A 63,681-nucleotide genomic window follows, 5' to 3' on the forward strand; every position below is an offset into this window, starting at 1 on the left:
AATCCTCTGGACTGCAAGGTTCCCTTAACCAGGCGGTACCCAGCATGAGGCCTGTCTTTTTTAATGTCAGTTACCAAATTGTCTAACTCTGTATCTGAACAGGTGCTATAGAGTGCTCTGACAGAGAAAGCAGACTCTGACATTCGTCTGTAAATAGTACGAGTGGACACTCCCATTAGGTTAGCAATACAGGGCACTGGAAGACCCAGGTTAAGAAGATGTAACAGGGAATCTGGAGATAAATCAAATCTTGGACGCGCAGTGACTCCATGGGTAACCTGAACTAATACTTTGGGGACCCTATTTTGTCTTTCCTCAACAACCAACTTGTGTAGCTCTGTGAGTGCATCTACAATAGCCTTTGGGATGAGAACCTGATTAGAGAGAGCACTAAAAAGAACAACCTCCTGAGAACAGACAAACTCAAGGTAATCGATGTCAAGTGGCTGCTGACGGACAACATGTAGAACTTGTGTTCTAACAACATGTAGAACTTGTGCCTCTCCAGCATGCTTTGTACGAGCAATTCCTAGAGATAGAAGAAAAGGATGAGCAAGTGAAGTGAAACATTTTGGTAACTTAGATTTTTAACCATGGCTGGTAAGCAGGGGTTGAATTGGGTACACATTACGTTTATTTTCAGTTTTCATTGTAAATATACCCACATAAGAGAACCCAATTTAACCCCTGCTGATAAGTTTCTATATTATATGTGATATTGGCAGATAACCAATGTGAAATGTGTACCTGGTGGTCCACTATCTGCATAAAGTGTCTTAGTTGAGTTAACATTGGCTTTTTCACCAGAAAAATTAACAAATTCACCTGTTGGCCGCTCATTGTGAAATTAGTTCGGGAAACAGATCGCTGGATCGCTAGAAACACCTGTCATCAGACTGGCAAGGTCTGCTCAACCTCCCGATGGACTCAGTAGCGCCCCCTGCTGCAGTGGAGCATGTGCCCATATATATATATCAATGTGCCAGCCACGGCGGAATATTATTGCCAAAAGTCACGTGACTTTTGGCAGTAATATTCCGCAGTGAGAAGAAAAAGTGTTGTACTTGTAAAAAAAAGTGTTGTAGTTGTAAAAACAAGTTTTGTACTTGTAAAACCTGCTGAATTTGTCTCTGAAAAATTATTTATTAGAAAAATGGTATGTGTTTATTTGATAGATACTTTCTTTCTTTGCAAAACTAAATGCATTAGTTTGTAGATGGTGTTTTGTATTTGCAAACCACATTGTGTTTGTTAGTGAATTGAGAGGCATTTGTAAAAACCTGTTTAGTTTGTTTGTGGAGTTATGGCAGGAAATTAGCTCCATACTGCATGCACGTTATCCTGATGAGACCTCAGATCATCTTCGTAAATATCTATCAAACTATAGATCCTACACCTCCACTGGACGTGAATTCTACACTTCTCGCTAGAAATCTAATCAAAAAGCATGTTAATGGCCAAACTATTCTACAATTTAGGATTTTCCAGAGGGTTATTTGTGAATAAACGAATAAACGGGAGCATGTTGTTTGTTATACGACCACTAGAGGTGCTACACTTTAAAACGTGGCTATGGGTCGTAATCTAAGCTGTTTAAACAATCGACCTATTTGGTCGTTTTTTGTAGGAGAACAGGCATAAATCACCAGTTCCATGCCAGTTTGTCTCCGTGTGTTTCCAGGTAGGGCACGGAGAGTAATCTGTATTCACTGTGTTGACAGGGGATGAAGAAAATGTCTTTCTCAAACAATCAATGTCACACAAAAAAAATTGGATTATGCTGGTCATTCAATAAATCTTTATTTTTGTTCAGTCAACAACAGCTTGTACATAAAAAAAGATCATAATATATCTCTTGAGGCATTGTTTGTATAAAATCGTTTATGCTTGTTAGGAAATGAGTACCGTACGAAAAAAGTGAATCCCTTGTAAAACAATCTAAAATTAAAATAACTTAATGATTAAGTTTGATCATTCTTTCAAAACAGCTTACATGCATATATTTATCAGTCTGAAGGCACATCAATTGTATTGCTTCTTTTAAAAGTGTTAAACTGAAAACGGTAAAGTGATAGCCTTTGTTGAAATAAAACTCAATTTATGATGCAAGAAAATCTACCATTTACACGCTGGATGTGAAAATACAAAAGATCAGCATATTCAAATTCAATGAATAACTTAAATGTCAATAATGAATTTATTTAAAATAGCAAATCTGCCCAGACCTGAAATAAAAAACTAAAGTGAACTTCAAAGACATTTATGCGTGTACCGTACAGCGTTCAGGGTATTATAAGGACCAGATTGAAACGTTTGTGAAGCACGCTCATTTACTTTCTTGGCAACAGTCAATAAGATAGTCAATACCAGTCTCACGTTTGTAGTGGGTATGAGTTGGGGTATGTACAGTAGCATGGGCAGCTCGTCTGTTAGCTTAGCAAAAAGACTGGAAACAAGGTAGCTTGGCTCAGTGTGAAACTTCCTGTAAAACCCTAGTAGGCTATCATTTTTACACTACAGGGTTTTGTAAGCATTAAACAAACAAGTAAGCATGCTAATTAGTGAGCTTCAGTGGTTGAAGGCAGCTTTTGTTACCTTTACACAGAGCCTGGCAAGCTGTATTTTCATTTCTCCAGTCTTTATGCTAATCTAAGCTAAGCTAATTGAAGGCAGGACCCAGCTACATTTATACCTTATGCCATGCAGACGTGAGGGTTGCATCAATGTTTTCATCGTAAAAAAAGCGCATTTCTCATGTCAAACTATGCCTTTAAGGCAAAACTCGCTTCCAAAATTAACGTGACGCAGTTGAAAGCATCATTACAATAAACATCAAAACAAATGCATATTCTGCCTCACATTCATTAATGCCATCCAGTGTCTCTAAAACATTGTGGTTTGGGGAAATGGGTTTGATCATTAAAATATTACTGAACACCATCATCAGAAACAAAAATTACTACATTTCAAACTAACAATTACATTCTGTACATTATTATTCCCTGCTCTCATCTAATGCAGCTTTTCCTGCTCAGATATGGAATGCTGGTAAACATCTACTGTCGGGGAAAACAATTCATCCAGTGTCACTCCAGCAAATAAAGGCTAAATATTTCATTTCAGCATTGGTCATTCCTTTCCCTGAAGTCTCTACAACATACTGACTTTTCTTCAACAAAAAAAAGCATCTAATGACGGTTTCATTAAAGCACAATAAATCAAAGTCTGTAGTGACCATATGTACCCAAAATCATATATTCATTTATGCGCAGTAGTACCCTCTTATGACATAGAAATACATATATTGTTCTTTGCAGCTTAAAAACAAGACCTTAGCTAAATCGTGAGATAAAAACTGCTTGGAATTATTAGTGACTTGCATCAGAAACATTTCTTTCTGCTAAAAATCTTGCATATACCACATGTAGATGGTCCTGCGTCTGTAACCTACTGTGGCATTCCTCCTCCCACAAGTGAAACTGCGCTTTCATCCTAGCCAAATCAGAGAATTAGTGAAACTTTAAAGGCGGTGTGTAGGTGTAGGCTTAGTGGGGGGTATGCTCGTATGAGGGACACATGGACTTCCGCGTTTTCGGAGGCGGCGGAGGAGGCTTGCTCTCAATTTTCATTGGAAGCGGAGGAGTGAACTGTAGGGAAAGAGATAATAGAGTTCATCTTAGGGCTTCAAAAATAAAAAAACTGAATATTTTAATGTTTATACTTCATTATGTATGCATTAGTAAGGGGGTGTTTTTTTTCTTCAACAGGCGTACCTCTGAAGGAAACCCAAAGTTGTCAATCTCATGCGGGTGTTTCTTCGGAGGCATGGGTGGGGGTGTCCCTGGGGTGTCAATATTATTGACATCATTGTCACTGAGAAGCGATGAATAACCTACCACAGGAAAGAAAAGCATTTCAGACAGAATGCATCTGTGAATATGAATGTGTGTATGTGTATGTGTATGTGTATGTGTATGTGTGTGTGTGTATGTGTGTGTGTGACCTGATTAGGGCTATAGATCAGAATGTGCTTTCACAAAGTAAGCAGACATGGTATTCTTCCTTTTCTGTATGTAAGGCATATTTCTAAGAGAAAAATTAAATGATGACATGCAGTGCTGTGTTTGAGAGAGCAGTAGTTTGTGGCTACATACTGGAGCTTCGTGGTGTGTGAGGCGTGTTTGGAGAGGATGGTAGCGGGTTGAGAGGGTTAGACAGGCTGAGCTGGGATGAAGCACCGTGGAACAGGGAGAGGGTAAGCCGCCGGTCTCCTAATTGTAAACTTTTGGGTCTCTGCTGCTTCTCTGGAGGAGTCTGGAAAACACCATAAAACCAAAGATATAGCCAATACAGTCAAGCATGATGATGCTACTCCCAATTCCCAACTGAGAAACTTTAACTGATATGATTTGGTCTACTAAACAGCAGTGGTAACTAAGTACATCTGAACCCTTTCTCCACCACCAAGTGGGAGTGTGCGGTCACCCAAAGGAACATTGCAGAACATATAAATAGCATCTGAACATAAGGCCTTACCTCATCTGCATCCGATTGCCTTTCCAGAAGGACCTGGGATTTGCTCACGCTCCATTCCTTCCTGTTCTTTCGAGCAATCCGGTTGTCCTCCTCTGAGCGGGACAGAACCGAGGTCCTGCGGTCGCTGGGACGGGACAACAAGGAACTGCTGGTGAATAATCGGGGGCAGAGAAAGAGATGCACAAAGGTGTACAATTGTAAAGACAAACAGTGATTTGGTTTGAGCAAAGACAAATATCAGTGTTTAAAGAAAGCAGGGATGTCATCACAATAGGCCTAACGCAGAAACAGTTTCCACAATTTCTCTTATATTTTATGTGTGAAAAATCAAAATGCACCTAGCAATCTTATCCATCAAAACCCAGGTGTGCACAAAAACGAATCCCCTCGATCATAAAATATGATGACTGTTCATTTATAGCATAGGTAACATCCCTTATATATATATATATATATATAATGTTGTGCTGTGTGGAAGTACTCTGGCATATGCCCAATGGGAAAGATGCCACAAGAGAAGAAGAACTGAAGCAGAAGTTAAATGTAATTAACTGTCCTTGTTTTTCAGAGCCTCAGTAAGCTATGCAATATCATCCAAAGGTTGTTATAGTATTAATTAAAATTTCATTCACTTCATTCCTCAAATGTAATAATCAAATCATAAAAAATTGACATGTTATTGCATCAAATATATGCATTTTGTTATGTGTGTTATAATGTCTCTGCATTAGACAAACCATTTGTGGACTGGGTATTTTTGTCTTATGTTTGTGCGAGTGCTCTGGACTACTCCTAACTAAGAGAAAATCAAAAATAAGAAAACATTTGAGAATCACGGGGTATCAACAAAATAAGACCAATTAGTAGTTTCAAAGAAAAATAAAGGGGTGATTAGTTCACTTCCCTGCAATCGGCCCATAGTCAGACAACAGGGGACAGTTAGACAGAGGAAGCAGGGAGAGGATATGGGGACTGACTCTTGGGAGGAAATGCAGGAGGGTCCGTCTGAGGATGCGGAGCCGCTGGAGAGGCCGGAGGAGGCGTTGGAGAGGGTTGAGACAGTAGACATGCGGCGCAGGGTGGAGGACAGGATGTAGGGCATCACTACGGAGCCCACGCGACTCTTCTTCCTCTCAGTGAGAGAGCAGGGCTGGGATACACAAATGGGATTAAGCATCATCGGGGGATCTTGGCAGGGGAGGAGCACAATGACAAGCAGAACTCAGGTCGCACAGGACTTGCTAAAGGAAGATTTATGGTCCTGCGCTAATATACCGTACACTCTGCTTTGAATGAGAAGCGTTTGATAGGAAGGCAAGAGGGCCAATAGCTTAAGTTGGCACCCTCTTACATTAAATTGAGTTTTCGGCTGGCAACGCACCAAGGTTATGACGCCATAATGCTTCTCCACTTTCTCCCGAAGGTCTTGGAAGCAAGTAACCAGACGGTTGTGTAAGGGCTTCAGCGGCTCCGTTGTTTTCTCCCCGTGGATACGAATCCCATCTGCCAAGAGAGGGATCTAGAGGGGAAGACGGACACTTAAATATTCTAAAACGTGTTCTGCTTTGAGCCCAGTGTCAACGACAACAACGGTGGAAGGATATTTACCTGCAGGGCGATGAGCTGTTTAAGGACCTCAATGCGCTCGTGGTCATCTGGGTGCTCTTGGATGTAGGTGTCTGTGAAGAAGGCCTATAGAGGATGAAACAGGAGGAAAATTGGGCTGCTCTTTTATACAACATATTAGAATATAACTGCAAGCAACAGTGAGCAGGTTTCCACAGCATGACAAAGAGGCCGCAGCAGTTCCCTCATGAATAAACCCTTGGAGCTCAGAACAGACTTGAGGCCAGATGGAAAACATTTTATAATATATCAAATATAATATAATTTAACACTTCAAATAAGAAGCCAGGTACACATACTAGCCAATAACTAGTTGTCTATTTGCATGTATTCAAGTAGTATATTAGCTCTTTATTACTCAGCATAAAACGTGTAATCATCCGTCTGCCAGGTTCAAACCCCACTGCAGTCAGCATGTCGTTGTGTCCCTGGGCAAGACACTTCACCCCAAATTGCTCCTGTGGGGATTGCCCACAGTATTGAGTATGTAAGTTTGGATAAAAGCGTCTAACAAGTAACATGTAATTTAATAAGGTGGTTGAACAGGAACAGCATTTTTTATATTAATAAAACTAATTTGTATTAATAAAAAACAAGGATTATCCTGTTGTGTCTAAATAAAGTAAAGTATTTTTTCCTAAAAATATGTTATTTATTCTATAGGCAAGGTCATAATTAATTCACAAGTACTTTAATATTGATATGTGTAGGCTTTACCAGTGTGACATTATGTTGTTGTAAGGTTGTTTATGTACTCCAATTATGTGAGCCTCTTTCCATTTGTATGGCAGGATTATATACACGATTTGTTTTATTTTGGGTTTTTTTCCACCCTCATAAGTATAGCTGAAGAAGGGAGATAGAGAGTACACACGCAGCAGAGGGACGCAGGTTGGATTTTAACCTTTTTATTCTGGTCAGTAACTCTAACTGTTTACTCTCCCAGACCGGGCAACATATCCTGAGTTAGTTGACTTGATTTAGAGTTATTTTCATACTATTAACATTTTAGTTTTTGTTACATAAGAGCATACTTTATTTATTAAATGAAAATAACTACTTAACGTTTTTTAGTGAGCTGATTATATTAAAATCATAACTCATGTACAACAGCAGCCTTTCTCACTATCAATTAGCAATAAGAAGGAATATTGTGGGAACACTCTTGATTAATGGCCTTGTAGTTGAAGAATACAATCATGCAGAATAAGGCATCAATAAGCACTTTAAAAGAACCAATATGCTACTAATAAGCATGCTAACAAGCAACTGATTAATATGTTTACCTTCATATAATGTGTTACAAAATGTACAAATGTATTTTAATGATTGTAGTTGTAGGACTTATGTGTTGCAATGTTTCATAGTAGTATTTTCTCTAAATGTATTACTTTAGAGCAAACTGTGCACTAAAACCTGAACAGATGCAACGAACAGCTTGACAGATACAGTGAAGTACAGAAGTACAGAAACGTTTTGTGTTGTGATTCTCTACTCTTACAAATTGTTTTCATTTCCTGTTGCATCTGTCTATCTATGCTCTCTGCTGGAAAATGTGTCTCGTTAAACTAGAAAGTCAAACCTTCTCGTAATTGGAGAAGCCGCCCATGACCGCGGGGTCCACGATGCCACTGAGCATCATGGAGAGTGGGTTGATGGACAGCGAGCGATCGCAGTCTTGCTGCTGCACAAGGTTACTCAGCTTCTCATTGGCCATCTCCATGGTCTCTACGGCATTCGCCAAAGGACTGATCTCCTCCTGCACACCGGGAGAATTGCATGACGGGAATTTATATGTGAAATAAACTGTGAACAAAGTAGAAGGTTTGAGCGTCACGTTGGCCTCTTACCACTGTGGCAGATTTCACTTCAAACCATTTCAGAATCCCTGGGAAGCGATAGAGTGTAATGTACGTCGTCTTCTCGATCCACATGGTCTGTAAAGCAGAATAAATATCAATAACATTTTAAAGGGTGACGGGTGAGATTTTTTTAATACGTTTTATTATTTATGATTGTGATAGACATATGGGCTTGGTAAAGTAAATTAAAAAAATGCTTACTGCAAATTCATTGTCTGGGTCCTTTTCACCTTTCCTGAAGGGCCTGGAATAGCTGAACTGGTCCACTTCATTGGTTCTGTAATAGCTGCAGAAGATCAAGGAAGGACAGCGGTGAGTTAGTCTTTTGACCAGAGAACTATAAACCCCAAGGTGTTCACGAGAAGATAAATCAGCCTTTAAGTGTTCCCTCCTCACTTTAATATCTGCTCTGGAACCCCCTTGTCTTTAAACTGGCGTGGCACGGTGAGAACAGGCTTGACAGTAAAGCACTGGATGTCTGTGGAGTTCAGCTAAGGATAAAACGGGGAATAATGTTGTGAAGCAGTAAAAAGCTGAGCAGCATTGGATCAGATTACCTTTTAAAATCTGTAATTGTGAAATAAGTCTACAGACATGCTAGCAGCTCTGTCGTGTGAAGGTAGGCGCAGCGGTGCTTCGGGCTAAATCTTGATGTCAGCATGCTAACATTTATAGAATAACAATGCTAACATGATGATGTTTAGCAGGAATAATGTTTACCATTTTCACCATTTTAGTGTAGCCTATCCGCAATTAACACAGATTCAACTGAGGCTGACGGCAATGTTTATAATTGTGCAAGATTAAGTCATAAAACTAATTATCAAACATATTTTAAATATTGACCTGAAATCAGAGTTAGTTGAAAAGTTCCAGTTTGGTCCATTTTGAACAATTCCTACTAACGAGGACATGAACTTGTATACAACATTTGTTTTGGAAGAATTTAAAACAAAAGTCCGGATGTCAACCTCCTCGCCTTCCCTTCCCTTGAGCTCTGCTGCGAACAGCAACATATTCATTCAGTATTACAAAGTACAGTATTTCATTTCACATTATGTTTATCATATTGTATATTACATGTAGACAGTTAACTTATTCTTGGATTTGACTAGCACCATCATGTCACTTGCACTATTTGTTATTGAATTGATCTATTTATTTTTATGTAATAAGTAAAGTATGTGTAACATTGTTGGAGGAGCCTGGGACGTACGTTGACATTTCTGTGCATATAACAATAAAACCTTTGAATCTATATTAGGATACATTGTCCAGAGGAGTTGCAGATGTTGTCTCCAGGGGGCGCTGTGCTGGTCATGCGTGTTGCATTGGGGAACTGAGAGAGCAGCTTGACACTGAAGTCTTCCAGCCACTCGTACTCCTTCCCCCGGTAGATGAACATCTTGTTCTGTAGCAGAAAAAATTCAATGAGCAACACAAGAAAAAAACTCAATAAAAAGCTAGAATTACAATTGAGCTTATTTACATAATATATGAGAAGCGTCCTTGTTTACTGTATTCCTTCTGACCTTGGGCTATCAACAACTCAATAACCTTTATGAAGATCATTGCATCATTACATGGTGCATGGTGTTTTCTCCAAGTCTTTAGTTATTGAAGCAGGTAATCATTTCCTTACCCTGAGGAAGGAAGGGAGTCCAAGGCCATAATATCCAACAGCAAAGTACTCTGGTTGTGGCCGCATAGCATGCATTATACTTTCATAGAAGCCGGCCTGTTTTTTCTGTGACAGAGGATAAAGAAAATGATAAAGTGCAGTACATCCAAAGTATTTCATTTAGTCTCTTAATAAAAAAAGGAATGTGGGAACTCTTGTGTGTTTTATTTAATTACAAGAATAGATTATGGGAGCACAATCATGGTGAACTACTAGCGCAGAGATAATGTATGAGTTCATGTTTCATAATAAATGCAAACTCCACAGCAACAGTTGGGTAAACACATTTATCTTCTCCATCTCCTCAAATAATTGCACTCAGACGTGTACTGAAACAACAATTCTTGTCCATTATATCTCATCAGACTTATTTTAATAACCTTAAAGAGGCATACACAACTAAATCATTTAAGCTGTTTTAATATCAGAATTTAAAGCTGCATTTTTCAGAGGTTTTAAGGGAATTGTATTTGTACGCCTGAATACAAATGGAATGCGTCCTCTTACCAGCAGCTGGCTCAGCTCCATGAAGTCAAACATGTGGCTCTCATGCATCTTGGCCAGCTGCTTGCCCAGCTCAATGGCCTTCTCCCACATCTGAGAAGACATGGGCATCACTCAGTGAAAAGGGAACACAAAATAAAAACAAAACAACACAGGGGCACAAGCCAGAGTCTGCCATCTGGTACCCATGGCTGCACTCGCGGCTTCGAGGGTAAACAGTCTGGCTGCCAGTGAGAGATTTAAATACTGTACTGACACAATAAAAAGCTTCCTAACCTTCCCACCAGTTTCACAATGCTTGCTCGGACGGAGCAATTCAGACTTTGCTTTGGCTAATGTATGCATCATGCAATAACAATAAGGACATTGGAACTTTTCACACCAGCTCACATGCATATGAGCAGCAAACACACACCTTGCCCTTGTCCAAATAGCAAATGATCTCCTGGATGAGCCTCTCTTTCAGCTCCTGTTGGGTCCAAACATGCTTCCCGTCTCCAGGTATCAGATGAGGTGCGCAGGGTTTGTCCGACCACTTCGTAAATAAGATCATCAATTAAGAATATGGTTAAAGGCATGGGAATATTAAGGGTTACACTTTTAAAATAAGTAGAGAAACAAGGGCTTCTTGTTGTGTCAGATACCTCCAGTAGTTCAGCATGTAGTAGGAGAGTGTAGGAGGCCTCTGTGTAGTTCTCACAGTCCAGGTGCAAGTCTCGCAGCTTGTATAAGTACCTAGTCACAAAGAACACATTAGTTAGACACAGTGCACCCTTTGGTCCAAGATCCAGATGCTGTGTGTCTCTTTCCGACTCACCGGATGTAAATGTCCTCCCTTTTTTTTTCTTTGTAGAAATTCTTTAAGAGAAAAGAAATGTAATTGCACACTCTGAAAAACACTTCCTTCTGAGCACTTTGCAGCACAGATAATTGCTTTATGAACTTGCATGAGCGGTGTTAACCCTTTCTGCAAACGGGCACAGGGCGTACCAGCACGTTGACGGTGCAGCTCATGCGGTGCTCCGGACTCTCGTCATGTGTGATGGTGCGGTACGCCAGGAGGTTCTCCAGCAGGCTGCTGAGCAGCAGAGCCAGCTCCTCTCCGGACTGAGACAGGTATCTGTGGCGTCTGCAGTGCTCCAGCAATCTTCACATAAAAACAAACGGCTAGTTCTAGGTTCGGAGAAAGCCAAAGCGCATTCAGTCTTTTTGGGCATTTCTCAGAGATTTTTCATATTCTGTCCCAGAGGGGTTTCTATCTATTGATTAAGATTATGCCTAGAATTCTATCACACTGTGCTGTCCTACTGGCCACTTGAGGGATGTCTCAAAAACACAATCAAAAATGCCTTTGTATTTTAACAATGTGAATTCTCTATCACAAAGAATACTCTGCTCCCCGTCTTACGTTTTCTCCAGCAGGACTTTGTACTGCTCATCCCCTCGCCCTCCTTCTACTTCCTGATCCAATTTTGTAATCAGTTCGTTCTCAAACTGCCAAGATAGAAAGGGAAATAAAAAGGCAACATCGTCATACACATCACAAATGTTGTACTTCAGTACATTTGAAACAAAGAACAACAAAAGGTCTGAACTTGTTATGTAGCTTCTTACCGTTTCAAATGTGCGTCCGGGGCTGAAGTTGTGCTCACACTGCATCATATCGAAGAAGATGGGGATGGTGGCTTTCCTTATTTCGGGCTCAGGCACCAGCGTGACCTCCAGAATGGGCCCGACCATCGCTGGGATGAACTTCATTTTGTGGGGGCCTGAGGGACGATGAAGCTTTATCATGCAGAAATATCATAGTGTATGGAGAAGGCAATAAGCGGCTTCTTCATATCTCAACAAACATAGGACAAATCCAATAATGTGGCAAAAAAACAAACAACACACTGTGAAACTGGACAATATAAAAATATTGTCTTGTTATTCCTCTTGCATTACCGGAAGGCACTGAATAAACACTGCCACAAACTCTGTGATAACAGCAGCGTTATCACAAAGTGCAAAATACTCACCCAGATTGTACCACATATCTCCGATCTTGAACCCAATAGTCTTCCTCATGTCTCCATATCTGCGGCAAATTTAAATTATGGGACTGTTAAATTAAGTTTCCTCCATTGAAATCACATTTTTATTGAAATGTAAATGACCTCACCTGTTCAGTATCTTATTTCGTTTCTCTTGAGAGAAGGACTCCAGCTGCAGTGTCTTGTGAGTGAGGAACGCCACGGTCAAATGAAAGTAGTTATTCCACAGCTGCGAGGGGAACAGGGTTTATAAATATTAATACCATAATTACCTTCCCATAACATCTGATTTTCTGTTAAATAAGAAATGTAACCTCTACCCAGGAGGGGGAGGACAAAGACACACCTGGAGTTCAAAATGTGCCTGATCCAGGAAGTACATGTTGAGGACGTCCGAGTACTGATTTATGGCCCTCAGGAAGACCTGCATCTGCACCAGGTTCATGATCATCCAGTCAGCGGGGAACACGTCTCCCATCAGGTCCTTAAACATGATGAATGTCTCCATGAGGAAGTCCTGAGGAAAGCACAGGAGTAAAATCTTTGCTGCAAGCGTATGCACACCATGTCTGCTCCATTATGGTAAAATCATAATCACAATTATGTTGAGAAAGCAAGGATTACATTATAATTAACCTTGAAAGTAACATTGTAACTACTGAAAGAAGACACGTTTTGTTTAATTTTTCCATTATTTTACTTTAAATATGATTTAACTTTAAAAAACGAAATAAAATTGAAAAAATAGAAATAAATATATATATAAAATATATTATTAATATATATATATATAAATTGTGTAAATTAAAATATTAACAAAAAACCAAGATCAACTATGCATTAACGTTATTGCACTTCCACAGGCACCCAATCTGATAAATATAGTATATAATAATAAATTAGACCAAAAATAAATGTGATATAAAATACTGCAGAAGTGCACCTACAAGAACGGCCATGTTTGTTTTTATGTGCAGATTGCTGGAGCACTGCAGACGCCACAGAAAGGTCTTTACATGCTGCATGTTGAACAGCGAAACAGGCAAAAGTGCACTAATGTAAGGGAAAAGTGGGATGTGCTGGATTAGAAAAAGGAAAAGAAAAAACTAGGGCATCATTGTGAAACGACTAATAATCGTTTTATCTCAATGATCTTGTTTTCAAAATCCTTTTTTTGATACTGAAATGTTAATTTCTTTCCCAGCACCGATACACACAGTTGCTTTGAAGAAATACAAAGAGTAAAGTCCAAACTAAGCAAGTCCATAGCAGCGCTGCCACATGTCACGAACACATGATGCAGCCACAGCATAATGGAGAGCCACGACTGACATCCTCATCATGTCAGCCCAATCCATTGCATGAAATGTCTATAATCAATATTCCCTGGAGAAGCAGTAAGTGGCCTGGGTGGTTTAATGCCTGTTATTGATGAGATGTTTCAGGACGAGATGTAGCCAGCAGGGGTAGAACTAGGACACTTACAACGATATCCTGTCTTGTCTTGAAGGTGCTGATGTAGTGGGCGTAATGCATGTCATCCATTTGCTTCAGGATGGCCGTCATGCAGGCGAGATATTGTCCCTGCAGCGGAGGAGTAAACTATGAATCACTTGTATCAGAGTGAATACTTGTCCAAAAAAAGAAGAGTATTACCTGTGTGTTTTGTTATACCGCTTAAAAGATGAGTTTATTTCTGTATTTGGGTATTGTATGTGTATGTCAGTGTAGTTATTATTAAAATGCATGCTGAGGATGTATTTGTCAAGGGCATATTTCAGCTGTAACGCCGCAGTGTGCCTTACAATGAGAGGGGAGGATCTCTCCATGCTGATGACGGTGCGATTAACCCTGCGAAGAAGCCGCTCCATTATCAGCTGAACGTGCCCTCTGGTTGGACCCTGCACAGACAGAACAGCCTCAGGTACAATTACCCGCTGAAACACGGTCACACAGACAGGCGGCAAATGGTTTTCAGGATCAAAGGGTCGGTTACATCAAATCACAAAAAAAAGGGAAGAAATAACAGCATATATTCACACTTTTTCCAGGTTGTGAAATACTTTTTGTTTTGGTGCTCAGTGTTGAAAAAATACATTTCTTTCAAGTTACTGTGGATAATTTGTTCTTTCAAATGTTTTCTTGGAGAAAAATATTTAGTAGAAGGATATAAACAAACATGAGATCAATTATTTTGCAACTTTTTCGATAACTGATCAACTATTTTAGCGATATTTCAAGCAAAACATGCCACAGATGTTAATGATTACAGCCTCTGAATTGTAAGGACTTGTCGTGAATTTCAGTTCACTAAATACAAATTGTGTTTTTGCCTGCTGTTAGATTAAAAGAAGAATCTGGAGATGTCGCCTCAGGCTTTCGGAGATTGTGGTTTGTCACTATTTGTGATGTTGTAAAGAAAAGCCTCGCAGTGAGTTATCCTTTGTGGGAAATATGTTGCTGCAACTTTTCAATGCTGTGAGCATCACAAACTAAATTAAATTCCCCTCCATCATTTTGGGGCAGTAGCATTACATCTCAGAGACAAATTAGGGATGCGGAGATCCATTACTGAATGTGTATCAGTCGGATGTGGGTCCAAAATCACTATATTTGGATTTCAGGGGTAATAAGGAATAATCCAATACTCTCTTTTCTCCCAAACTCTATCAACATCTCTCATTGAGGTATATGCTTCATTGAGTGTTTGAAAATGTTGCACAAAGTTGGATTTATAATTTAATTTGGAATGTTTGAAACACTGCTGAGCAAATAAAACAAGCAGCTTACAGTTCTGTGTGGTAAACAGTTTAAATAAAAAGATGGAGCATGCTGTGGAATATGTATTTCTTCCTTGAGGGATGTAGAGTATTTTCTTTCACAGTTTGAGTGTGATGTTTTCAAGATAGCTAGATTAAGAAAAATGCATCCATACAAATGCATTATTAACAGCTTGGTTGTTTAAGAATGGGAAAAAGACGGCATTGATCATTATCAGCCAACCAACAAGGTTGCTATCTCTATGGAGTTTATCAGGGTAGCCAGTACCTCTTCTCCTTAGATCAGTTGTCTACTAGGGGGACATCTAGGTGCTACCAGGCTATATGGGATATAAAATTCCTCCAGCATGCTCAAGGTCTGCCCCGAGGCATTTTTTCTGTGTAGACGTGCCCAGAAAACCTTTTTAAGCGGAGCCCATCACCTCAAGTGACTTATTTCCGGTCACACAGCAGCAGTTTTGCTCTGACGTGGCAATGAAGGTCAGAGTTTTATCCATATTTGTCATGGTGGGCTAATTTCGGCTGCTTTAACCCACCTTCTCATGCAGAGTAGCTGTCGTGTGTGCCGGCCATTTAAACTCATGATCTCAGAGTGTCTAAATTGTCCTCACCACGTCCTTGCGGTCCAGGTTGTCCAACACTGTGCTGAGGAGTTGTGCGCAGGCCTCATGGTCCGGTTTACACGAGTGGTCGTCCAGCTGCCCACTCAGCTGGTCAGTAACAAGTGGCAGAAACACATCTCGACAATCTGTGAGCACAGAAAAGACTCATTGTATCACACAGCTATTTCGTATTAATGGAGCTGACATGACAAACTTGTATGTAGGTGTGATGCAGAGCAGTTTTCTTCCCTTAATCTTGGGTGAAATGTCATTATGCGCTTTTCAAGCCTCGAGGACTCCTACCTGGCTGCCTGAAAAGGTCACTCTCCACCATTTTACACAAGCAGCCCAGCTTTTGACGCACAAGCTGAGAGTCAGGAATGCTCTCAATGAACTTCGCTAGGAGAACGCTGAGAAGAGAATGAAAGAGAAGAAGTGTGTGACAATTTGTAGGCTTTTCACATTTCTCATCAAGTAATTATTGCCACAGAGGAGTAATGAGCAGTCCACAGGAAAGGATGCTTTTAGAGCAGCAAAAATGGAGAATAATTCCTCTTTTTGTTCGGGAGTAAATATGATAATTTGCACAGAGTAAGGCAATTATCATATCCTGCTGTGCAAATCCTCTGGGTAGTTACCTGAGTTCCACGGGATCAAACGCAGACTGGATGTCATTAATGATGCTGGGAAGGTATTTCAATATTGCTCCCTGAAAAAGCACAGAATCAGAATCATAAGGCTGCAGCACAGGGATGTTTTTTTTTTTTTTAGTTAAACAAGCTTTTCCTTCACCTAATTGAGGCTGCCAACAGGGATGCCACATTCATTTTAAAAGGCAATTTGTAAAAAAAAAAAAAAAAAAACTTGTCCATAACAAATCTTCACAGCTGGATTACTGAGACTGAAAATGGCTGCATTTATTTCCAAGCTACAAATGATACAATTTCAACTGTTTCCACATGATTTGCAGGTCTGCATTACAAAAACTAAACACATATTAGAAAAATAAAAGCACTACAGGGCACATCAACTATTCTTCTTCAACTTACTTTTATCTTCACTCCCTCGTCTAGAGGTCTGTCCATGAGAGTGTTGAAAGACAGGAAAAGGGTGCGAATGGAGTTGAAGAAAGCGTCACCATCTTCACTGTTCCCGTAGAATCTGAGAGTCAAGGCCAGGCATTGCATTAAAATAATTCACTCGTATAATAGGAACACAAATGTTTAATATGAAGAGTGGATTCTTGGGTGAAAGTGTCTCTGATACCTGAGATAGAGGACCCGGGACTGGACAATAAACCTGAACAGGTATTTGAGAGCTTTGAGTGCTCCGTAGAGCCTCTCGCTCAGGACGGACTCCTCTGCATGGCCCACGTAGTAGTTCAGCACCCTGGTTAGCTTCCTGAGAAAGTGAATGAGTCAGGCATCAAGGTTTGATGCTAATTTGCGTGTGGGTGGAGAGCAAAAGACCTACTAAAAATAAACAGCTTGAAGGGGTGTACGCGATCAAAGGTGGGAAACACAGAGAAACGACTCACATGTAGGCCAGAGTGGCACTGAAGTGCTTGTTGATGTAGGTTTCCAGGACTGGATTGAAGTGCTGGAATTTGATGTCGCCAATAAGTGTGATTATAAATACCTGGTTACAGAAAAGAGGAACACACACAATCAGAGCCAAGACCAAGGTGAAAGAAGATGCAGTTAATCTCAACCTTTTTTTACTTGTGACCTTTTAAAGTTATCATCCCTTGGTTTAAATCCCAAATAGCACCCATTACCATATTTACTGTCAGCTAATGTGCTATTTTTGCTATTTTATGTACTGAAAAGTCAGCTCTGCACTAAATGTTCAGGGTTTATTTTCATGTTGATACGTGTCGGCAGCAACTATAAAACGATTAGCATTCAAATTGTTGACGTACCTAATCTAGCTTGCCTGGGGTAGCCTATGTTTGAATCTCAGATATCTTAGCTCGTTTAAAACGTTATACACAGTTCACTATATGTGGATAGACATTTCAGGGTACATAAGCAAGAGTAACAACACATTTTTTTGTGGAGGGGATCTTTACGGTCTCATTAAATTAAACTCAATTTTGAGTTTATGTCGGTAAATAACTGTCCGGTCTTTTAAACTTCTACACCATAGTAAACATTGTATTACCATAGCCTAAGGCCTGAAAAACTACTAACCAAGGCATCAAACACAAGCGTGTCATAAGTGTCCTTCTCTGAAGTCTCCATCATGATGTTGAACAGAGCATCGAGGGTGTCCTGGAGAAACTGTGCATAAAACAGATCACTGTTAAAAAGGAGCCATTAAAAAAAAAAGGAACATTTACAACCTGTGTTAAATATAGCAACGTATTACATAATTTAATCAGGGGAACGTACTTTTACAATCTCTCCTCCCTCGACCTCCATCAGCCTCTGCAGAATCTGGTCAAGGTCCTCAGGCTTAGACCTCCAGTTCAACAGGCCAAGCAAGTCCACTGGAAAAACAGACACATCAGAAAACAATCAGTAAAAGCACCACGTCCTCTTTCAACGTCAGTTCAATTATAAACCTAATTTGATCTACATCCATTAACACCAACACATCGGCATTACATGACACGGGTCGCTAATTCATATCTATGCAATCTGGGGGACGGAGCTACTGCATCTCTGTCTGATGTGGAACCTGATTCATTTCTTAAAAATAACTTGCAACAGGACTTTTAAAGAAAATGATATCAGAGTCGGAGCCTGGAAGATTGTGAGAAATGAAAACATTGCCCTACGGTACCGTTCTGAGTGAGTTTAGTGGAGCAGGTGAGCGTGGCGATCTGGAAGCTGTCTTTAGTCACAGGAATCACTCCTGAATGGTGGAACGTCTTCCCTGTTTGTTTCTCCTTCTCCTCCATCTCAGCACAAGTCGCTGGCAAGGTGAGATAAACCTTTGCATCCTCCGCCTTTTTCACATCAACCTAAGAAATTCATAAGACGGGGAATGAATCATGAAGCATATTGATCGATGGAGATCTAATTTCATATTTATCGATTGAGGAGTGATTCATGCATAATCCATCTACCCACTGTCAGCTATTCAAGGCACTGATTTTTTTTCTGGGAGTAATTACATCAAAACCATGTCCAGCTTATTTTAAAGTTAAGTGCGGTTTCCTAAACTTCATTCAAAACCACAATCGTGCAAAGGTACCTTATAGACTATAAGTCCATGCCTGCCATCTTTCAGCGTGGTCCCATCTCCTCTCATGAGCCGGACGAAGGCCATACCGAAGGGCTTCTCTGATTTATCCCTCGCTGAAGTACACACAGGGGCATAACATGTGAACAGACTCAGCAGGAGTAAATGTATTTAACGTGGTTGCAGGATTACATGTGGGAGTTTCTTATACAAATAAGTCACTCACAGTCCTGGGAGGATCGGTGTCGAAACATCACCCTCAGGTGACAGCGGCAGACGTCTTCAATGGGAATTGTCACCTTGCAGGAAGGAGATAAAAGTCAGGGAATTAAAGTGAATACAGGATTATACATACAGTATAGCCGAAATGCAGTCTGCTGGGAGATTTGTATGAAGAGCACATCCTGTGTCAATATTCTCCAGGGGAAATTAGGTATTTGAAGGAGTAATGAAAAAACATGAGCTATCATGTTCGATCCCCCATAGGAGGCAGCAAACGGGTCGTTGACAGAAGCTTACCTTCACCGTTTCATTCCAACAAGGCTGCTTCACCTGGTAGTAAATGACAGACTTGTACTCTGAGATGCCATCGTACCCAGCCCCAGGAAATATCACTTTCTATAGAGATGGAAGGAAGGAGATACGCTTATATGGTTATATATTACATATACAGTGAAAACAAAATGATGTTAAGTCAATAGTTTTGCAGGCAATAACCCACAAGTACCAGACACATTTTGACCTGAGTATAGCACTAGAGGAACAATCAAGCAATCACAACATGTTGCACAAGTCAGGGACATGAAGGCTGTTGAGAAATTCACTTAAAGCTACAATATAAAAAAAAAAACAGCAGATCAGGAATTATGTGCTGTTTTTTATGTGTGCATGAATATTGTCTGTTTAGTTCGTGTGATAGAGAATAATGTACCGGCGACGCATGTTCATGAACGTGTGTAACTTCCCTGGAAATGATCTTCTATCTGTTATCTAGCAAAATCTGGGATAAATCAGTTTTTCTCTTTTTGAAATGTATGTTTTTTTCGCCTGATCCTTGTTAAATAAAAACTAATAGTAATACATTATAATCTGGGGACCACGGATGTTGGTAGAGGACCAAAGTGGTAGGCCGACAACCCAGCATTTTTATCTATAGAATCAAAAGTGCAACATTTACAGCAGCATTATAGTTGTTAGGCTGTGAGGAGATGGTTGCCCAGTTAGTCCCAAGAGGCTAAATCACAGAAAGAGAGAGATCAAAGATGATATGTTGCGTCCACTCGTGTATTTTACCTCGATGGAATTGCCTTCGTCATCGTGCACACTGAGTATGAGCTCTACGTTTTTCGGGGTCTTCTTTTTACCGCGGTCAAACTCTCCCTGTAGCAACGTGACGTAAATATCATTCCTCACGATTCCTGAAGAAAAGACAACAACAGGTGATCAAACGGATGTGCTGAGAGTTTAGAAACCCTTCTCACGCCTTTGTGAGCAATTAAAACGAACATGACCATGGTTTATGTAGAGCAACAAAAACTGCAATCCACCTGGGAGGATGATTTCTGGGAAGCCCATTTTCCTGACGATAGCCGTGCTGCGGTCGACAAAGTGGGGGTAGTCCTTCCTGACTTGGGCGAGATCCCCCGGGAGGAGCTTCAGGGTCACAAAGAGTCCTGCCAGAAAACATGTAAAGAAATGCAATGAGGCAGATGGCAAAAAGAACCCACCCTGTAGACTCCTCACACATCATTTATTTCAATCAAAACAGAAAAGGTCAATTTAGAGCGGCCCTCCGAAATCACAGGAGGAACACGCTGTCTGTGAACGCTTCATTTTACCCTGGCCTTTATGGTTGACCTCCCGTGTTGCAATGACTTTGTTGAAGACAGCAGTGAGCGGCTCGTTCTCTCCGATGACTCGAGATGGGATGAGCGGAGACATGATGAGCTGCCGCTGGCGGATGTAGGTTTCCATGGCTATCCTGGGAGAAAAGTGTCAGAAGGGGATGAGAAAAATCAGCTGCCAGCGTCTGACAAGTGACAAACAAATGGGCAGAGGAGCTGTAGAGGCAGTGTGAGGCTTTCCTGATGCACCATTATCCCCCCAGACCCCCACTTTCCTCAAATGACTACCATAGACCACAGACACACACAGAGTGCAAGTGCTAAACTGAGCTTTGCAGAGAACAACACTGTTTAGCTTCATTAGAAGTTAAGTTGATCAAATAGATGTTTTTAAACACAGTTCTTCTCCGTTGGCTCCGCACTGGCACAATTGTGAAATGATGACATTGTCAAATGAACAGTTAATGCTCTCCAACAGTATATGCATATCTAATTGGTTCAATACAGAATTGAAATGCACTGTAGAAGCATAAATATTGTGAAGTGGTGAATCAATAAGTATTAGTGACCAAATTGGATTAAATGGATTTTCTGTTTAATTTTCAGAAATGTTTCACACATGACAATTAAATTGAATTACAGTGAGAACTAATCCAACCTAATGTTCTTGTGTAAACATTTTTAAAATGTAGCTTACCAAGAGCTCAAATTATTGTACAATACATGGTGTGAAACTGCGTTCCCTACACCACAGTTATTGAACAACACTGATCAAACGTATTAGAGCGACAACATGTATCTTGTTAAAAATAGATTTCTCTGTATTGTGTTTGTTCAGAGGGAGAGCGAGAGGGAGGCCTGAGTCTATATGGTACCTTTATGTCACGGACATGTAGAGGAAGGATGTATGAATTGCCAGGACATTTGTTCCTGGTATGCATGAACCAGGTTTTTTTTTATATCTATTTTGAAAATGTTGAATTAGCATTTCTTTTTTTGTATTTTACATTTCTGTCACTTGAGGTTTCTATGAATAGGGGTTAACACAGTTAATTTGTAAGGCTGACATTTGATAAATTACTCATTCTGTTTAAAATATGAATTGTCACCGCTCCAGTCAACTGACAGCGTTGGTGGAAGTCATTTCAGCAAATGAACTCCTATTTATATTTCCTTCTGAATCACAAGTTGAATGTTTTGACGGCCTTTTGCAGATTACAAATGACTCGTTATTAGTTGAACTGCCCTGCATGGATTGATGTGATGATTGCACTTGCAACAGTGTTTCAGAAAAATGTGCTTAAGCATCTGAAAAGAAAACTGTGTCCAATAATTCAATGGTTCTGGAAAAGTGTTATAGAAGAAAATGACAAAATAATAAAAGTAGATATCCCCGTTGATCCATTGTTGTTTTTGTTAGGATCTGTAGCTTAAGAGATATATGGCACAGATCAGAGGTATATACTGCAGATACTTTTATTGATCAAAAAGAAAACAATAACTGTGAACTGGAAGGATGCAAAACTACCAACCATAACTCAGCGGGTGCAGAGACTGAATCAGAAGGGCCATCAAAAATGCTATCATGTTGTTTTTCTGTAACTCACCCTGCTCTGCTGCGAATGCTTTTTGTAAATGCATCTTCCTTTCTTTCCTTTTTTTCTAGGTATTATTGTTAACTATCTTATGTCAGGGAATGTTCTATATGGCTGAATAATAAAAATGTAATTTCGAACGTGTAATTAGTTAAAGCTTTGTTGTTTATTGATATCAGACAATGATACTACAGATTATTCAATTGTTGATTAAATATTTCGTTTTGTTATTGCATTCATTTGTATAGTACTGTATCATGTCTGTATCACCTTTTGTTTCATTTGTATTTTCTTTGGTTTTACACGCTCGAAAAAAGAAAAAAAGAAAACTAAACTAACTAATTAAAAGTTTCATGAAAAATATCCGTGCTCTGTTGCTATTTTTGAAATATATAAATGTTCCCATTGCTCGTGGGAAATGAATTTAGCTTGACCTTTTGGTTTAATATATATAGCCCTCAGAATAGGAAATCCATGTGTTATTTAAATAAATCGTCCTCAGGTAATAAACTCTGATATTCAATGCTACAAAAACATGTTTTTCCACTGAGTGCTTCTTTGTGCTGACTCAGTGAACTGTGACAACTAGAGATACAAAGTTAGGAAAAGGTTGTTTGAATGTTTTTGGTGCTCTTCCATCTAGTAACCCTATGAACATATTACCGTCCTGATCCCACCATGGAGCAGCTTCTGTGACAGCATGGCCTTGAAGCCTGTCTTTTTTAGAAGAGATAACACTCAAGATTGCAAAAAAAATTATATTTGTTGCTGAAATGCAACATAGAAAAAGTTGAACCGCGTCCTTGAAAAAGATTTGATGTTGAACACAGTGAGCAAAAATAACTCGAGTCCTAGTCCCATTCTTTTCCATTAGAAAACAAGGATGATCGTGATAAGAAGAGCGACATCTCTTGACAACTGGTACGACAAAATCCATGAAATCTATGTTATGGAAAGAATCACCTTCTCCATGAGGCTTCAGGAAAACACATTTGAAGAAATATGGAAAAAGTGGAGAATTTACATATCCCAAAGACGACCATCGCTTGTTTGACTGTTTCTATACACCGATTGAATGTATATGTATAGATGTGTATGTATGGTCAAATGTATGTGTATTGTATGTATGTTGATATGTATGTTGATATGTATGTTGATATGTACATGTGTAGACATTTGCTATTTCACACAACCCCTGTGTACTTTTTCGTTTTTATTTTATTTTGACTAATGTTGTTTGCTATTTCATTTATGACTTTCGGGTCTCTAAAAATATATGATTTGAAAAACTGTACTTGTATTATAATGTGACCCCAAATAAATGAAGAAATAAAAAGAAATAAAAAGAAGAGCGACATCAACTCACTGCTGGAAGGGGATGAAATGCTGCTTGTCCTCATCGTCTGTTTTGCCATGGGCGATGTCTGTAACGTCCATCACTGCAGTGACAAAGGGAGCTCAGTTAGTGCTGTAAAGTAACGGAGTACATCTCATCAAGTACTGTACTTCAAAACAATTCAGATGTACTTATACTTTACTTGAGTACTCCCTTTTACATTATGCTTCTACTCCACTAGAGCACTGTACATTTCACGTCTTCATTTTTTCCATAAATGGATTTACTACTAACTTCACATATTTAAATGATTCATATAAATATCAAGAACATTTAAACTATTTTTATAGAATAATCAATTTAAAGCTATCCAAATATTTTTCAGCTGCAACATTAACATATAAACCTATCAAATTAAAGATTATGATGTAATAATATAATTCTGCATGATAGGTACTTTTTGTAGTAATTCAGATTCTATCTATTGTTATCCATTTACTTGAGTAAAGTTTTTAATGTAGTGCTTCTATCAAAGTATTTCTAATAACTGTAGCTATGTACGTGTGACTACTAAAAGCCTTGAACCTTGAACGTCATAAATCACAGTAGGGCAGCAGATAAGGATAAATTAATATACCAGGTGCAATGCTGTTTTTTTGTTATTTCAAAACAGAACCTAGTTTTAGTTCTAAAAAAAGGTACATTTATTCACTTGAACTCTTCTAAAAGCAGGATTGGAACCAGGCGTTGGATCCGACTCACTTGTTGCCTGGCTCGGCACACAGCCAGCATGAAGTAGTAAAACAGAATGAGAGCTCTTGATCTGCAGTTTGCAAATGCTTCTGAATGGTTCATTCCACCCGGCTCTTTCCCTTAAGTGATTTTTCGTTTTTTCCTGGCTAAGAAAAATGGGACTCGTGAATGAAACCCTCTTTCTGACTCTGGTTTCAGTCCATTTGCTGGAACAGCAGAGCAAATCATTCCTCATCAAACCCACTAATCATCTGGCCAAAAACAAAAAAGACGGGTGCTAAACCAATTTGCACCCACGTGTATTGCCAAGGCGGAGTGGAGGCATTTTCTAGGTCAGGAAGCAGGTGTTCCCATTTCATTCAGCACAAGGATCCTTCATTTTTACAACTCAACGGAACCATTCATGCAAATATTGCAGCAGAAAGGAGAGGAATTTTCTCTGTTGAGTTCTGGGACTTTGTTATTGCCAAAATAAATATTAGGAAGTTTGAAAAGCAGCTCACCAGCTACACCAAAGGGCCTTCTCAGTCCTCCTGTGTGTTTCTTGCCCTCTTTGAGCTCCATGCTGCCCACTCTTATGATCTGACACACGAGGAAGAGGCGCTGTCGCATCAAGTCACTGCTGCTCAGGTCCTGCACACAAAGGAAGACAAATAAAGAGGATTGTTTTATGGTGTATTAAGTGATGAGGTGCATTACATACAAAATGAAGTTGACTCTACGTAACTCTAGCCTGTTATTTTGTTCATGCAGACCAGATGGCAAATATTACAGAATAAAAGCATGCAGTAAAACCCTCAAACACATCGCTTCCCAGACTCTCTATGTGTTTGTTTTCGTGGAGGCGCTTCAAGACGAAGGTGTCTTGACATGTGTGCTTTGAGGAAGTAAATATTTGATTTGATTTTCAGCTTTGCCTTGATGAATGTGGTTTGATCACATTAAAAAACACAATTTCATGCAGGTTAGCTCAACGCGTTGTTAGCAGGAAACTGGGACTGTCTCATTAACATAAACAGCGGTGAAATAACGGAGGCAAATGTATTCAGATTTGCAGAGATGTGGCGTGAATGTGAGCCATTCAGTGCAACTTTCAGAAAATTAAGAGCGATCCAGGAGCAAATTGGCTTCTTTGTCACAGATTTCAGGCCGCGTCAGGATTGTTTAAATCCGATGCAGAGGGAATACAGGCGGTGGGCTGGGATTCACTCACTGTGAATAGCGCTGGCAGGTTGTTGAGTTTTTCAATTTCTTTAGGCATCCCCATACTATCCCAGCGCACCAGGAAGTTCTCACTGCAGGAATTTCAATAAGAATCACAGTTAGAGATCACATTATCTAAAGGCATCAGGAGAAATAGAAAATAACTAATTTTGCATCACTTTATCTGTCTCAGCAGATACAGCCCAAGAGATGATTGCATATTTGGAATAGCAACAATGTGAGACTATATTGAACCACATAGACATTTCTCATAGCGGGCATTCTGAGGCAAATGGTAAAGGCAGAAATGCATTGCTTGCGGGCATTACTAAAGAGGCAACACATCCATTATTAATGCGTTTAGTTACACCTGCGATTTTCCTGCAATGAGTCAAAATGTCTGCTGTAATAAAGGTCTAATGTCGTCCCCTCGCTCTGTCCGGAGGAGCAGAGGTCAGACTCGTCGGCAGAAACATCCACCGAGCAGCCGAGGAGTGTTTCTAGCTTTTATTTTTATAATCTCCATTATTAATGCTGCCACTATTTTTGACAAGCTTAGAATAGTTATTTTTCTTCACCAGCATGTTGAAGAAGCAGCAGTTGCATGGCCCCTGAAACAAGTCGCTTCCAGCCTAGAGCTCTCCTTTCTCATCAGAGCTTTGCAGAGTTAAATGACAATAATACACAATCTCAAGCTATTACTGTTATTTCACACAAACTTAGCATAACTAATTATATTTATCTTTTTCACTTGGTTACTTTTGCCACAATAAACATCAAAGTAGAAGCACTATTTTTTTTCTGTATTGATGATTTAATGATGTGTCCAACTTGTTAGATACATCACATCTCCTACTCACCTACAAAGCCCTCCACCCCCTGGCCCCTACCTCTCTCACAGATCTCCTTCAGGAGTACACCCCCTCTCGTTCCCACCGCTTAACCTCAGCTAGTCTATCTACCATCCCCTGATTCACACCTCACCACCGTGGTTGCTTGGTCTTTTAGCTGCACTGCGCCCAAGCTCTTGAAGTCTTCCCACTTCCCATCCAACAGTATGACACCCGTACAAATCCCTTCTTAAAACTCACCTCTTCAAATTGGCCTTCTCACTTTAGTCATCCGGCTTGTTATCAATACTACTCCCTTTCCACGACACATGCCTGATTTTAAAAGTCTCTTTTTGTGTCTGCCCTGTCTGTATTTTATATTTTGCTGTATTTACTTGAGTATGTCTTTTATGCATTGTAAGGTATCCTGAGGTGTATGGAAAGGTTCCTCCAAATAAAATGTATGATTTAACATTGAATAAAATAGTGTCACGTTAAGATACATTTTAGACTAAAATCATATTTTTTTTTGTTTGTATCATGCTTGAAAACATACTGTATTTCTTTACTATGTCAAATACCAATTCAATGAACTAAAATTGACAAATCAAGCTTAATACTGAAATGAGTTGTAAATTAAAGTGTGGAGCTAACCTGATGAATTCAGACTGGTCGGGGTCGTACAGAGACATTAGCAGCTCAGCATCCTCTCCAATGTTGCATACAAAGTTCTTCAGGTTCATGAGTAGACTGTAGGTGTGCACAGTACTGAAAAGGGTTTGACGCCTCATCTCCAGGTTTTGTAGCCGCGTCTGCAGAAAAACAGAGCCCCAGGCAGTGCATGGACACAGATATTATTTAAAAATTGACAGCTACTATGGGAAGAAAAAGTGTCTGAAAGTGTGAACAAATCAAAATCATGCCTTCTCTTCTTGTATCCTGTCATCCACACTGCGGGAGGCGGTCTCGTGTGCCCGGAACAGACTGACCGTGCTGGTCCAGTCCGGATCCAGAGTGTTTCCTGCTTCATCTCGCACCACCAGGTCCAACCCCAGAATCCTTAAAGCACAGAGGATCAAACACTTTAATTTAAAATCGACAATCTTGGAGCCATGGCTCAGGCTAATAAAACATTACAATGGTGTTTATGCTGCAAGGCAATTTATTGCAGTACAATAAGGCAGCAGGACTCATACCGGTTTCCGTAATCAATCTTAGCTGTGACTTTCTTTCTGAGCTCCACAAGGTCATCCTTAGGCAGCGTTCCTGACACTATCTGAGATCGATATTCGATGAGGCTGTACGCCATCTGCGTAACACTCCTGAATGGTTTTGTCTTGTTCGCCTGTCAAATAAAGATGTACACACTAATAACAAAACATTGTCCAGAGGTGTGAAATAAAATGTCTCGCAGTGGTGTGAATCCGAGTAGGAGACACTTGTGTGTGTAGTAGAAACAGAGACGTTGATTTACACTCACCACGTAGAGCTTGTGCCATATCTGTGCCCATTCTCTCAGAGTAGCCCCGAGCTCCTGCACCAGGGGCAAATCGGCTGGAGTAATTATTTCCTGCTGGCTACCAGCCACAAGGAGAGAATAATAAGATATTGGAAAAGTGGTTCATCATTCACAGATCATGTCACATCATTTGGACAGACTCAAGTGCATTTCTTTACATGATAAATAGTGGGATGGTTTCTCCTTCACAGCCAAGAAAAGCATTACTGAATCCTTACTTATTGTAATTACAAGTGCACTGCTGTTATATGTTAGTGGCTAATGACAAGGCAGGGTGGCAAACCAAAGTCAAAGTGGATTATCATCACGCTGATATGTTTACTGATATGTGCTCTCACCCTGTTCCCTCAACCGTAGCCTCCTTTAAGTGGATGTAGGAAGCTGGGAAAATGCCCTGAGGAAGCAATGAGGTAAGTCAGTAAATATACATTACAGCATTAGTTATGATGATAAGAGTGCTAATGACTCATTTACCTTATGCGATTTCTTGCGTAGTGTGTAACCCCTATACCAGCCTGAGGAAATATGAATTAACAGAGAAACATGTTACAGAGAGGGATAGGCTGTGGACAAGACAGTGATGTGATTGATGACAGTCCACCCTGTCTGGAGGACGATGTAGTAGTCTCATTTGCATTATTATGCATAGCATATCGAGCGATGGTTTGTTCAACATTTCATCTAAGTTCCTGTGTCAGCTTGCTTCAGTGAAGGAAAAGAGGGATGTGTCAGGGCTTGTTGTGCGTTGAGGCTCGCTCACCTTCCAATTTCTCAAGTATGTGCACCGTGTCCCCCACCTGCAGACACAGCTCCAGCTCACCACTCGCCTCATAGTTGTAGATTGCTGAAGGACAAAAAAGGGTTGTCTCATTATTGGAAACACACACAACATTCAATACATACTGTTAACAAAGACAACTTTTAAGCCCACAGTTTGATAAGTTTTGTTCCCGCTCCAGGTCCAGTGGATTAAGAAAAAGCCCAAATCCCCTTTCAATCACTCAGGAAAAGGCCTGTTCTTAAAAAAAGTTCTGGATCAGAGGATTGCAGTTTCTTCCAGGAAAATCAGCAATTCTTGTTGCAGGTTTGCATGCAGAGAGGATCTTGATCTTTGATTTATTCCTCATCTTACTGCTCTTTGAAACAGCAGGCTGTATGCTTGTGCAGCCGGCCTGCATGACTCAAACCTTTAAAGTCTTTTGACGATTCTTAATTGAAACAGATGCCCTGAGGCAGTGTTTAACGTTCCAGTGGACTGTGCCGGAGCAGGTAGCTTCAGAGAGAGAGAAAGGAAAGGAGGGCAGCTAAAAAGGGCGATGGCATTACATCCTCTTTATTTCTGATATCACGCTAGCCTTTGATCAATAGTTACACTCTGCAGGTCATGCTTCTGCAAACTGGCTCACCTGCCAGCCCTGCCCTTCTCTTTACTCAGTTTATTAACATTTCCTGGAGGCGACTCCTTAAACTCTCTTACCAGGACACGGATGGGAGGGATCACACACGTCTCTGCGCACACAGACACACAATTAACCAACGAGAAGTTGCAAAAGAGAAACCTTGGCAAACAATACTGTAGCAAAGGTCTTTGTCAAGACTTGAGGGAGCCACAATAGTGAGCAGCCAATCTCATAGTGATAGAGGAACTATAAGCAGAGAGCCATGTCCTGACTTGCATGGTGATAATGCGTGTTGCTCCAGGCTAGATTTCCCAGCACGCTTCAACTGGCTTGCCTTATCACAACTCAGTCTGAATACCAAAACTTGACAAAATACTGAAGGCGGTTGTACCCTTCTCTCTCCATGACAGCCTCCTTAAAGATGTATTTGTATAGCTTTCCAAAACGCAAATTTGCCCAGACAGAATCTCCACATGGAATCAGGTTAAGACTGCGTCAGTATAGACAGCCTATTTTAAATGTAAGGTTAAACCCATGTCTGCTGCACTGATGTAAGAATATCACCAGCACAGGTTCAATTGAATGATGCCTTAGTCAGAGATCCCTCACAAATACTGAAACTTAGAACCGGTCAGAAACACTTACCTCTGACGCCTTTCTTACCTTCTTTTTCCCACAAGCACATACATTGCCTAACATTCCCGTTTATGTATGTGTTATATTGTGAACATCAAGTTCAAGTCTTTAGAGCAAACAACGTATCATACTATATCATTATTTTAAGTTGAATTAACATGAAAATGAATTATATTTTGCTATCACTTGCTGGTAGTTTCACTATTTGCTTATTTCTAAAGTGATTAAGGTAGTTAAAATGACTTGTTTTGCCATTTTGTGTAGTTTTTTTTACACAATCTGCATACAAGTTTTGGCTGTTAAAGCAAAGGAAAGATTTTTTACATTTGCCTTTTTACCAACCTCGCCCCTTTTTATTTCAACACATTTGTTGGGCAGCCCCCACTGTTGGGTAAGAGCATTGAGAAACTGCTCTTGTACGGAATCAATAAGAGATTCTGCTATGACAAGTAAAAATATATGCCCAAGATTGTACATGTAAGATGTTTCAAAACTGACAAGTACGAACATAGGCACATTTTTTGACCACAGCTCAAATCTGTCAAATGGTATAAAAAGTAAAAAATGTCTATAGTGCTTTTTCTTTTGCTTTATGAATGAGCTGTGTATAACTCAATGAACTCACTTGTGGCCTCTTTTTTTTTCGCATGTGACTTTTATATTATATTTTGTTAATCATTCATGTATATTGTCAATGTTAACCGCTTCGAACTAAGATATTTGAACTACTTTTACTTTGGTTAACCAAGCTAGTTTTCTCATTAGGGTAACATTGCTGGTTTTTTACTTTTTCCAATGTAAAATAATTTTTAGCTACACAAAAAGAAGCAACTGACACGCTGTGAATTCTCTTTGAAAAAAGGATTTGTTGTCACAGGGGAAATATTTGTGCAGCCAGAACAATATTGAATAAAACGAGCACTGAAGAAATGACATCTGCCTCTGGTGATGCCGGGAGTCACAATGGTCCATTCACCATCTTGACAGTGTCTGGGCCTGGCAACAGTGGGTAAAATGCCATTGGCAGGCAACCGGCTGAGCGTGTTGTGATGCCACACTGTCTGCACTAAAGGCAACAGTCTGAACACTGGCAGCACAACTCATCTGCTCTGAGACCCACTATCATCCTCTTGAACTTAAAACACTGAGCCTGAAGCCATTGTAGTCAATTCCAATAAAGCCGTAATCTGAGTAGGTTCAAGTTTATAAGCATACTAATGTTAAATTAAAGCGAGGCTGATTTAATCTTAATGATTTATCAAGGAGGTGGATTAGCCAAAAATTAAAGAACACTACGGCTGAACAGTTTGAGCCGCAGCTGGCAGCCCATCACAGTTAACACGTTTCAATAAGAATCCATTGTTCTCTTCACTGACTGGGTGTGAAGGAAAACATAAACAAGTACTCCGAGTTATGGCCGTGATAACACACATGCAAACAATATGACGCAAGATAGATGAGCCTAGCAACCAATCCTTGAACATACAGACATTACTGCTCCACTGAGTTCATACCTGGTTCATACAGATCCTCAGCATGAAAATCCCTCCATCAAATGCATGAAATAAATGAAATGATAAAGCCAGAAATGGGGCAGACATAAATGTTGCCATGCTAAACAAACGGACTCTGATTCCATAAAAAATAACAACCATCATATTTACTTGTACAGGAGAGTTGTAAGCAAACATTGTATATACCAAACTATTCAAATGGTATTATTTTATAGGGCTGCAACATACAACATTTTATTTTCATTATAGATCAATCAGATTCTCAATTTGTTGTGATATAAAACAGAAAAAAGCAAGTCTCCATATTGGAAAATAAATATATATAAAACATGGATGCATTTTATGAGAAAACATTTCCTCATGAAAGATTACTTATTACTTATATTTTGCGATTAGTTTTTTAAAAATGCAATTACTACGACTAATAGCTTAAAATCAATGAAAGTGGAATTAGAATAAAATGGTATTCTAATAAACTTGAAAAGGTCTTTTGGGTAGCTACTATTATGTGATGTATCATATCTCTTTTAAAACCTGAATTCAAACATACATATTTCAAATGCTTTGGAAGAAGCGAGAGGTACAGTATAATTCCAGAAAAATAATTAGGTAAAAGCAAGTCTATTAAAGTTTGTCTTTGAGCCAGTTCTCCTCAAGAGAAACCTTTCAAAATAAAGGCCTTGCCTTCGATCAACCGTCTAGACACTCGGAGACAATCTGTAGCTCCAGCTAATAAACCCTTGTAGGGTCACCATAAATCAGAAAGTTAATTTTCAACTTCAAATCTAATAGTGCAAAAGAGGAATTAGACCACTTATGGGCTCATTTTTTTAATTCTGGTAAAAACTCTGCTACAAAGAAAACTACAATTGCCTTTTCTAAAGGAGAAAGAAACCACAAGGTCTTTCTGCAGGTTCATTAAGAACTTCTCCAAACTTATGTCTGAGTTTTGAAAGTCATGAATGACCATCCAATAATCTGGTCAGTCCATCAAAACTGAGAACAAGGTCAACACTTATCTTAACGGCTGGTATCAGACCTATGGTGCCGTCAACAGCTTTAGATTTGCTTTGCTAATAAGACACAGACGCCCACAAAGCAGAAGACACGGGCAGAGCAAACCATTTTAAGCCCTCATCAAATTAAGGACACATATTTATTGTTGTTTATTGCATAAAACTACAAAGTGGAAGTTTTGGATGAGCACTTGAAAATCTTTTTCACACGCCCACAGTGAGGGCAAGAATAAGTCAGCCTTTATGAATGCTTATTGTTACCTAACTTTGTTTGTTTGAGTTTTATTGTGCAGAAACTACAAGGCCGTTTACATTCATCTATGCCTGCCTTATATCTGAGTTCACACAGTTCACATACACATATCTGTATTTTGGGGTTGTAGAAAATGTTAGCCTGCTTTCATCAGTTTTTTCCGGGTCTTCCCTGTCTCAGCGTCTCTTGCAAACATTTAAAAACACAGTTCCTGAATACAAGCTTTATGTTACTCTGAGGATTTAGCACTTAACTAATTTCACACTATTGATTAAAGCACCTAGACCTTCTTTAATATAAAATACATCAATATCACATTTCTTTTACAATATGGGATCTTTAAAAATGAAAAGGATAAAAATGTATGAAGCAGCAGCAGAGATGTTGCCTTTTTAATTCTACAGATGCTTCTTCCTTGTTGGAACCTGTTGCCTACATTACCCACCATTCAACCTAATGCAACTCACACAGCATGCAGCATAACACATCAGTGTTAAGCAACACCTGTTAACATACTTTGTTGTGCAAAATCAGTTCCCCTTTAACTTCCTGAATAACTGTTATCTGGCAAGGCCATTAGTTGGTCAAAAATGTATAATGTTTTTAATACACACTGTCAATACAAATGGCCAACTTCATATGGGTTTGGTTCAAAATCAAGCAATAACATGACCACCCATTAAGGAGACCTTGCCTTGAAATCTTATAAAGCCTTTTGATTTCATTGTGGATGCAAATTATGTGAAAATAGACATGCAGTATATTTAACTAAAGTGTTCCCTACCTTTTGATTTAAATGATTTATTTGAGTCTCTAGTGCAGCGCTTCTCTTCAGGATATATAAAAAGGGAAAGCTATCCTCTTGTGATGGTGACACAAATTAGCTTGTGATATCTTAAGCCCCACATTATCCACATTTCCCTTTTAGCTAGTATGATATTGCTATTATCAGAAACCTGGCAACTCCTTTTTCTACTGAAAATGTAGTTGCCTGGATCTGGGCAAAGCCTGGGTTGCAATATGATTAAAAAAGTAGGACCTTGTGCAGGGTCCGATAACATTTTAAGGATTAAGTACAGTTCTGGTGACACCTGCCCCGTTTCTGGGGCGGTTGCCAGGAGAACGGCACCATCTACAAAATCAAGCAAAGCAACACTTTTTAACACATTACTGAAAGGATTTACACACAAAATCACCTGCTAAAAAAAGTACGTTATAATCATTTTAGTCACAACAGCAATAGAGGACAAAACACATCCTTTAAAGATAAAGTCGGTAACAGAATCCAGGCTAAAGCAAGATATTCTTAATAGACTCTGGTTCACACATATTCCATCAGGACTAGGTATTCACACAAGGTTGCTCCTCTTGCGTAACACATCTGCTTCCCAACAGGACACACTTTCTGTAAAAGTGTCTGTAGCACAGATTTAGCGGTGAGTCAGTACGGTAACCAATGACCGGCCAACCTGTGCTGACAATAAAGTCATTACAGTAAACCTGGAAGGAATTTCACATGAAGGCTACAAGTTGTGCTCATTTGCCCTGAGGGCGTGGAGGTCTACCTGATAGCATGAACGTGCATGCAGTTAGCCCACAAAACACACATTTATAAATGTGACAGTGCCACACCTTATTGCAAACCACTAAAAAAACATTTTAAAAGTTGTGCCCTATAAGCATGGGTAGAAAACTATTAGATGTTTGAATTAACCTGAATTCACAAAAGGTAGCCTACTAAAGTAGAATAACAGAAGTATTATCCGCTAAGTGTAGCCTACTTGAAGCGTACAAAGTAAGCAGAAAGGCTATTTTCACCACATTATCTTATAATTATAAGAGGATTGTGGATTCACCAACAAATACACATTGGAGCATTTTAATGATATAGTTTGTCAATATGTAGATACTTTTAGATACTGGGTTGTTAAGTAGTACAGTATCATAAGCATAACATGCGTTTATGGATGTAAACGCTATCTAGTACTATGAGAGATACATTTCGCCACGGAAATGTCATGGGGTGCAAGTTTAAAGAAGCATAACATGGAAATACTCAAGTAAAAAACAATAATTTCAAAATAGGCTCATGGTATCTAGTTCTATGAGAGATACATTTCGCCTCGGAAATGTCAGGGGTGCAAGTTTAAAGAAGCATAACATGGAAATACTCAAGTAAAAAACAATCATTTCAAAATAGGCTCATGGTACTTAGATACGTTCCACCACTTCCCAAAGTGTTAAGCTACACTGACAAACCTAATGTCGATACAAATTCTCTCCTGTTATCTGACATGCATACAGTCACAGCAGTGGCTCCCATGTGGGACCCTCCAGGAGTCCTTCAGGGGGCTTCTAGGGACTTAAGAGCTACATGAGAATTTATTCAAGTTCACAGCAACTTCCACAAGTCAGCTCAGCGAAGTTAGGTACAAGAATGACTGGTATGCTCATTGAACTCTTGGCTCTTTTCCATTTTTCCTCACCACCTATTATGGACACTTGGTAATTTCTTACTACAACCAAATACCTTGACTCGCCAAGACAACAAGGAGGGCAACTCACAAACTATGTAATAAAAAGTACCCAAAACCCCTCCGGGCTACGGTGTCGCTACGCACCATGTACCACCAATAACAACAAAACCCTGCGTGTGTTTCCCAACTTCAGACTCCCCTTTCCCGTGAAGTTTAGTTGGGAGTTCTCTCGGTGAGCTTGTAACTCACAAAACACGCGAAGCTGCTTTTGAAAACTTACCGACTCCGTACTTCTCTTTTTTAGTAGGAATCCAACGGGTCATGTCGGGGAAGGATGTGAAGTTGTCTGAATAAATAAATTACTATATACAATTGCCAGACGCGGACGGGCGGTGCACTCCTGCTCGTCCTGAGCTCTACAGTTCCGCCATCATGACTTGTAAACGGGGAGGGGAGAGTCCGAAAGGAGGGGAGGCGTGAACCATGGCTCTCAAAACTACCCCCACAACAACAACATACCGCGGTGGAATGTAAGTACATTTATTCTGTGGTACTCAGATCCTTTTCTTAAATATACTTACTAATACCACCGTTTTAGAAATAAAAGTTATGCATTGTAAATGTTACTCAAGAAAAAGTAAGTAGAGGCTGTAAAAAGACCCAATTCTAAATAATAAATAAAAAACACCCAGAAAATAAAAAAGACAATTACTTCAATGTTTATCAAGCCAATTGATTCTCTATCAATCTTTCAAAAGCTGTTAAAAGCTGGCTAGTTTAATTTGTACTGTAACAAAACATCTTATTGAGTAGGTCTATTAGTGGATACATTTAATAAACTCTTGTTGTTGTTTTTTTTAAATGTGTAATTTGTTAAGTCACTAGTAACTAAAGGCATAAGATAATTGTAGCCAAGTAAAAACTACAACATTTTTAGTGGAGTAAAGAAAATGATCAAGTTAAGTAAAAACCCCTGAAATTGCACATACTTCAGTAGATATAGCCTACTTATTTACAGTCCACCACTGCATTTTCTTTATTTATAAGTACTGTACTTAAAATGTTGAAGTGCTTATTTTAGGCCTACTAAAGGCCATTATATCGAGTTTATATTGTGAGATTAGACTGCATGGTCCTACATGGTATACATAGTAATGTCCCAATGGTGTCTTTTCTTTTCAATGGTATATTTTAAACTGCATAATAGTTATTGAATATCATTTTCTGAACTCACTGCACTGTTGATTTTGTTGTATTATTTGCATGCATGTCAGCATTATTCAACACAAATGTCATATGTGTTAACTTTTAGTGAAAGCACCAATAGTCACCGCTAGAAAGATATTAGCAATACTGATTTTGAGGTATTTGATGAAAGCAATTGTGAATTGTAAATGTCTCCATATCACTAAGCTCTAATTGTTTGAGTACTTATTTTTATTGGTACCTTATCCTTTTTCTTTACTTTTGTTTTGAGTCAAAAATTGTGTTTTTATTTACTTCAAATATTTGCTAACTTAAGTTTCTTTCACATCTGTCGCTACTTTTGCATTAAACCATGTCTTAGTACTTCATCCACCACTGCACATCAATCAGTGGATATTCTGCAGCCATTTCGCATAAATCTTCAAATAAACAAAAATTGAATTGAGGGAAATTATAATGAGACTGACCCGTCTGTCCCTCGTTTTGCTTCAAGGGCTCCTGATGCTGTCGGCTCTCCACTTTTAGAGCTACTGCTTGGCACACAATTTGACAATTTACAGAGGAGAATAATTAATTAAAACCAGAGTTATAAATCACTGATGTGTCATAAATAAGTTATCGCTAGGTTATTGTTTTAATTTAAAATTAGATTGAATCGCAAACTCCATACCGCTGCTCACATTACTCGCTTATATGACAGGTTTGTATTCTGATTGAGCATAAATGAACAAGACCTGGAACATAATAATAATCATATAATCACAAAAGGCTATATTTGAAGTTGTTGTGCATACTATAATTGTTTAGAAACCAAATGGAACTAAGACCAAAGCAATTGTAAACTTGTCTATCAGTGAAACCATACTGAATTCAATTTCATTTCAAACCAGCCAGTATCACAAATAATGCCCACCTTCCTGCACAGTGAAGTAATTTACAGCTGTTGGCTGAGATCTGGTAGTCCACTTAGCCTTTTGTTTGCCCCATCATGTGTGTGTGTGTGTGTGTGTGTGTGTGTGTGTGTGTGTGTGTGTGTGTGTGTGTGTGTGTGTGTGTGTGTGTGTGTGTGTGTGTGTGTGTGTGTGTGTGTTTCTTCTGTCACTGGTCAGCCAAATGGTGCTGTCAATAATGTTCAGCCATCCAATGCTTTTGTTGTTCCCTATAGTGAGCTTTAAATCCCATCTTGTGGTGAATTAGTAATACCACAATACAACACAGGCTGAAACCTGTTATTGAATCTCATTATTTATATTTATAAATCATAGCTATTTAAAAAAAGAACACCATACAGCAATGTGAGGGACGTTTATCTGGCGGAACTGTTATCAATGCAGACATTTTAAAAAGACGTTGCCTTAAGTTAATTACATTTTTGAATTGTTGCCTTCTTTCACCACATATAATTATAATGTAACACATATGGATTATGTGATGTTTTTAACACCTTAAACAGCTTAAGGATTCAAACATATTCACGAGCTCATCCTGAAAATGTGCTACTAAAATTTTGCAGCCATTTGTAGAATTTCCAAGGTTATGGCTTGAGCTTTTACACATGAATAGTGTGACCTATTTCAGTTTGAGCTGTAGGTGCCTGCTGTTTGGGCTTTTACATTTATTGAAAGGGGGGCTTCAAATAAGCTCATGCCCTTTTCAACAATCATTCTCTTTATTCGTTTGGCAAACTCTCTCACACTTATTATCAAATGTGAGGAGTTGCTTTTGGGCTTTTAAAAGTTTAAAACAATCAAATCTGCAAAAAGGAATACAATATTGCCATCACCTGACTGCTGTGTGCTATTGCATACAATAGACCTTCCCTTGTAAAACCCCAAGAATGTGTTGCACTTTGTTGTGGCATGTAATTAAAAAAATATTTTGTTACCTTTGCTTAACTTTTCCCCATTAGAATCGTTAAGAATAAATCATTACATTTAGATGGTGTGTGTTAGTACGTGCATGCCTCGCATTAATGTGTGTGACAATTTGACAAGTTGAACTCTGGAGTTCACCCTGAGTTGAAGGCTCCACTAGCAATAGGACCAGACAGGCTGAATCTTCACAGGAGATTCCCACTTCCCCTTCTCTTCTAATTCAGATCAGATTGTATCTCAGACATCCTTCCATTAAAACTCGCTGAATAGGTGCATCTCTGACCTAGTCATTTGATCTTGTGCAAATGTGCAAGGTAAACATGAACACTTTCACATGTGTATACAGAGGCTGAACATAAAGACTGATAGCTTTCACTTCTTTCTGCATGAAAGTAAAGAAGTGTTGTGTTAAGAGTGGGCTGTAGTTATTGCAGATAAAAATAGAGATGAAGCTACTGTCTGTTTACTTCGCCTAAGGGCTTTTCTTGTGTGTCACCCAACATACACATAATGAATGAACATTTAGCATGACAGACAGCTGAAATTATAATAAATATGCTTCTTATTCACCATCCACCTTCCTACACTCTGGAGCATTATTGTTTGTGCGAGTTACATGCTCCAGTGCACATGCCTGTGTTCTTTTTACTGTAATGGGATGCAAAAAAAATTAGCTCGTCAAGCATGCATATGTATTAAATGTATAATTTGAATAGATCTTAACGTGACTTGACTCCAGAGTTATTCAGTCGGGGACAACACCAAACTCTGTGAACTAAGATTCCTACAATGTAATGAACTACATTGCTCCTGAGACAAGTGAGTGGTAGGGATCTGAACACCTCTCATAGCACCCCCCACTAAGATGGTTCAATTATTGAGACAAAAGCAGACAAAGGACCTAATGCATTTATGGGTCTTCTGCCAGAACCGCATGACGCCAGAGGCAAATTGGGCCTCGGCATCCACCAGGCTGTCTGGCAGAAGAATCAGGTGACAGCCTGGTCCTGCAGAGCGGATAGGTCAATGCACTAGTCTCAACATCCTGGAGCAGAATTTGATTTGCAGTTGACTAATGGCTCAGGAATATCCACATTTTTTTCCTTTAACAGTTTGTTATATAAAATAAACGTTTCTTTAGCTTTTGCTGCATGACATCAGATCCTGTATGTGCGTCAATGTTGTAACTGTAATGGTGGAAGCTGTCAATATTTATATGTGCTAATATTGACACCTACATGAATTACTTATATAATATAAGCATGTAATATATTTTGATGCGAGACATTTTTGTGCACAGAAATGCAAAAACAAAATCATGACAGCAAGAAGTGTTAAAGCGTGACCACAAAATCAGGCTACTGCAGGTAACTTAGATAAGCACATTTATATGTATTATGTGTATAATTAACATCTAATTTCGAGATTGTGTTGCATGAGAAAGGACTTGCCTTGAGGCTCCCTCATGTACCTCCATCTGACTCAGTGATGCATCCTTTGTAGGCCTAGTGCACACATAAGTCCATCTGAAGCTATGTCTAAACCAAGAGAAGAGGGGATCTATTTTTAGAGCATGAGAGCCATATTTTTAAATGAAATAGTCTCAGTCTGCTGTCTTCCGGGCCAAAGGGAAGGCTTGTTCAACAGAGCCTTTTAATTAGGCGATACTCCGAGATCAGCAGAGGGAGCCACAACTCTTATCTTAAGCTTTCTTTTCTTTGTGAAGACAAAGCTGTCTGACAACTAAAAAGGCAGACTGCAGCGTGACCACCCTCTCTGTCTGGACCTTGGCCTGAGCAGCAGAGGAGTGTGCACACCCACCCAAAATGTTAAAAACCATACTCACGCTGACTCTCAAGGTGAAAGTATGATCCTTCCAAAGACGTGTATGGCATTTCTTCTGTGTTTTGTTCCCTCCTTTACTCATTAAAAGATGTAAATATATGTGTTTCTACTGCAGGTGCCTCCATCAATCTGGGATCACTACAGTGCAGCATTTCAGCTCAGCATCAAATCTGCTGTTAGTTCAAAAGCAAAAGAAAAATGTTGCTGCTTTCGTTTGCAGATTACATTTCTGACATTACAAAACAGTAAATTATTGTATTCTTCTTGTATTTCCTCATGAATTTAAATATGCTTGTGTTGTAACTGAAAGCTGATAACATTGTTTCATGACTCTAGGAGGACCAAGCAAGCCTTTCTTGTTTAGCTTTCTAGGAGCAGGTGAGTGGTACAAAGTTAGTTTTTCAATATCTGACAAGGAACAATTGTAAGTGTCATATTTAGGGTTTAGAAATGATTACATTTTGTGAAGTATAAACAGACTATCAAAAATATGTCCTCGTGTTTGGAAGTTAACTGATATGTTAAAAACCTCCTGAATGTAGTTGAAGTTAAACTTTTATGTTTTTATGAAAACAATGTATTTTGGGGTAATATTTCTTAAAAGGAGCTGCTGATGCCTGCTCCACCTTCAGCTCTTTGTTTTTCATCAAAGCACTGTACGTGTGGGAGGTCTCAGTGGGCCTCAGTGATGGGCCTCCCTCCCTCTGACAAAGTGTGTGCCCACTGGAGTGAGAGGGAGTTAAAAGATTTATATACCGGTCCATTCACATCCCAAATGTGACAGATGAACCGGAGCAAAACTCAATTTCTGAAAGATGAAATGTGATAAAAAAAACGATACAGCTTAGCTTTGATTTGTCATGTTTACTGTGGATCGGTGTCCCAGCATGACCTAACATGCACCAACAAACCACAAACACACACTTGCAAGCCTCTAATATAGCTGCATTATACGACACAGGTGATACTGTATGAGCACCTGAGAGAGTATCGATATATCCTGGTGGTTTCCTGTATCTGTTATGAAAATAGTTATCACTACTTTAGCATTCTGTCTGCAGGGTGGTTTGTGTGTTCAAATCTGGCCTGCAGTGCATCGCTAGTGTATTTTTAATCAATAGGAAAACATTTACAATATTGCTATCTGTTTGAGTGCTGGATGGTGTGAGTGTGCAGAGCCAAATGCGCTGCAAAGAAGAATTTCTAGTCAATTAAATTGAGTGCTCCCTGGTCTTACTGTAGCAACCGAAGAGGAGGATAATGTAGTTTAGCTGGGGTAAACTGAGGACAACGAGGATGGAGCTACAGAGGAGATCAAACAGTTTGGGGCATTGCTTTGACACGTTCAAAAACAAAGAAACTCGCATATTGAAGAAGAAGTTATGATTATAAGCTGATGCAATAATTCAATGTGTGCCTGATCAAAAGATGCTCACACCAGTTTGTGTGAGAAGAGATGAGTGTGTGTTTGGGGTTACCTTGTGTGATAGGATTGTGTCTCTGCATTATGCCTAAAGAAAGCCTTTGGTCTCACCTCCTTTTTGTTCGGTAACAAAACAATCTGTCCTCTGTCAAGGTTTATGGCAGCGGGATATGCTTCTCTTCTTTCTCTCGCTCCCCTTCATTCCTCCTCAACCTCTCTCCCCCTAATGCAATAATGAAATTGCCCCCCCTCCTTCCTCTCTCCCTCGCTCTCTCTTACTGTCCTGCGTGAGTTGACACTTGGCCAGACTCTTTGGTGCAGCAGACTAGCTGACTCATAAAGGTTTCAGTGCGCCCTGATTTATGGACAGTGATGGGGATGAGTTTGAGGCAGCAGGAAAAACACCGCTGTCAGCTCACCCATCAGACAGAGACTGCGGGCACATCAGGGCAGAGACTTAAGATAAAGACGAAAATGCCATTGTTACTCTTTTCTGATAAACTACTTGTTTTTAGCCAAGTCCAGAGAAATATAATGAGGCTGTGTTGGCAGATAGTGCTGAAAAAGTGAAGCCTTATACTGTGTTTTGTTTTGAGTATGTTGTTTTTTCAAGCATTTTAATGTCAAGGTGTGGCTTGGTGTCTTCTGCTGAGTTTGCTGCAGCCCTCCCTTCCTGTTAATTGTGAATTTAATTATCAATATGGATATAACCAAAGGCTCCTTGGCTGCCATCTCATTTCTTTTTCCATTAACCTCCATTAACATTCTGGTGAGAAAGCAACATTCTGTATAAAATTAGCAGTGAGTCACAGAGCTTCGACATTGAATATCATTTTCAGCTAATGTGTTTAGTGGTGCTAAATATGACTTCTTCTGACAGTTCATGGCAACTGTTCCTGTTTATTGGTACAAATAAAAACTCAAGGGCCAGCTCTGGGTTGACAAGGCTTCAAGGCTTTATTGAAGGCAGCACATCATGGATTTAAAGCACTAGGTGAGGACTTGAAGTAAGGCTTTTCAAACCGGGTGTTGCACACAGAGTACAGGCATTGAGGCATATATTGGTGAAAGTAAAGCACACAGGTGTTTGCAAACAAATCTTTTCAAAGCCACATTTTCTCTCCCGACCAGAAACATCCTGTATTATTGATTAGCTTTTATTTTGTTTCGATTCTTTGCTTTTGCACACATGCTGTTGGTCAAGTTGTTAATACCGAGAATTTCACCAACATGATGTCTTCTAATTTCAGGATTAGAGAGGTATCTCACATAGAGCACCGGAGAAGACATCCTACAGCTACAATGCTAGCAGGGACTTTGTAAAGCATTTCAATTTAAACTTTTTTCTCAGTTGCTTTTCCATTTTTCTCTTCGGCCTCCACCTCGTCTTGTTTCTCAGCTTTTTCCGCCTCTTTCTTATCCTTGTCATCACCCTGTTCTTCTTTCTGCTCAGCATCCTCCTCTTCTTGAGGCTGGGTGTCTTCTCCTCCTTCCCCCTCATGTTCTTTTTCTCCATCCTCTGCATCACCCTCTTCATTTCCTAAAGAATGTGGGGTGAGAATAAAAGTTAGAATGACTTTACTACTACACACATGCACTATGGAAAAGATTAAAAACGGTTACCTTCTCCATCTGCTTCTTCCTCTCCCTGCTCTTCCTCCTCCTTTTCTTCAGACTTGTCTTCCACCAACTCTTCTCCCTCTGAATCCTCCTGGACCTTCTCTTCACCCTGATCTTCCTCCTTTTCTTCCTCTACTTCCTCCCTCTCTTCCTCTTCCAGTTGCTCTTCATCCTCCTCCTGAGGCAGGCTGGCCTCCGCCTGCTGTGCTTGGCTTGCGGATATTGTCTCTTCTGTGGGCAGGGATCTAGAGTAGAAGCGGGAGCTCAGCATGTACGGAGCTGCAGAGGTTAGCTGGGACGGCATGGAGAACTGAGTCCTTCGAAAGGATGGAGGAGTGGCGTACATGGATTGGGAGTAAACGTTGAAGGACCCTGGGCCCGAAACATTGAAACGGTTCTCTTCTCCTTCAAGGAGCTTCCTAAAAGAACAAGAGTCACATAACATCAAGTAAATAAGTCAAATCCAACAATTACAGCACAATATATAATCAACTTGCATCCCTTACCTGTAGGCTGCAATCTCAATATCCAAGGCCATCTTCACGTTCAACAGATCCTGGTAGTCTTTCAAGTATCGAGCCATGTCATTCTTGTTGGCCCTCAATTCTTCTTCTATTTGACTTATTGAATCCTGCCGGAAAAAGATAAAGTCACATGTAATAGCACATTTAGGGCAGGATGTGTATCAGTTCTTTTTTCAGGTATCAGTGCACGCTCTGTAACTGTTGAGACTTACCTCAATTGCCAAAATCAATATACATTTTCCATAGAAAGGATAATTCAAGCACTGTTCCTTTATTTTACTTTATTTCGGTCACTAACCTGCAGTGCAGAGATCTCAGCACTCTGTTTCTCCTCCACGTCCTGAAGTTGGTTTTCCAGAGCTTGATTCATCTCACGGCAGGCATCAATGTCCAGCTCCCTGGCTTTGATGAGGCGACGATATTCTGCAGCCTCATCTTTGGCATTACGTGCACTCTCCGTGTTGCGAGAAGTGCCTACTGTCATCACATTCACCTTGTCACAGAACCATTCTTCGGCTTTGTGAAGGTTGTGGTTTGCCAGCTTCTCATATTGGACTCGGATGTCCCGGAGAGAAGCGGAAAGGTCAGGCTTGATGACCTCCATCTCCACTGAAACCTCGGCGCTCAGCTGTATTTGGGCCTGCAGCTCTGCAATCTCACTCTCGCAGAGGCGCTTCAGAAAGGTAAGCTCATCCAGCAGGGTCCCAACTCTTTTCTCCAGCTCTGCCCGGGTCAGTGCACCATCATCTGCTCCCTTCCTGGCATCCATGAGCCTGCCCTCCGTTTCCTCTCTACAAAGCACTTCCTCCTCATAGCTTTTTTGGAGGTTAGTAAACACGTCCTCCATCTCATCCCTGTTGTCCTGGGCAGCTTGCTTCTCATGGCGAGCCTCTTCCACAGCAGCACGGAGCTGGCGAATCTCATGCTCATACAGGGTGCGAAGGTTGGATGGCTCAGTCTGCCTCTGCCTGAGAATCAGGAGTTCAGTCTCCAGCAACTTGTTCTGCTGCTCTAGTTCATGGACCCTATCAATAAAGCTCACAAAGCGGTCATTCAGGTCCTGCAGTTCAGCCTTCTCCTGGGTCCTTAAGACTTTGAACTCAGAGCTGACCTGGGCTGCTTGTTCAAGGCGGAGCTCGGTGGCAGCTGCAGACACTGGAGCTGAAAGCATAGAGGAGTAGCTGGAAGTAGCTCGGGAATGGGTCGGATAACTTCTGCGTGAAGAGACATAGGAAGCCATTGGGGCGGAGTGGCTGGAGTAGGCAGACCTAGATCCTATTCCTCCTCCAGCTCCATATCCTGCATTGCGCACAACTACCCTCCTCTTGTGAGTAGAAGGGAAGTAAGGGTCAAAGCCAATGGAAGTCATGACTTCAGAAAACGGGACGCTCTATTTTTAGGAATGAAGCTGGGTTGACTGCGAAGTGAATCTGAAATACACTGGCTTTTATAGAGCCAGTAATGACTGTGACGTAAGCTATTTTGCAGTCATGCTGACAGAAGGAATTGATAGTGGAGCCAGCTATCCAGGCTCAGCCAAGGGAAAGATGGGGTGGGGTGAGGATGGAGGAGGCGGGTAAGTTGTGGAGCCACACAGGACTGCAACAGACAGGGTCACTGAGGACAAAACAGTACGCTGTTGCGCATAAAAACTGCAGAAGTTGTTATAATTTGCCATCATATATCCTGACAAAGACATAATGTATCTCTTTTGAATGCAGCCAGATGGAAGACATGAGAAAAAGAACCTTTCTTAAAAGATGATGCTGCCTTGCACTGTTTTGCATCATCTGCATGCTGTGTTAAAAATAATATTAATAAAATCATTATTATGATGGGTTAGGGTTAGGGTTACATCACAATTAAATGTCACAGAAAACAAAGCAATTCAGCTAAAGACCAAAGCCTTAACCCAATGCTTTGATCAGGAAAATACCACTTTAATCTTAGAGAAAACATTTTAGTGTATTATATTATTAACATTTTGCCCTCTAGTGGTTGCCTTTTGCCACAATTTACAATGCTGGCTAAAAATGTATAAAAATGAGTATGCTATATTGATGTATAAGACATTATTTTCTGGTATCCTTCCTGAAATTCCCTGGCTGCTATCATACTATTTCACATGCTACAATTATTTTTATTTATGTTTAAATACTGTAGCCTACTTAGTGTTGTCCATCTGGATGGGTACTTTTTGTGAGCTGTAATTTGTGTAATTTCTATCTCTAAAATGTTATGCATGACTCTTAATTAATATTTGTCCTCTTTACTTTTGCTTTAACAATGTAAACGTATTATCTTTCTGTGGGACTAATACAGGTATTCTGATTCTGATGCTGAAATAAGTGTAATGGCTATAGATGTTTTTAAAGCAACACTTTTGACAGATTTGTAAAGTAGTTATGCAAAGTGAAACGTTAATTAGCTTGTTGTGCCTAATATAAAATATATTGTCTTCCTTCTTCATTTTCCCATTCCAGTTATTCACTTATAAGGATTAACCATAGACTTTGAGATGAGTGACATTTTCTGTGGCGTGGCTTCAACCAATATCCCAACATATGATTGGTCACAAGAATGCACCTACAGCGTATTGACCAATCAGGGACATCTTTACTAATTGGCGGTAACCAAATGTCATGCTTTCTGACGCCAACGCCCGTAAGGTTAACAACAACAAAGGATGGAGAATAAATGAAGTTTCAAACTTGCTTTGTACCTTACGTCCACTTATGACTGCGGTGTTTTTTTAACCGTACGCTGCCTTGTTCGAATAAAAGTAACGTTACAAATGCTTTTAAATCGGGAATGAACGGTAAGACGCCCAGCTTTGCAAGTGATGGTCACCCGGTGAAACACCAGCTAATGTTAGCTCATATGATCTGCTAATACCAGCTAAATGAGACAATAATGTGAGCCAGGTGAATCTGCTAGCATGTCAGCGATCTATATTAAGCATGCTTTCGAGGGTTTTGTTCGTAATAATAACAACCGGTGAAGCTTAATACCTGCTCCGGACAGACTGGAACAATGCACCACCGCAGAGCTAAGCTAACTATGCTAAGTTTTAAGTTGCATTTTGGTGAGGTTAGCTAGCCGGTCCCAAGATGTATGATTGTGTTACGTGATAACAGTTGACAAGCATACACTCAAAACTGCACAAACGTAATGAATAATGTAGAGACTTTAGACTGGTAAGCGATAGATAGATACCTAATTCATGCCAAATTGGGAAATGATTTTGTCGCAGCAGTGTTGTGAAATGTAATCTAACGTTTTTCTCTATACGTTTTTCCACGTTATGTCCCGTTTTTCTTGCTGAATTGATGTCCTGCCTGCCTTCATTCTTCCTATCTTTGTTTGCTTTCCATGCATCTGTGTAGATTCCAGCAAAAGCTACAAACCGTGAAGGTGGAAGGTCTCATCACAACATATTAAAATGGTAAGGCTTTTAATAATTGAATGCATCTTCGTTCCCAATCCTGATGTATATTAACAGGAGTTATGGATCTGCTTGCTAAAGGGGTTTGCTACTTTGTCTGTGCCCTTTACAGATTCGCATAGCAGCGCTGAATGCTGCTTCGACAGCTGCAGATGAGTCCCAAGACCCCTTGAGAAGTAACAAGAGTCAGACAAAAGAGGCTCAGGTACAGATTTTGTGCGGATGAATCAGCAAGATTGGCCTGCACAGCTGATGCAGACCTTTTTTTTTGCCTCTGTACATCTTAATGGGTTTTCTGATTGGTCTTCTATTTCTGTCAACAGGAAGCTGAGGCATTTGCTTTATATCACAAAGCTTTAGATCTGCAAAAACATGACAAGTTTGAGGAGTCAGCCAGGGCCTATCATGAGCTTCTCAAGACTCCACTGCTCAAAGAGGTAATATATCACTCATTATATAGTGCTGTCAAGACTCTCAAAATATCACAGCAATAACACTTTAATACAATACAAGTCCTATCCACCACAATGAAATACTGATTAGTATATATAGGTAAGATATTTCACACATTGCCACAGGCCTCTGGGCTCTTAGGAACTGGTGCCAAAACAGTTAACTTATGACGTCACTTGTGCTTTACTTGGTGAGACTGTTGTAAGTATACATTTTGAATCCGTTTTAAACCTGCCTTCCAAATATTACATTTTATTTTTGCTGCAATGATACGCCAAATATATGATTCACAATATGCACTTCAACTTTGGCTTTGTGGTGGGACAAACCCTGCTCTTGTACAAAAGCTGTGTGTATAATCATTCATATTGATTGACTGCAAGAGAATTCTGCATTGCTCTGCGTTTGGTGCCAAATTAGATTTTATTCTCTAATCATTTTAGGCTATGCCCTCGGATGATCACAAAGTGGGTCTCAAGCATCCTGGACTGATGTTGAAATATTCTACTTTCAAAAACTTGGCTACTATGTCTGCATTGCGGGATGACCTGGAGACGGCTATGGAGTTCTATTTGGAGGTAAATCAAAGGAAATGGTGCCAGTTGAACACTTTTTCTTTATTATCCTTTTTGGCAGGTCAGATTTAAATGCGTCATTTAGATACACATGAATAAAAGTACTAACCTTATGTTCTGCTTTGCTCTTTTTTTAGGCAGTTATTTTGGATTCCACTGACGTAAACATGTGGTACAAAATCGGTCAGGTGGCTGTGCGACTTGTGCGCATTCCACTTGCTCGACATGCCTTTGAGGAGGGATTGCACTGTAACCCAGACCACTGGCCCTGCCTGGACAACCTCATAACTATTCTCTATACACTCAGTGACTACACCTGTATGTAATGCTTCATTATAATCCCCTTTGCTCTGTAACCTCACTCATTAACAATGTAATAACTCAAGTATAGAAAGCAAAGTAACTGTTATCTGCACACATTCTCCCAGGTTGTTTGTACTTCATCGCCAAAGCCCTAGAGAGGGATCATTGTTACACTAAAGGCCTGGTGTTGAAGGAGAAAATCTTTGAGGAGCAGCCCTGCCTGAAGAGGGACACAATGCAGATGTTCATGAAATGGTGAAGCCGCTCACTTTGTATTCCTCCATCTCTTTTGAATGTTCCCTAAATGAAGCTCTACAAGTTTACATCACTGACAAAGCTCTGTGATGTGCTTCATTTTCAGTGATATGTCTATTCACTATGTGGAAGTGGAGACGGAGGAATGCAAATCCATTGTGGAAGAGGCACTAGACTTACGAAAGCGCCGACAGGCTCTCTCTCACTGTGAACCAAAAGCAGACCTTGTCCTGATTCAGCCCATCCGCTGCCTCTCGTAAGTGCTGCGAACGTTTTGTTCTTTCTGTCTGGGTGGTTTAGCCTACATTTGTTCAACAGAATCATTTTGGTAATAATATTCAACAAGCAATTTGCTGTGTTTTAGTAGCAGAACTTATTATAGTTGTAATATATATTTTGGTTGCAAGTAGTATATTTATTACAATATCTAACAACTTTATTGCAATTTAAACATAGAATACATTCTTTGTAGGCCATTTTTCTTTGTGACAATGGATTAATTAATACTTAGAAAAGTGTTGCTAGAAAATGCAGAAACAGTATATATGTTCCTTAAAATCTTGATTTAACTCGACTGATATTGAAGTAAAGGATTTCAGCACTACATGTACGGTTGCCTAAAGCTCTTTCTTGCAGTGAATAAGTGACATCCCTTTATATAAATGTTGTATCTCAGATGGAAGCATGTGGGTGAAAGCCTTCTTGCGATGTACCGACATCAGACCACATGTGAGTCACCACGCCCGAGTCTTGGCCGCAGAATTGACTTATCGGAGTACCGGGACCCAGACTTCCTCCAGAACCTCCCCCAGCCCAGCAGCCCTGTCAGTGTGGTCCCGCCCACTGTGCTGAGCAGCAGCCCCAGCTCCCCCCCGCCCCCCATGCCACTCCCTGAGCCTGCAGTGCTGCCCCAACCCAGCGCCCAGCCTCAGATTACACCTGCCCACACCACCGTGGAGGTCACCACTTCTGCTCCCATTGTCGGTCAGTCGTTTATAAAGAGAAATGTTGATGTGACCTGCCTATGTATAATAATATATAATAATTATTTGTATGTTTACAGCTACTGCCATGGATGTTTCAATGTCAGATAAAGTAAAGAAAGCTCCAAAGAGGAAACGCGTGGCAGTAGAAGATAGTGGGGACACGGCCAAGCGACGCTCGGCACGTGTTCGAAACACAAAATGCAAGAAGGAAGAGAAGATTGATTTTCAGGAACTGCTTTTTAAATACCTACCTTCAAGGTATCTCACACTCAACTATTGTACAATACATAAATATATGTCTTGTTATAATTGTGTTGATGAAAGACTTTACTGGTTTGTCTTAGGTTAAAGAAGTTTGATCCTGATAATGATGATGAGAGTCGGAGTAATCTTGAGACACAGTGTGATGGGAAGGAGGACATGAAGCCTTTACATGGGAGTTGCCTGCCTGCTGAATCAGTTGAATACATGGAAAATGGTTAGTGGTGCATTGTGGATTTGCATTTAAAATGTGGAGCCATGTTGCTGATTCTGTCGTTTTAACAAACTGCACATTTCCTTCTGCAGAACAACAGGATGTCCACAACTTCCTGCTCGATAACATGACCAATGGTGGTATACTGGACATGATGATGCGTTATCTGAAGGCAGTGGGTCAGAAGTTTACGATGGAGTGGCCCCGGGGCCTCACTGCTGTGGTACTGGAGGTCTATAAGACCTGGAGGAAGCACAGCGGGGGGCTTCCTAACCCTCTGCTTCGCGACTGCACCAACAAACACATCCGGGTAACAGACAAGAAAAATGCTTATTTGAACTTTGATTTTTATTTCATTAAGGACGTTTGAGTGCGTGTTCAATTTAAAACATTGGCACTGTCCCAGGTAGTACTGATATTTTCAGACTGGATATGTATCACATTTTGAAAGAGTCTGCATTTTCCAGCCTCTAATATAGCTTTAAATCTTCTTGAATTGGAACCAGGGAACTATAGGTTTTTATCAGAATTGGCCTCATATGATGCCCCCACAGCTAACTCTAATACGTGACTGTATATCTGCTACTTGTACAGGAAATGTTGGAGATGAGCTTAGCATCTATGGAGTTGCAGTTGGAGCAATGGGTACACGCCAAAGGGAAGGCTGGTAAGTAAGTAGCAGTGAGCTAAGCCACCATTTTGAGGCCACTATACTGTTGATTTTAATACATTGGACTAGATTGGCCTAAAGGGGGCACTGCAATTACAGTTCTAAACACAGTGACATGAATGAATAGCTAAACCCTGGAAAGTCATTTGTGTGTTTCAACATGTTTATATTTGTTTTATATATTATTTTCCTTGTCTAGTGTCTACAAGAAGAAGCAGCATTTGTCCTGGCAGTGATGCGGCTGACTCAGAGTTCCCCGGGCAGCACTTCCAAAACGATTTGTTACTCCTAGCCTTAGGTTCATCCCAGAGAGACTTGTTCGAGGAAGACTGGCTGGATGTCATGGTGCGTGTCTACTGGCTCAAGGCACGATTCTTGGCCCTGCAGGTAAAGTCTACATTTTTAGTTTTTGCTTCACTTTTTATTAACTTGGTCCTTTCCCTCAAACTCTGCCAGATGAGACTTGTAAGTCTGTCTCTTGTATTTGTCAGGGAGACATGGAGTTAGCCCTGGAGAGCTATGATGTGTGTGTAGGTCTGTTGCAGAGCAAACCGAAGACTCCTGAAGGGAAACATTACACCATCAGCCTGCCTAACCTACGTGTAGACGCAGCGATCTCTGTGGAGGAGGTCAGTGCAATGGCTGACAAACACCTTCCATCAATATGACCTCTCATTTCCAACAAAGTATAATATCATAATATAAAAAGTGTTTTAAAGTCTAACTTTAATATAGAAAAAAAAGATTAGCAGTACTTAAGTCGATTTGCAATTATTAAAAAAAAAAAGTGTATTATGCTAAATCATACAAATAATTAAATAAAAAACACAACTTTTGTTTTTTTTCCCTGTTTGATTTTTAAGCACGAGTGTAAATTATTAAATAGATACAAGTCCCTTTTTTATTTTTTGGTTTTGTCTATCCCCATGGACAGATTGACAAGAGGCTGAAGTCTCTGGAGCGTTGTCAGTCCTTGGAGGAGATCCAGCGTCTCTTTGAGTCTGCAGACTTTGATTCTGTGGTGCGCCTGCTGCAGCCCACCCTTAATTACGGCGGCAGGAGTAAACCTCTGGAGTTTGTGAGCTCAGCACCAGAGCGGCCTGCTCAGCTGATGCTGCTGCAGGTTAGATCCTCTCCATCAGTATCCATTGAACCTGGTAGATCTTTTGAAATGTGTGATGATTGACACTTCTTCCCTCAATTTGAACTCTAGGACTCGCTGTTGAGGCTTGAGGACTACCAGCAGTGTTTGGAGTACAGCGAGCTGGCTTTGAATGAAGCCCTGCAGCAGCTCAACTCTGCTCCTAACAACTCGTCCCCCAGTAAGGAGGAGTGGGTCAGTACCATCGGGAAGCTGCTGGACGGCACCGAGGTCTGCTTCATCACAGTCTCAGAGATTCTAAGCAATATCCCTAACCTCTCCAGTATGGCTCGACTGGCAAACAATCTCATTCAGGTAAGAAGGGAGCCAAAGCCAAAAAACATTTAAATTTGACACTATGAGTAGAAACTAATCAGCCTCTTTGGAATTGTAATCTGTTGTTTGTGTGTTTCCAGCTGATTGACATGAGCATGAACATTTCCGACGATCCCAAGGACCCTTATTTCTTCTCGGTCCTGCCTTGGATTATCCTGTATCGCATTATCAAACATGAGGAGGCTGCTTTCGACTGCATGCTTCGACAGCATATCCCTGTGGGGGATGATGAAGGTTTGTTGTCTTCTTGTTTTGAATGCCTTCACTTTCCCCTTGGTAGTTGTTACACCGAGTGACCCTTTCAAGTCTCATTTCCAGAGAACTCAGACACTCCCATGCTGCCCTCCTCCCTGATGCTGCTGAACACGGCCCATGAGTATCTCGGCCGTCGCTCCATGTGCTGCAACTCAGACGGCGCACTGCTCAAGTTCTATGTAAGTGTATTTATAGACTTCTCTCTACACATATTATACTATGTGAATGCACAGCTTGAGAACATGGCCGCGGTACATTCCTGCTAGTACATTTTTAAATAATGTAAATGAAGCCCTGAAGAATGTCTTTATGATAGTGTGAACTAGAATAATTTGTATGTACTACTTTGACCGGGCGTTTTTTCTTATGTTTTGTTAAGGTTCAAGTTTTGAAAAAAGAGGTTGCAGCCTCTTCCAGCACTGCGTCTCACCCCTACAAAGAAGAGTTGGAGATGGCCCTGGAGCAGTCCCTTTTCTGCCTATATGCTTACCCCAGTAAGAAGAGCAAGGCCCGCTACCTTGAGGATCATTCGTCTCCACAGGTCACTCACTCACATGCTCCTAAACATCTCTCTGGTCATACATTTCATTTTATGCTGCTCGGAGATTCTTTTGAATTACAAAATGCAAAAATCAAATACAGCTCAGCTTGTTGTTCTTAAACCAAAGTATTATGTAAATCTAAAATGGCTGCTATAAAGATAAAAGACAAATGGTGTTGAAGAGGCGGTGAAATAGTGAGGAGGTGGTGAAAATGGCTTTGACTAATTGGTATGATTTCTCACATGTATTGGCAAAAAGAGATTTGAGAGACTGCCAATGACGCAATCATTTGCCCTCGTTGACCCTCACTCACAGAGGACGTCTGCATTTTCCATTAATGTTTTGTTGGCTTGTATGGTTAGTACACCTGGGGTCAATTGAGGGGGTCAAATGGCATTAATGACGAAAAAGCATTAGTGAGAAATGTAAAAAACCGTTGGATCAACCTGCAGCACTCCACCCACTGTTGTTCAGCAAAATGTAGACCTATCGTTGTTCACCTTTTGAGATCATATCGACCCCAAAGATTATTTTTGAAAAGCTACATTATAACTCTTAAATAACAATTCCACTCCTTTCTTACCTCATGCATTCTGAAGCTTTGTGGATACAACCCCTGGTCTCATGTATTTTTGTAATGCACGTGTCCAGCCACAAGGGGGGTGTCATTGCCACCGTTTTTGTAATAGTGCTACTGACTGTAGTTATGCAACATCACAGAGCAAGAGGAGTGTCCCCAGAAAACCTCCATACCACTTAATTTCTCTTGTCTGTTGCCCTCTAACACAATGCATGTTGACACTAACGCTTTTCTGTGAACTGCATCTGTGTTTTGCAGGTTGAGCTGCTGTGGTGTGATGCCCTCTTCATGTTCCAGTATTTCAAACCTAAGTCACTGCCTGAATTTGACAGCTATAAGACAAGCACAGTGTCTGCTGAATTAGCCAATCTGCTGAGGAGGTTCGCTGGTATCGCCCCCACAAGCGACACCCCCGTCCTCACCATGGATGAAGTGGCAGCCTACATTGAGGGCATGGCAGAAAAGGTCAGTTTGTGAGGTCACACTGACTGTGGAGACAGACACCAGTGACTCACAGGCTAAAGAGGGCTGAGTTCTGCTCTGTCTCTGTGCCCGTCATTCCTTCAGCTTCATTTTGCAGGCTTGTCCCTAAGAATCATGGTTATTAAAGTAATCTTTAATTAATATCTTTTTCAGGCCCCTTGTCTTCCTGAGGGTAGTGCTCCTGCTCCTCCAATCATCGATGAGATGTTCTACCTGCTGGCTGATTACCATTTCAAGAACAAGGAGCAGTCCAAAGCCATCAAGTTCTACATGCATGACATATGCGTGTGTCCCAACAGGTAGCTCTTTTCTTTACTTTAGTGCCATAAAGCATCTATGTGTTATGAATACAGGAGAAACCAATTTTAGTGATCACAGTTACAGTTATCAACCACTGCTGTGGATCCATAAGCTTGAAACGGAATACATCCTGTTTTTATTCATTTCCGAAAAGTCATTAAGCTGTCGTATAACAGTGTTACGGTACGTCCACACGGCAGCGTCGCGGTGAAGCTTTCCGGTGGGCGTGTCTGGCGTGCGACCAACAACCAATCACATTAATCTCCCGCCCCGGACACACAAGCACGCGGTTTGATTGGCTAGAGCTTGTACTGGCATATGATTTGATTGGCTGGCGCTTCTAACGATGCTTGAAAAGTTGAACTTTTCTCAACTTTCGAAGCGAGCAACGGAGGCATAGCCACGCGACGGAACCACAATGCAGTTCGGTAAAGCGTGACGTTACCCCATTCAAAGTGAATGGGAAGCGTCGCTGCCGTGTGGACGTACCGTTAGTTCCTTTAAGGACAAAATATACATTAATTTTCTTGTAACGGTAATAAATAAATGAAAGATAACGCTCTTAATTTAAGAAGGCCCCTAGCAAAATGGCAGGCAGAAGAACTGGCAGCGAGCCAGTAATTACCAAAGCAGTCTGTTCCATTACCTTCTTATCATGTAATAAATTAACAAAATATGATAATCTGCATGATATTTTATTAAAACCAAAACAATATTTGTTAAATAATCATACGGGTAAAGTGATCAATTTGATCCAGACTTGAACACTATAAGCGGTTTCCACTGTATTAGCAAATGTGTGTCTTGTATTTTACAAAAACAGTACAGACAGTACTACAGACCTTTTACTAAAAGCAAACATGTCTCCTCAGGTTTGACTCCTGGGCCGGAATGGCTTTAGCTCGGGCCAGCCGTATTCAGGAAAAGCTCAACTCCAATGAGCTGAAAAGTGATGTTCCTATATGGAAACACTCTCAGGCAGTGCTTCACTGCTTTAAGAGGGCCCTGGAAATAGACAGCTCCAACCTGTCTCTGTGGATCGAGTACGGCACCATTTCTTATTCGCTGCATACATTTGCTTCTCGTCAGCTCAAGCAGTGGCGCAACGAGCTCCCCCCAGAGGTGGTTAAACAGGTGAGACATGTTAACAGAGGGGTCCTGTTCCTCATCTGTAGTCACTTGTCAGTTTTTGTTGAGTTTTAATGTCAAATGTTCCTTGTGTGAGCAGATGCCACATTCTGTCCCTTTTGCCTGTTCCACAGGTGAATTTGTTGTAACATAAATGGATCTGTCGCCTTCATCTAAATAACTCATCAAGGTTCAAACGTGTGTTTGTATTCAGATGGAAGAAAGGAGAGACTCCATGTTGGAAACAGCCTCCCAGTGTTTCCAGGGAGCTTCCCGTTGTGAGGGGGACAGTGATGAAGAAGAGTGGCTCATTCACTACATGCTCGGGAAGATAGCAGAGAAACGCAAACAGTCTCCAGTGGAATATCTGCAGCTTTACAAAAAGGTAAACAACTTCAGGTTATAACCTTAAGTTCTGTTTCATTCCCTCCTGACTGCCGGTGGCATTAAACAATGAGGACAAGACGACGCTTTGTTCTCTGCACAGGTCAAAATCTGATATAAAGAAGTAATGTGGATGACATGTAGGCTCTGGCATGGCCTCTCTGATCTTATCGCTGTTAGCCTAGCAGCTACCGCTGGTTAATCTCTCCATAAGATCTATGCTATGCTTGCAGGTGTAGGCAGGCACGTTCTGTGTTGTTTAGGGTTTGTCATTGTGCCTGAGATTGTATGGGTGCAGTGCAACCGGGTCAATATATTATGTTTTATGATGCATTCTTTTGAATGTTCATTTCTTCTGGGGTCCAATAAAACGTGTCAACTTAAGATCTTAAAAAATAGCTGGAAGAATACGCCTATCACACAGCTAAAAATACAAAAGCATAAGGTTCAGGGTTATTTTCTTAGGTGAGTATAATTAATAGAATTCAGTCTGATGGGAAGAAACAATTACATTTAATAGATACCTTTCTTGGTGGTTAACATCAGAGAAATGATAACCGTAGAAAAAGTCATTTCAAAAATCTTTTGGTGTGAAGTTGACTGCAGCCATTTATTAAGCTCTCTCCGGAGTCGTTTCATAACCCGCCTACAGAAACAAAGGCCGCTGCCCTTCCACCCTCGCAAGATGTTTTTTTTTTCCTAAAGCAAACAATGCATGGAGTTAGTCATCGCTTTGTTGTTGTGATTAGATCAGAGGAGGCACATGAACCTATATGAAACACGGTGTCATGGAGGTCAGCAGAGGATGCAGAACCATGATGCCAGCCCACACACTACTCCTTACTGCACGCCTTCCCTCCATTTTACCTTAACAGATGATTGTGTCGGGTTGGTGACTCTCCTTTTTATATCTCTAGGCAGCACACTATCTGCATGAGGAAGCTGCAAGGTACCCCCGGAAAATCCACTACCATAATCCTCCTGACCTGGCCATGGAAGCCCTGGAGGTAAACTACCTGTCGCCGGTGGATCAAACGCTTTCTAGTGGTGTCACATTGATTGTGTTATGTAATATAGCTGTTTAAAGCTTTCACGTTTCCGCCTTTTTCACGTCTAATTTCTAATTTCTGTCTTCCAGTTGCATTTCCGTCTCAGTGCCACCACCCTTAAACTATTAGAGGGTGAAGTGTCTGATCTGGACCACGAGCTGTTTTTCAATTTGTTGGTAGAGGCCGCTACCGGGGCATTTGCCAGGGCGGAAGAGAAGAGTATGCCGAGCATGCCTAGGTCCCTTGAAAAGTAAGATAGAAATATAACCAAGCAGCAATCACACAAACACTGCAAAACCATAATTCACATTGTTGTTGATTGGAACTTGATGTTTTTGCAGGGAGAAACCCCCCTCCATGACGGATGAAGACTTTAATTGCTCGTCAGTTTGCACAGGGAACGCCCTGAGCCCCTCCCGTCCATCCGCTGCCACCCCAGGTCTGACATCCCCTCCTTACGTGGCCACGCCGTTTGACCATGATTACGCCAAACGCAAAACACTCCGACGGCAGCAGTGGCAGCAGCAGCGGCATGAGGAGCAGCAGGCCGATGGTACAGTCCCAGTCCTAGGCACTGTCTCTGGGGTGGGGCTCTCTGCCCTTTCTGCACTGGGACAGGAAGCCCATTGGGGAGTGCTCAGATTGCTAATCACCATGCTTAATGGTTTTGGTTACAGTTACTATGATCCCTATGCACTGGGTGATTGGGATGTGGTGAAATGGGCAATATGGCTACTGATTATTTCACCCTTTTCTTTGCCTGACAAAACAGCAGTTTGAAACGAATGATTGAGTGTGTCTTTGTGCGTGTGAGTGAGTGTGTGTGCGCTGAAGAAACCATTTCTTGTTGCTGCTTTATTTCTGGTCCTATTTTCTCTTCTTACCAATCATCTTGCCTCTCCTAATATTCTACAATGTTGCTTTGTTACAACTTCCTTAAGCCTATAGCTTCACGAGACATGCCTGCTAATTCTTTATGATCCTGATTTGTTGCTTCCCTGTGTGTTGGTTCAACAGAGTGGTTTGCATTGTCAGAGATCTAATCCTGTGCTCATTATAACCAGGTCTTTTTTTTTTACACTGATTACATAATTATTAGCAAGCACATGCATTATTATTCTAATCACTTTTCAATCAGATCATTTATTGAGATGATCTGCTTTGCAAATTAACCTTAAGTACAACAGACAAATCAACAACAGATGAAACACACAACAAACTAGCAAGCCAGCCATGCCCAAGCAAACATTTGGAACAACTGCAGACAAAAAAAAAATCCAAATGTAAAAGTGTGAATTCATGCAACAAGATGTTTGTTCAAAAAGAATCGAGGCACTTTACAAGCCAGTTGTGATAAACAGGAACGTTTTCATTCCCCAATATAAAGGCAGGATGTGAAAATATAAAATGTGTGTTTTTGAAAAACACATAAAGACGGAGATTATCATGCAGTAATGACTTGTACATTAGTGCTTTCAGTAATTCAGTAATGTACATCTTGTTCAGAGTTTGAACAGTGATAAATATAACTGACCTTTTTGTTCAAGCACATTGATTATCTTGTATTTTGACTCTTGTAATTGCAGTCATGGAATGATAATTGTCTTGTCAAATTTCAGAGAAGACTTCATAGAATGTTTTTAAAATAGCAAACAGCCATGTACGGCACATGCACAGTTAGTTAAAGCAGCCTGGATTTACATTTCAGGAATTGAAAGTCAACGTTTTTTTTTTAGTTCCTACCCTGGCAATTAAGTGTGAACCAGAAACCAAAATAATGTTTGGAAGGAACAGTTCGGACTATTCTTTACATATGACAAAAACAGACATCCCCTCCCCATGTGTCATCTTTAGCTTGAATGTGCAAATAACGCAGCCATATTGCCCATGTTGCCAGTTTTGTCACCCTTTCCAGATTCCTTCCTACCTACCTACCTACCTACCTACCTGCCTGCTACCTCTTTGCCTGCTTGCTTTTACCACCTGCTTTGCCATTTATATGCATGTAGTTCTAACAGGGTGAATGTCTTCACGAGCGGATAACGTCAGTCTTGTATCACACTTCACTTAATTGTCTGGTGTGTCATGTGGTCTCATGTGATTTGAGTTTGGTGTGGGCTTAACTTGACCGACAAAGTATTTTAGATATTTCAAAAATCTCTCCTTAATCATGTGTTAGTGTGAAAATGTCAATTCAAGAAACTGCAGTCAGAAAACCCTCCACCATGCACATGTTTACTTGAAAGCGCCAACTTTTTCTGGCTTGAGTGCTGCTTAAAGGTGACAACGAGAGTGCAGGACCTGATTCAGACATGCGTTTATCTTCTCATTATCTGGTGAAATGCATTCAAGATCTCCTGGTCATCATGTACACTGTTGATGTTTTCTTTCTTTTGTGCTGTACAATTGACGGTAAAGCAAGAGATCAGTTATTGTGTAAAATCGCATTTTTAAAACTCGTAGGTCTTCGCTGCTTTGCCAAAGATGCAGCATGTCTATCCACGGATCATTTCACAGGCCTTACTTTTTCATTTTGGGATGAAATATTGATCTTTAGACACACTTGATACATTCCTAACACTTGCACTCATACTGTGAATGTTTGTGTCTGAATCAGGTTCTACATTTTCAAAGGGATTACATCTATTCAGTTTTCATAATAACAAATTATGGATTTTTAAGGAAAATTGCAGACATTTAAAAATATAAATTCTAAGATAACGGCTTTTCTTGATTATATTTTAAAACCAGCTCCCCATATCTTCAACAGCCTCACCAGAGTTTGACCATGATTACTGCCTGCCCAGGTCTTCAATGTGGCTGGCTTCCCTGAATGGTACTGCTCTTCAAACCAACAAAACTCTTTAAGAGGAGATGTTTTAACCCTAAATGAAGTGCATTCTAGCGGGAAGTGTTCAGCTTTCACAAACCTTACAGTGCCATAGTAACTTCTCCTGTTAGCTGATAACTGTGAATCCTTTGAAAAGCCCCTTGTGTGCAATAGTCACTGAAATAGCAAAAGCTTATTGCCCTTCTGATTGTGTTAGTAACAGTTCCCTGCCAAGGATCTTTTTGCTGAGGTTGCACAACACGGCAATTAAGAGGAATGCTGGCATTTTGGTTTTGGACCTCTAACAAAAACAAACCATCTCTCTTTTATAACAATGTGTCATTTGGGATGCACTAATAAGGATTTGTGGCTAAGGACCTATTCGTGTTTCAAAAATGATATTTATTTCTCCCCCACACACACACACACATTATAACAGGACATTTTTGGCTTTTAAAAACAGCTTGAAAAAGACCTATACATTTATTCCATTACACATTTTGGATAATTTGTTAAAACTCATACAATACAGTAATCTTAACTGGATCAATAAAAGATTGTCCCACCTGAAAAAAAGAAAACCCCCACTTTTTAGAAAGGAAAGACACAATTATAATTATATTTTGTAATGCTATCCAGAAAGGATGTACTAATATGTCTCGATCTGGGTCCATGCGACTGGCGGCATGACCCATGATGTGTTTTTGTTCTGGCAGAGCGCAGTCAGGACAGTGAAGTGGTGATTCTCTCTGACTCCAACTCCACCCAGGATGCCTTCACTGACCCCGCCAGCTCCCAGGACAGCAGCCACAAACCTGCTTCTGGGAAAGTCAGCTCCTCGTCATCAGAGAGTACGACCCCAGTGAAGGACGGGCAGTTTGCATCTGAGGACACAGGTACGCTTGGACTAGAAATGACTTATTTCTTTATGGCTGCATTTACCTTTATATCTTTTAGCTGAATGTAATGAATTTATACAACAATGTCACAGTCAGATGTGGTGTTCTGATGTTTACATTCTCGACATTACAGGTTCAGTTATTAACGTTTTATATGCTCACAGTATATGAGACAGATCATCTGTGGACAGCTTCCTCTCTCTCCTGCCTGTTATTGCTCCTCATGACATTTGCAAGATTCCATTGCGCACAAATAAAAAATAACCAATCAGATCAAAGGAGAGTCCATCCCACTCAATCAATGCGTTAAAGGGCCCTGTTTGGCTTTTTTGCGGTTTTCCTTTTCCCTTAGGTGCATGTAAATGTTCTGCAAAGACTAAAATCCCAAAGTTCCCTCCGGGGGAAGTTTCTCTCCCACATTCAGAAACGACACAAAGGCAATCACGGCCCCCACTGACAAGAGCTTACTTTCTCTTTTTAAAGTTAGTTATTTAAACACTCATCTGCTCTCATTGGTCTTTTTCCTCCAGGCATGGGGATATCTTGCAAATGCCATAGCAAGCAATAAGTGGAGGCTCAGGATATAATGACAGTTTGGGGAAATGTGATGACGGGTTATTTTATAAAGGTTAACAAATGACCTTTTTAAAGCAAGCAGAAAACTGGTCTAACCTGCACAACTCTGGATTAAAGTCTTTGCTTTAAATCTTTAGCATCACATAGAGATCACTCTGGCATCCAGACGGAAGAGAAAGTTATCCAGGAAGTGGTAGAAGCCGTGGTGGTGACACTCCCCGAGTCTTCAGCCTCCAAGGTCTCAGCAGACCCTGGTCCCCATCCTCTGCCCGTCCCAGCGACCCCTCCAAAGCCATCCCACTCTCAACAAGCTGCTCCTCAGACCCCAGCCAGTGAAGGGAAGAGGAAGCCAGAGCCCCCCCTCGAGGTGATCGAGGTGCCCAAGGCCCTGCCCACAGATCGTGGCGACCAGAGACGAATGCTGGTGGAAATGTGCGTCGGATCTCTCTTCCTCTGCCTCGGCCGCTTCCCTCAGCACTACAAGAGTCTGTACCGCCTGGCATTCTTCTACCACAACAGCAAGGCCCATCAGGTCAGTGTGCCCCTGTTAACGGATTACACAAGTCCGCTTTCATTGCATTCAAAGGCCAAGTCATCCATTAAACCTAAGTCATACACCCTATAATCACTATCCCCTCTCATTAATGCTGACATTTACAGAAGATTGGGTTTGCTAAGAATTGCTTCAATTTCCTCAATTGACATGGACCTTTTGGATTCATTATTTCAGTGTCAAGTATATCAGAGCTTTCTTCCCCCCCACTTGGATTCTGTTGTGGGTCTGTTCACTCTGCAGTAACGCAGGAGTTGCTGAAACAGCCTGTGTTGGCTGTGAGGCTCGGTGGGCAGAGGTGTGCGTGGGTGGCAGCGCAGTGCTCTCTCAGCCAGTTTGGCACAGAGACGTGGCGTTGAGCTTTCCTCTGGTGGCATCCTTCTGTCGGCACTCCATTAGTCCAACCTTTTTAGTACAGCCTTTGTCCTCACTCAATAAGGGTGGATTGGGAATGGAAAAGGTTTTTTTTTTATGTTATGTAATATGCTCATCTGAGCGCAGAGTACTGTGTGTGTCACAGCATGGTTCTCATTATTTGCTACAAGACAAAAAAAACGTTACATTTGTAGATGGATAGATATGTAGATATATATATATATATATATATATATATATATATATATATATATATACTTTATTGATCCCAATTTAGAAAATTATTTGGTTACAGAACCAAGCATCAGTTTGTTCAGACATTAAAATAAAAATACTTAAAAAAGTGGAATAGAGAATTAACAACAAAAAATATAATATCAAATATAAACAGTATAAATGTGTTATAATAATTATATTTTGAACAGATCGAATTTAAAGATTACTCCCTTGAGAATGAATGAGATGCAGATAACCTTCTGATAGAGGCTTACACAGGTGGTAAGGTTTCCCTCAGTTGTTGCCACCAGTGGAGTTATCAGCTGCCTGGATCAAAGAAAAAGCTGTGACTCGATGACACAGTCAGTTGATTTGATGCTGATGACACACGTTGTGTAGCTGCCCTCACAACCCAACACATCCAGTGTTAAAAGCCTCTGTGCCCCTTTTGTTCTCAGGAAAACCTGCTCCCGCTCACGTTGACTGGCCAGCTCTATCCTCCCTCCCTCCATGGAGTGAGAGGGAGCCTGTAATGTTATGCTATAGCCTACTGGGTCTGTGAAAGATAACATGAAGTGGCATTAGTGTGCTATCTTTTCCGACAGGGCACTGGCGTAGACACTGATTTGTGAGTCATCACGCTGTGAAAAGGGGGTCTGACTTTCCCTGATTGCAAATTAGCCTAATTTTCCCTTTTTTTCTTTTTGGCGAGATGTTAATTGAGCATGCAAATATAGTCCATCAATCTATTCATACAAAAAAGGGTATCCCCTTGGTTCTGTCATTAGGAATGATGTTGTGCGTGTAAATAAATGTACATTCAAACGTATGTGTTTTTCACATTTATTTCTCTCCTCAGAACCTACAGTGGGCCCGAGATGTGTTGCTAGGAAGCAGTGTCCCATGGCAACAGCTGAAGCACATGCCAGCACAAGGACTTTTCTGTGAAAGAAACAAGACAAACCTGTTCAATGTAAGTCAGTTCACTGCGATCACCAAGCATGTTTCCTTCTCCCTCCTCTCTGTCAAACTGTCAACACATTGCTCCAAACATTTGAGAGAAACCTGTCATTACTGGAGTTATTGGCGTTCCTCTATGCCAGGGGTGGGGAACCTTTTTCCTCTCAAGGGCCATTTCAATTTTTTCAACATCCTCAGAGGGCCGTACAAATTATTGACCTCTGCTTA

General features: G+C 40.5%; 3 protein-coding genes across 7 annotated transcripts in view; 1 reads left to right on the forward strand and 2 right to left on the reverse strand.

Annotated features, from left to right (window-relative positions):
• Nucleotides 1-1,781: 1,781 nt before the first annotated feature.
• dock5 (dedicator of cytokinesis 5) lies at nt 1,782-35,635 on the reverse strand. 3 transcript variants are annotated; one of them, XM_010787491.1, is made up of 51 exons: nt 35,473-35,635; nt 28,657-28,740; nt 28,371-28,411; nt 28,235-28,290; nt 27,858-27,954; nt 27,574-27,722; nt 27,301-27,436; nt 27,032-27,189; nt 25,558-25,639; nt 24,848-24,977; nt 23,622-23,694; nt 20,655-20,797; nt 20,364-20,489; nt 20,110-20,234; nt 19,336-19,434; nt 19,043-19,115; nt 18,829-18,932; nt 18,415-18,595; nt 18,021-18,118; nt 17,820-17,909; nt 17,165-17,265; nt 16,894-17,028; nt 16,677-16,788; nt 16,266-16,336; nt 15,931-16,037; nt 15,637-15,773; nt 14,051-14,146; nt 13,731-13,829; nt 12,592-12,762; nt 12,374-12,474; nt 12,231-12,289; nt 11,824-11,978; nt 11,618-11,703; nt 11,200-11,356; nt 11,027-11,067; nt 10,854-10,944; nt 10,625-10,744; nt 10,213-10,302; nt 9,667-9,771; nt 9,294-9,435; nt 8,421-8,502; nt 8,226-8,310; nt 8,013-8,099; nt 7,745-7,921; nt 6,145-6,228; nt 5,918-6,055; nt 5,514-5,686; nt 4,537-4,660; nt 4,155-4,314; nt 3,774-3,892; nt 1,782-3,647 (listed from the first exon to the last, which is right to left on the reverse strand). In XM_010787491.1, exons 1-51 carry the CDS (start codon nt 35,513-35,515, stop codon nt 3,546-3,548), a joined length of 5,595 nt encoding a protein of 1,864 aa, XP_010785793.1. In that variant the 5' UTR covers nt 35,516-35,635; the 3' UTR covers nt 1,782-3,545. The 3 variants fall into 3 exon arrangements, with proteins under 3 accessions (XP_010785793.1, XP_010785792.1, XP_010785791.1); XM_010787490.1 differs by having other exon boundaries at nt 4,537-4,681; XM_010787489.1 differs by having other exon boundaries at nt 4,537-4,684.
• Nucleotides 35,636-42,700: 7,065 nt separating this feature from the next.
• Nucleotides 42,701-45,089, reverse strand: neflb (neurofilament light chain b). Its single transcript, XM_010787492.1, has 4 exons — nt 43,983-45,089; nt 43,667-43,791; nt 43,164-43,579; nt 42,701-43,080 (listed from the first exon to the last, which is right to left on the reverse strand). Exons 1-4 carry the CDS (start codon nt 45,051-45,053, stop codon nt 42,875-42,877), a joined length of 1,818 nt encoding a protein of 605 aa, XP_010785794.1. The 5' UTR covers nt 45,054-45,089; the 3' UTR covers nt 42,701-42,874.
• Nucleotides 45,090-46,353: 1,264 nt separating this feature from the next.
• Nucleotides 46,354-63,681, forward strand: part of cabin1 (calcineurin binding protein 1) — a 40,074-nt gene continuing 22,746 nt past the window's right edge. Inside the window, exons 1-31 of one of the 3 annotated variants that reach the window (XM_010787494.1) lie at nt 46,354-46,502; nt 47,071-47,129; nt 47,242-47,334; nt 47,453-47,566; nt 48,026-48,160; nt 48,295-48,475; nt 48,586-48,715; nt 48,822-48,971; nt 49,392-49,699; nt 49,779-49,959; nt 50,046-50,179; nt 50,269-50,486; nt 50,771-50,843; nt 51,046-51,233; nt 51,338-51,475; nt 51,781-51,969; nt 52,060-52,302; nt 52,404-52,557; nt 52,642-52,757; nt 52,958-53,119; nt 53,959-54,165; nt 54,337-54,482; nt 55,356-55,617; nt 55,826-55,996; nt 56,913-57,002; nt 57,134-57,294; nt 57,386-57,597; nt 59,815-59,880; nt 60,591-60,770; nt 61,487-61,881; nt 63,353-63,466. In XM_010787494.1, the coding sequence (XP_010785796.1) occupies nt 47,127-47,129; nt 47,242-47,334; nt 47,453-47,566; nt 48,026-48,160; nt 48,295-48,475; nt 48,586-48,715; nt 48,822-48,971; nt 49,392-49,699; nt 49,779-49,959; nt 50,046-50,179; nt 50,269-50,486; nt 50,771-50,843; nt 51,046-51,233; nt 51,338-51,475; nt 51,781-51,969; nt 52,060-52,302; nt 52,404-52,557; nt 52,642-52,757; nt 52,958-53,119; nt 53,959-54,165; nt 54,337-54,482; nt 55,356-55,617; nt 55,826-55,996; nt 56,913-57,002; nt 57,134-57,294; nt 57,386-57,597; nt 59,815-59,880; nt 60,591-60,770; nt 61,487-61,881; nt 63,353-63,466 (4,914 nt within the window). In that variant the 5' untranslated portion in view covers nt 46,354-46,502; nt 47,071-47,126. The remainder of the gene's footprint in view (nt 46,503-47,070; nt 47,130-47,241; nt 47,335-47,452; nt 47,567-48,025; nt 48,161-48,294; nt 48,476-48,585; nt 48,716-48,821; nt 48,972-49,391; nt 49,700-49,778; nt 49,960-50,045; nt 50,180-50,268; nt 50,487-50,770; nt 50,844-51,045; nt 51,234-51,337; nt 51,476-51,780; nt 51,970-52,059; nt 52,303-52,403; nt 52,558-52,641; nt 52,758-52,957; nt 53,120-53,958; nt 54,166-54,336; nt 54,483-55,355; nt 55,618-55,825; nt 55,997-56,912; nt 57,003-57,133; nt 57,295-57,385; nt 57,598-59,814; nt 59,881-60,590; nt 60,771-61,486; nt 61,882-63,352; nt 63,467-63,681) is intronic. The other 2 variants (XM_010787495.1, XM_010787496.1) reach the window with 2 other exon arrangements.

Source organism: Notothenia coriiceps, unplaced genomic scaffold, assembly GCF_000735185.1.
Source record: "Notothenia coriiceps isolate Sejong01 unplaced genomic scaffold, NC01 NC01_scaffold00030483, whole genome shotgun sequence".
NCBI classification, from domain to species: Eukaryota; Metazoa; Chordata; class Actinopteri; order Perciformes; family Nototheniidae; genus Notothenia; species Notothenia coriiceps.

Bases quoted from the DNA above. Each gene is read 5' to 3' on its own strand.
- neflb (XM_010787492.1), bottom strand. From the start codon at position 45,053: ATGACTTCCATTGGCTTTGACCCTTACTTCCCTTCTACTCACAAGAGG. The intron at 43,792-43,982 runs GTTAGTGACCGA...TTTTTCCGGCAG, and splicing joins CTGAGATCTCTGCACTGCAG to GATTCAATAAGTCAAATAGA. The intron at 43,081-43,163 runs GTAACCGTTTTT...CACATTCTTTAG, and splicing joins GGAAGAAGCAGATGGAGAAG to GAAATGAAGAGGGTGATGCA.
- dock5 (XM_010787489.1), bottom strand. From the start codon at position 35,515: ATGACCCGTTGGATTCCTACTAAAAAAGAGAAGTACGGAGTCG. The intron at 13,830-14,050 runs GTAAGGCACACT...CCTCCGCTGCAG, and splicing joins AGAGATCCTCCCCTCTCATT to GGACAATATCTCGCCTGCAT. The intron at 5,687-5,917 runs GTGCGTTGCCAG...TGTGTATCCCAG, and splicing joins ATTATGGCGTCATAACCTTG to CCCTGCTCTCTCACTGAGAG.